The sequence below is a fragment of the Mobula hypostoma genome, unplaced genomic scaffold (genome assembly GCF_963921235.1).
Source record: "Mobula hypostoma unplaced genomic scaffold, sMobHyp1.1 scaffold_42, whole genome shotgun sequence".
Taxonomy (NCBI): domain Eukaryota; kingdom Metazoa; phylum Chordata; class Chondrichthyes; order Myliobatiformes; family Myliobatidae; genus Mobula; species Mobula hypostoma.
In genome coordinates, this window is record NW_026948219.1 from 377874 (window position 1) to 449962 (window position 72089).

The window sequence follows — 72089 nt, forward strand, 5'->3', positions numbered from 1 at the left end:
GTATGTAATAAAGTCAATTCAATACAATTCACCCTCCCCACTATCTGTTCTGTCAGTCTGGCTCCCATTCCCCCTACAACTTATTTTAACCACATCACCCTCTCCCCACACTAGCACTAGCGAGCCTCACCACTGGGATATTAGTCCCCTCTTGTTCTGTTCCCCTCACTAACGAATCCCCTCTCACCCCTTTGACTTTCCTCTGTCAGTGATCCCCCCAACAGTTTCTAAAGTGGACCCACCTGTTGTTGTGTGGGACGGACACAAGATTACTCTGCGATGGCCATTTCACCTCATTCCCCTTCCCGACTCTCACCCAGTTTCCCGTGTCCCGCACCTTGGGTGTAACTCACCTCTCTTCATCTCACATGGGGGTAGAACAAAGGTGATTTTCTCAACAGCTGATGTAGAAGATTTTGTTCCCTCGGAGGGAAATGGAAATAAATCAGAAAGCGGACATTTACTTTGGGATTTGTTCCGCTTTGACGGAGAGAGCGACGCCGGAGCGGGGTAACGCCCTCTCGGCTGGTCCGCCTCCGCTATTGGTTGTAACCAGTGATTGACATCGCTTCGCACCAATGGGAATAGCGCGGCGCCTGAATCCTCTGTTGACAGCGGTGGGGGAGGTGCAGGTCACGTGATTAGTAGCCCAGCCGTTAAACCGATAAAGCTCGAGCTCTCCAGCGCGCGGGTGACGTAAGACACGGCGCACGTGAGGGCAGATCCCGGTCTGGGGAGCCCATGTGTGACGTCAGGTGCGTGCGTGCACCTGTGTGACGTCACCAGTGGGGGAGCGCTGGTATTTAAAAACACCTGAATGGACGTTTCTGATGATTTCAGTGGGACAACAACATTAATCCCGGGTTTCATCACTGAATCCAGTGTTGTGAGATGTAAAGTCCCCTGTTATGTGTCCGGCTGTGCCGTGTTGTTGGTGGAGTGGGCAGCGTGGTGTTTGTCTCGATTCGGGTCACAACACCAGAATTGCCAGCGGGGTCCACACACAGTGTATTAGTCAACAGAAAACCTCCCGTCCCTGCAGTCTCTGTCTCCTGGTAAACTCAACACCCTGACAATGTGGACCAGAGAAACCCCTTCCTCTCAGAGTCAGGGGATCACTCAGACAGCTGATCACTGAGAGGAATTATATTTATTGGTCATTAAAGTTCACCCAGATTCGTGTGGACGGATTTGATGTGGAGTTCGGGGGGTCACAGTGAAAGGGCCGGACGGCCGAACTCTCTCCGTTGTCCAAACATCCTTCCAGGTGAGGCGACACTTCACCTGTGAATCTTCCGGGGTCGCCCGTTGTGTCCGCTGCTCCCGATGCGGCCGCCTCTACACTGGTGACACCAGATCCTCCGCAGTTGTGCGGGGTAGGGCTGTTTTTTTTTGGGGGGTCGATGTTATTGTTCCCTTTTGTGCGGGTGGGGTGGGTTTTGGGGGTTGATGATCGGGATGCCGTTCTTTTTGATGTGGGGGGGGGGGTGGGAGTTTGATTTTTCTCTCTGAACGACTTTCATGTTCTTTCTTTGTTTTCATGACCCTGTGGAGGAGAATTAAAACTGAGTTGTTCATAAATACCTGCTTTGATAATAAATTAACCTTTGAACTATCCGCACCGAGCGGGACTTTCCGGTGTTCAAACATTTTCAAGAGGAGGCCGCCCTCAGGCTCCAGGATCAGCACCTTATATTCCGTCTGAGTACCCCCGCCCCCTCACCTGATGGTATGAATATCGATTTATCTTCCCAGTGACCAAATCTCCCCCTCACCCCTCCCTCCCACTCCCTCTCTTCCTCTCTGACTTTTCACATCCTCTCACCTGCTGATCACTTCTCTCTGGGTCCACTGCTCCATCCCTTTCTCCTATTCTCCACTCTCCTCTCCTATTAGATTCTATTTTCTCCAGCTCTTCAGCTTTCCTACCTACCTGACTTCACCTATCACCTTCCAGCGAGACATTTCCTCGCCCGACCCGATTTTATTCAAATATTTCCCCCATTTCATCTCAGTCCTGAAGGAGGGTTCAACTGGAAACGTCGACTGTTGACTCTTTTCGATAGTTGCTGCCCGGGCTGCTGAGTTCCGTCAGCATTTTGTTTGTGTTGCTTTGGATTTCCAGCGTCTGCAGACTTCGTCGTGTTTCTGATTTTCCTCTCCGTTGTCGTTCCGGCCTCCGGGCACTGGCGGCGCTGCATGGGCCACCGGCTACTTGCGGCGCTGCATGGACCTCCGGTCACTGGTGGCGCTGCGTGGTCCTCCGGGCACTGGTGGCGCTGCGTGGACCTCCGGCAACTGGTGGCGCTGCGTGGTCCTCCGGCCACCGGTGGCCCTGCAGCGAACCTCCTGCTAAACGCATGCGCGGTGCCGAATGCAGCTGCCGTCGGTGGTTCTCCGATTCGGGGCGGCGGTGAGTGAGAAACATACCCGAGTTTGTGTGAATCTGGGCCGCTTAAATTCGGAAAGTCCCAGGCCCGAGATCTGTCTGACGGCTGGAGCAGGGGTGCAGTGCCAGTTTTTTACGTGTTGGAGCTGAACGAGGGGTGGTTGATAAGTTCATGGCCTAAGTTAGAAGGCCTGAAGTTTACAGCTCTCGTTACATGTACGTGTAGTTCCACTCTGTGAGTGATCATGCAGAAAGTTTGAAGTTAATAACTTTTGTGTATTTCTGTTTCAGATAATTGAAAATTGACAGGTTTTCTAAAATTGACTCCTTCCACCTTAAGCCACGAACCTATCAATCACCCCTGGTATGTCACACTCAATGTGTGTACTTGTTCATTTCATGTACTGGGTAACTTCCTTGTCCACTGAGCAGGTACACAAATTGGGTGTGACATATATAATGTCTGTCTCTCTCTCACTCATGTCTGTCTCTCACTCATATACACACACACACACACACACACACTCACACACATATATATATGCATATGAATAGGGCTTCTTATAATGTCAAGCACTTAACCAAGATGAAAGAAATATATGAATTCCAGAGCTCCACAGAAATATAGTGATAGTTAAGACATTAACAAACTTATAGCCTATCAGGACATTTCAGTGCATAACTGGTACAATATAACATGTAATACTTAATTTAATAATATGACAAAGTATTGCACAGTTGTACTCACTAATTATCATAAAATATAATTATCAGGCAAGTAAAGTAACGTTGTTTGCTTAGAAGCCACAGGGTTGTTAATGACAAAAATTTACTTTGTATTAGCGAGTAATACACGGACCACCACAGATGTAGCCTTACTAATATGACTGAGTCAGAGCAGACAGCAGGGCCCACAGCGCTTAGCAGTATTCCTAAGCAGGTATAAAAATAACAGAAATAAAGCATATAAGCTTTTTACACTTTCAGATACCTACATTGGAACCAAGTAATCAAGTATAAAAAAAGAACGTCTAATGAACTGTTGCTAAAGCCATGAATATTGCTGAATATTAGTATCGAAAGCGGCAGGTTGGCATCTCTGCCTCGTACTATTTCTCTCGCAGAAATGTTTGGACAGGAAGTGTATCTGTGAGTGTCGATACTGACAGTATCCTCACACATCGGGTATTACATGGTTAGAACAATCCAGCTTCTGTTTAGTCTTTAAATATATAAAGAGTTAAAGAAGCTTGAATCTTTATATAAAGTATTATCAAATCTATATGAATAGAAAATATCATAGTTTGGAAGTGAAAAATGTTAACGGGAGGAGAGCAACCATTTGGGAGGTTTAGAAATGCGTTTCGTCTCATTCATTGCCTCACTAAGTTATTCTTTTTCCTATCAACACGAAGAGAAAAACAGCCTCTTTCCAATCAACTACAGTTGGTGGAGCTCGGCCAAGGGGTTGATCCGCTATTAATGATAGTCAAAATGATGTAAAACTAGCTTATAGCCCAGAAATTTTTTTTTTACATTTGGTTTGTGAAAAAAAATAAATTTATCCGGGTGTAGAAGAGGATTTTGGATGATTACCTTGGATATTTCATCAAAATCAGGTCGAAGATAAGCGAGCAGTGAATTTTTCTTTCATTATTTTCAACTTTTAAACTTAGGTTTCAAAGTTCATTCCTTGCTCAATATAGCTCCTTCCTGGAATCCAATGGCACCCATTGGAAAGAGCGGAAAAATGCTTACACTTGTGTACAGGTATTTCCCAGCTTCCTGGGACAACGGGTCGAGCGAGGAGGAATTTCACAAATACCTAAATAAACAGTCACAGCACCTGGATTTCACAAAACACGATCAAATATCCCAATGTTATTAGAGGTATTTTCCCCAACAGCCAACACCCCTCTCCCCAAACCGTGCTTCCGTAAAGTTCCCTCTATTTAATATGCGGTCGCTGTTAAATTCCCCGCTTGTTAATTTTGACTTTATTTTTTTTACAGAGGTGCCAGAGTAACAGTCACTTCGCGCATGCTCACAGTCTCCAGGTGGGCGGTGTTTTCCTTTCCGCTCAGTGCTGAAGCGGATCTTCTGTGGCATCGGGAAAGGATCCTCGCCTCCTGGGTCGGGGAGCTGGGGGTTGGGATCACTGTCCGCAGGCCGAAGATATCAGTTTTCCCATCGGTGAGTATTGAGACCGATCCCGAGCGGGGAGATCTGATGTTGGCCGTCAGCCCCGAACTGAGGGCCAGTTACTCATTTAGTACCCAGTTATCTGGGCTCGAAAAAATGTGTAGACTTAACGTAATCTGCATTCAACGATCCAAACCGGGAGCCCAGGCTGTCTATTTCCGCAGAATTGAAATGGGAGACTCACCGACAGGTCATGTAGGCTGTTTACTGCCAATCTGCCCCGCCCTCTGCTTTGTGACACAAGGTCACGCGGTGAGTGCTCACAGTCCCCAGATGGGTGGTGATGTCTCCTCCACGTTGTGTTGGGGAAATCTGATGTTGCCCACTGAGTCCCGTTAACTTCCCCCAACTCGCCTCGCTTCCTGAGGCTTCTCACATTTGAGCTTTATGGCTGCTGTGTCTTCTACCTGATTGGGTTGGGTGAGAAGGGAGACCGTCCCAGGTTGTTGGGATCTTTGATTTCACTGCCTGCTTTACCAAGGGACTGGGAAGTCTAGGGGGGAGAATGGTTTCTGTGATGTGCTGATCTGTATCCAAAGGTCTCTGCATTTCCTTGCAGTCACGGGCAGAGTAGTTACCATACAAAAGCGTGAAGTATCCAGATGGGAAACTTTCTATGGTGTGTTGATAAAACTTCGGTGAGGGTCAAAGGGCATATGTCAAAGTTCTTATTGTTTGTTCTAACTTTGTCATTTTAGTATCTTTCATACAGTAGTATGTACTGTTTATTCAGTATCTGTGTATAGCTGGAGGACCATCAGTGATTGTCATTGATACCTTCTCCCACCTGGTTCCATCTGCTCATCCCTACCCATCTTGTTCCACCTCTGTCCAGTCTCCTCACCCCCCACCCCCTATTCAGTGATGTGTATCAACCATCTGGGTCAACCTCGGTCCACCCTGTGTCCCACTACCTCAATGTTACATATCAGCAATCTTTCCTCTAACCTTTGTCTGCATTGTGAAGTGTTCTTTTGCACCTTTGGCCTCGCTGAGTTATTTCCAGAATCAGTTTTTGTTAGCTGGAATGCCAGAGGGTCATCAGGTACCAGTTGTGTTGTGCATTGGTGTGGAGGTGCTGGTTTTTGAACTGTGACTGGCTGACACACTGCAGCATTTTCCTGTCAGCAAAGAGTACTGGGGGAGTCCTGTGATCCACATTCCAGGCATATGGAACTGTCACTGTTTCGGTTTTGACTTTGGTTAGTGCTTCTACAGATGGGGCTGGATGGTCGTCCTTCTGCAATGAAGCAGAAATTTCGAGCAGCTGGACATTGGTTGTGGGGAAATCCCAGATTGCAGTACCCAGTCTGAGACATGGGGATGTTGTGTGAGACTCTCAGGGTTGGTGAGCGGCAGATTCAGCTCTGTGACTCTTTGAGGTTGGGTCCTGGGATATCACAGTTTTCATTCCATGTGAAATGGACCCGGGGATTAAGCTGCCCAGATTTATGAGGTGTTGAGTGAGTATTTCTGTTCTGGGATCAGATGTTTGTCTCCGGAGTTAAACCATAGAACCATAGAAACTACAACACAGAAACAGGCCTTTTGGCCCTTCTTGGCTGTGCCGAACCATTTTCTGCCTAGTCCCACTGACCTGCACGCGAACCATATCCCTCCATACACCTCCCATCCATGTATCTGTCCAATTTATTCTTAAATGTTAAAAAAAGAACCTGCATTTACCACCTTGTCTAGCAGCTCATTCCATACTCCCACTTCCATACTCTCTTTCTGTGAAGAAGCCCCCCCTAATGTTCCCTTTAAACTTTTCCCCCCTCACCCTTAACCCATGTCCTCTGGTTTTTTTCTCCCCCTGCCTCAGTGAAAAGGCCTGCTTGCATTCACTCTATCTATACCCATCATAATTTTATGTACCTCTATCAAATCTCCCCTCATTCTTCTACGCTCCAGGGAATAAAGTCCTAACCTATTCAACCTTTCTCTGCAACCGAGTTTCTCAAGTCCTGGCAACATCCTTGTAAACCTTCTCTGCACTCTTTCAACCTTATTAATATCCTTCCTGTAATTTGGTGACTGAAACTGAACACAATACTCCAGATTTGGCTTTACCAATGCCTTATGCAACCTCATCATAACATTCCAGCTCTTATACTCAATACTTTGATTAATAAAGGCCAATGTACCAAAAGCTCTCTTTACGACCCTATCTACCTGTGACGACACTTTTAGGGAATTTTGTATCTGTATTCCCAGATCCCTCTGTTGCACTGCACTCCTCAGTGCCTTACCATTAACCCCGTATGTTCTACGTTGGTTTGTCCTTCCAACGTGCAATACCTCGCACTTGTCAGTATTAAACTCCATCTGCCATTTTTCAGCCCATTTTTCCAGCTGGTCCAAGTCCCTCTGCAGGCTCTGAAAACCTTCCTCACTGTCTACTACACCTCCAATCTTTGTATCATCAGCAAACTGGCTGATCCAATTTACCACATTATCATCCAGATCATTGATATAGATGACAAATAACAATGGACCCAGCACTGATCCCTGGGGCACACCACTAGTCACAGGCCTCCACTCGGAGAAGCAATTCTCTACTACCACTCTTTGGCTTCTTCCATTGAGCCAATGTCTAATCCAATTTACCACCTCAATGTCTAATCCAATTTACCACAGTTCCTGTGGAAGCAGTGACTATTAATCTGAGGAGAGGATGGGTCCCCATTCCACCCTCGCAGAGAGAGGCTGCTCTGTGTTGGCACCAGTAGAAATAGACCCGGGGTTCAGTGTTCAAACTGTGTTTGGAAATCCCCCCCCCACCAACCCCCCACTGTCATCTGTCTGTCAGGCAGTGGAAATCAAACAGAAACTCAAGTTGCTGGCGATCTGCACTAAAAACTGAAAATGTTTGAAGTCATTCTGACAAAACGTTATTAACCTGAATTGTAAAGTTTGTTCCTCTCCCCACAGCTGTTCCTAACCTGCTGAACGTTTCTGGTAATTCCAGTTTCTTTTTATTACATTCACCCTGGAATGGTTTATATTTCCTGAAACGGACCTGTTTTAACCTGGGAATGGAAATGGCTTGTTCTGTGATAGTAGAACAGTAAAGAAAGCACAACTTTTCACTGTAAATTATCCTGGTACCAATTTGTCTGTTATTCCTGGAAATGTGTTCAGTAGAGTTGTTGCTAATGAGGTTTACAAGAATAATCTCAAGAATGATGGGCTTTATGTATGAGGAGCATTTGATGGTTCTGGACCTGTGCTTGATGGAGTTCAGAGGGTCGGTGGTGGTTGTGGGGTGATGTGTGGTTAAGTAAAGCTCCCGAATGCTGGAAAGCCTGGATACAGTGGACATGGAGAGGATGTTTCCATTAGACGGAGAGTCTGTGATCTGACAGCACAGTCTCAGAATAAAGATGCTTCCCTTTAAAACTGACATGAGAAAAATATTTTGGCCAAAAGATGTCTGATCTGTGGAATTTGTTGCCGCAGAGGTTGGTTGAGGCTGCCATTTGGGTATATTTATGACAGTGATTAATATATTCATGATTGCTAAGTAACTTCAGTGTTACAGGAGGAAGGCAGGAATATGGTGTTGGAATAAAAAGCAGCCATGGTTGAGTGGTGAGGCAGTCCAGATGGATCAAATCACCTAATTCTGTTCCTGTGACTTATGTCTTACCGTGACTGAATGATGCCTCCTTTTTGTGATGTGTGAGGGACAAGAAAAGATTAGATTAGATTATCATTAGATTTATTGTCATTTAGTAATGCATGCTTTAAGAAATGATACAATGTTTTTCCAGATTGATATCACAGAAACACATGACAAATCGACTTAAAAACGAACAAAAACCACATAATTATAACATATAGTTACAACAGTGCAAAGCAATTCCATAATTTGATAAGAACAGACCATGGCACGGTAAAAGTCTAAAAGTCTCTCGCAAGTCCCATCATCTCACGCAGACGGTGAACCTCCAGCACTGCAAACTTGCCGATGCAGCATCCTGGAAGCACCCGACCACAGTCCGACTACAAGTCCGTCCGAAAACTCCGAGCCTCCGACCAGCTCTCCGACAATGAGCACCGAGTGCCATCTCTGCCGGGCATTTCGACCTCGGCCCCAGCAATAGGAAAAGCCAAGGATTTGGGGCCTTCCCTCTGGAGATTCTCGGTCGCACAGTAGGAGCAGCAGTGAAGCGGGCATTTCAGATGTTACTCCAGGTGTTCCTCCGTGCTTCTCACGGCTGTCTCCATCAGATCCGGATTGTGCACGGCCCCCCTAGTTATCACATACGATATTCATTTGGAACGGCCACGCACTGCATCGCGTTGCCATCTTCTCCTCCCATCACTGGGATCATTTCTGTATATCTGCTGTCAACGTTTAAATTTCAGTGAGTTTTGTTCTTAGTAAAATTAAGCAGAAATGTTTGGTTCTCCTTTTCATAGTTAATGGGCTTGATTATCTTTCATGTTAAAGTTAGACCTGCGGTGAGAGATTTATTGGAAGAAAAACCCCAACTGGAAGCAAACCACGACTGAAGACGAGGGAACAGCAACAAGTGAACCAGCCCGAGGATTGAGAGCATCAGCTGGAGAGAACCCTTCTGACTCGGAGATTCCAGTGATTCAGTCAGGAGAAAGTTTGGTGAGTCTCATTTACTCAAACACTGGTCCTTTAGACATTGCATACCTGTACAAAGGATGGTAGGAAATAGTTGGAGTGAGACTGAATGTGCCCAGAAGAACCAGTTATGCCTCTTTCAGACCCAGTTGCAATCACTCCAGGTCTGGTGATGTGCTTCCAGCAGCCCAGCCCTTTAAAACCACTCCCATTCTGTGGAAGTCGAATCCGGATAAAATCACTCAGAGACCGTAGAAGTACAAACTCTTTATTCCAAGCACCCGGGCCTTACTCAGTATATGACTGTTCCTGCCGAATCCACTAACTGACTAACAATTCCCCCTACACCACAGATATATCCGTCCAGATACCACCCCCCCCCCCTACACAAGACAGGCTGGAGCCAAAGTTACTTACTACATGACAGCCCCAAAAGACAAATTACAAAATAGTCATAATGGCTTATACACACAGAACAGACTGAAGCTGTCCTATCTCTACGCATGAGTGCACAATGAGATAAGCATCCTGAAACCCTAGCTAGCTACCCTCAAGAAGAAATATGGCTCAGCATGGCTTAGCACATCTGTTGATCATCAGCAGTTTCTTTCAGAAAAACAGACTGCTATTGTTTAACGATGTGTTAACCCTTTTACATAATTTATCATTCCCTCCTTTTGATCATTACATGATCAACAAAGCAGTAATTTTTTACAGAGAAAGCAACTGAGTACAGCATTGCCTTATCAGTGAGCCCTCTCAAAGACCTAAACACCAGAGAACCACAGAACACCACTATCAGCCAACACATTTTCCTTTAGTCCGAGAGAATCCTTCTACTCATTTCCTTCAGTAACACATTTGTAGTCTGTTCGATGTATCCATCGAGATTGCCCCTTCAGTTTCACAGCTGTGAGAGTGGTCAGTAACACCTGATATGGTCCTCTCCACTGAGGTCCGAGATTCCCTCGATCCCAGTTCTTAATCAGGACAAAATTCCCAGGTTCTATGGTGGGATAGTCACTCCTCTCTGGGGGGTAGTTCTCTTCCTTGTAAGCATGTCATAGCTGTGAATGTAATGCTTGGAGAATTTTGGTTAGTTTGCATATATATTTCCCCATCTCTTCCCCTAGGGTATGCATATCTAATTTTGCTGGTAGACTTTCTGGGAGCAATGGTACACAAGGTCTTGGTCCCCAGGGTGTCCTCATGGGCCATCCATAAATGATTTCAGCTGGTGACAACCCTGTTTTCCCCTGTGGGTTAACCTTCGTGTGGAATAGGGCTAACGGTAGGACCTTCAACCAAGTGAGTCCAGTCTCCACCGTTAGTTTGGCCAATTTACTCTTCAGAGTGCCACTGGCTCTCTCCACTATGCCAGTGGCCCGTGGGTGGTGTACACAGTGGAATTGTCGCTTCATAGCTAGTTCGTTTCATAGCTAGTTCGTTACATACCCCATCATTTACTTTCACCACAAAGTGTGGGCCATTGTCAGAGCTTAGCATCTTTGGCAGGCCGTACCTGTGAATTATTTCCCGTAATAATACCTTCACAACAGTCAAAGCAGTATTATTGGTAGTTGGAATAGCTTCAGTCCAGCTACTAAACGCATCTATAATAACTAAGCAGTATCTGTAGCATTGTACTCTAGGCAATTCAATAAAATCAACTTTTAGACACAAAGAAGGTTCACCTGTTAAGGGAGTCGTACTTGGTTTGCAGGGTACAGGTTACCAACCATTCCCTCCTTTCCCAGGTGTCTATAATCATGTATATAATCAACCAATATTGGTAAAAACTGTGTAGGAACTCAAACCTGTCCCACTGGGGTGATCCAAAAACCTGGGTTGGGGTCTTTCTGACACCCCATCTGGGACCACAGTTTGTGCTCCTCCTCAGAGGCGCCCCCCTGAAAAGTACGTACCTCCCGCATGTCTGGCAAACCCATTCTGCTTCAGTCACGGAGGGTTGTTTGACGGGAACCTGAGGGGACTACAACTACTGAGGATTGTGACGCACTTTTTGCTGTCTTTTCTGCTAAAGCATTGCCTTTAGTGACCCGGTTGGACATGCGGGTGTGGGCTGCACATTTAATAATGGCCAAAACTCGAGGTAGCCATAGAGCGGTGAGTAAGTCGTTTACAAAGGTGGCATTACTAATGGGGTGGCCAAAAGAAGTTAGGAATCCCCGATGTTCCCAGAGAGCCCAGCAGTCATGCGGAACTCCAAATGCATAATGGGGATCTGTGTAAATGTTCACAATCTTGTCTGTTGCTAGGATACAGGCACGAGTCAGGAAGCAGCTCAGCTTTCTGAGCGGAGACAGCTGACTCAAAAGAGGCCTGCTCAACTATGTCTGTGTAAACGTTCGCACTTTAGTCTGTTGCTAGGATACAGGCACGAGTCAGAGCAAACAGCTCAACCTTCTGGACGGAGACAGCTGCTTCAAAAGAGGCCTGCTCAACTATTTCACTGTCCGTCACTATTGCATAGCCAGAATATTGTTTTCCTGCTGGATCCACAAAAGAGCTTCCTTCCTCATAAAATGTTGCCTTGGGCTTGAGGGGGTATTGCAAAATGGATGGGAGAGTCTGTCCTTCTTTCACGGTGATCTGGACAGCGGGGCAGTTGGTGCGGCCAATTTCATGGCCTGAAATTGCTCAGAGGTGGGGTACAGCGTCTTGGGTTCAGTCAATATTAAAAGAATGTCGTACTAAATGTACCATCTTCACCTCAGAGTCCTTCCAGTATCGGAGATGGCCGGTGGGCAAATCTTGCCAATTTCCCTTAGCGTTGGAGGCTTGTTTCATCAGGGTGTAGGCAATGAATCCTAGGCTGTTTGCTTGAACCCAGGGCAAACCCTGACGGTGGTATGGGGAACCACCAGTCCTGTCTGTTGCCAAAGGAAATCCAGAACTTCAGCCAGTAATATACTGGCCTCCCTTCCTTTAACCTTTCCAGTCACCGTGACTAGGAACTTCTGTCCCTCGAGAGGTGCATAATATTGGCTTTCCTCAGTTGAGCACCCCTGAGGGTCATAGCACAGAGTCACATGAGGGTCGACCGCTGGCAGTGGGGGTTCAAATGCAGTGGAGTCCAGATTAAGTGCCCACCACTGGGGGGTCGGTAACTGAGGAAGCTGCCAGTTGTTCACTAGCCCCAGGGTGACACCCTTGTCTGTGCATAGAATCTTGACTTCCAACGGACAGAGCAAGTCTCTCCCTGCTAGGTTACACCCCAGACTGGTGGTGGCTGTAAATGAAACCTCACACTGGGTCCCCCTGCAGTTCCACCTGCAGTGGTTGGGTATGTGAATATGTACGTTCCTTGCCTTCGAACCCAGACAGAGTGATTGTACTGTCTCATAGCTGGAATCCCTTTTCATTCCTGATTTCCTGATTGAGAGTGGTTGTGATTGCCCCCATATCAATCATAAATGGAATTGGAATTCCAGCAACTTGCAATATTACATTGTCAGGCCAATCCATATTATTTGTTCCAATCATGTTGGCTAACTTAGTTGGTAAGCATTGGAGCAGTAGGCATTAAACTGGGGGAGGATGGATTCCCATCATTAAAGGCTTGGTCTCCTGTGAACTTGCCGTAGCAGGCCACACATTGCTCCCAGTAGTCTGGTCCTGATTCCCCAGGCTTAGGTTTGCATTCAAGTACTTTAGTGATGTTTCCAGGTTGTTGGAGAGCCCTTTCCGAGGCTTGAATAATCTGGTCTGTCTGTTCATTCTCATTATAGTTTCCCGCTTGTAACTCTTGATAGGTTTGGCATCTCAATTCTGCCTTAACATGCGGCAGAGACTGAATAAATCTTGCGGGGTTGCATTAAACATTTGTATAGTACTGCTGACATACTGAGCAAACTGTGCTGGTTTTTCTTTTCTATCTGGGGCCTGATTCATGATCATTATCATTGCTTGAGGCTTCCAGGGTGCAAACACAGGAATCACTGAGGGCTGTCCCTCCTCCTGCTTGTGGATTGGGCAGCATTTGGGTGGGCAATAGTCTTAGTGGAGCCATTAGCTCTGGGGTTTTATTGGATTCTTCCCACTGTATTTCCTTTCTGGATCTCAGAGTATAGAGCCTCCCCTTCCCTGCCGCCGCTGTTTGACCCGAGCGGCCACCGTATCTGAGTACTGGGAGGATTGGGGTTCAGGGGCACTGGGTGAACTTGGCCTCTGGTAAGGTGGAGGGGTACAGTGGGTGCCCACTCCTCATCATGGCCACTATCCTCAAACAGGGTCGGTACGCCAGACATGGGTTCGGGATCCCTTGTTTCCCTATCAGTTGGAACTTTAGACTGATGTTCCTGCCCTTCTCTCCTATCTAGGCCAGCCTTGGTTTGCTTACGTTGTTTTTCCTGCTCTCATTTTTGATGCCCATCCACCCATTCATGCTCCGCTTTTAGCGTCTCCCAACCTTTGGTGTTCCTTCTGCAGTACATACCTCTATCCCTTTGTCACATGCATTATTCCTCCAACTTGCTCATAATATACTGCTCTACTTTACATCTGCCTTTTCCTTCCATTCCCTTTTCAACAATTTCCACTTCTTTCCACAGTTCTTTTTCCATATCAAATTTACTGCTTGTTCTCATGAGGTAATATCCCACCACAGTCTGCTTGGCACTCCCTATATTGGGATCCTGTTCGTGACGCCAAATGTTCAAGTTGTATCTGAATAAAACTTGGGAGACCAGCTTCTTATCATCTCCACAGTTTATAGCGCATTCTCCTGCAGGAGTTTGAGACCCAGTTGTCAAAGGGAAGGCACGTAAGCACTGCCACCATCTGACAAGCGGACTGACTTAGTCAGGTTACAGCCGTATATTTATACACAGTAAGTCCCATACATTACTATTGCAAGATGTTATTTGAACTGGTACGCCCACCAAGTCTGTTGGTGCAAAACTTAATTACTTAAATAAGAGTGTTCGCTAAATCAAGGTTTTAATTACAGACAGATGTACTGTCCAGTCCTTATCAGTTAATCCCTTTGCAAGGCTCTGATTTAATTACAGACAGATGTTGATTCCTGTCCTTATTGATGAGTCCTCCTCTCTTTACTCAAACGAGGGTACAAGGTATAATGTATCAACTAACCAGGGTACAATGTATAATGTTATCAGCTCTCAGTGTGTCTCTCTGCAAGCCACAGAGAACTGGCAATGAACCTGTCTTTGCTAACTGCTGATGACAGAGTTTACTTCAGTTCAAAAATTCCTATTCAGTCCCAATTATTCTTTTAACCCGAGGTTACACAGGTTCAAAATAATGTTTTATATATATCCTCAATTCCTCATGAGGGTTCAGGGGAAATATTTATGTCCAATATAGAAACTGGTGTTACCTGTGTGTATTGTGGCCATGCAAAAGTTGCTGGAGAATTTACAAGTGGGAAGAAGTGGAGTGATATCTGGAAATCTGACTTTTTAAAGCGTAATTTAGCAAGCAAATCACATATGGACAATGTGCAAAAGCTCTGGTGAGAAAATCCTTCATTTCCCATTACAGGACTGCTACATAGGTTGTGTGAGAGTGCAGATGAACTCGATCGAAGCCAGGGGAGATCAAAGTTCTCACTGACAGTGATTTGCAAGGTTATAATGAATACCTCTCTATATAAAATTCACTGTGCACACGTTGTCACTGGGTAAAAAAAAAATGCACAATACAAGATTTATGTGCACACTGGTAATTACAAATTAGAGGGGACATTGGTGGGAGGGTGGGGAGACCTCCAGTGTCCTTGATGCCCTCACCTACAAGATGTGCATCCAGCTGCAGCTTGTAACCATCACACAATAGAACATTACAGTACAGAAACAGGCCTTTTGGCCCTTCTTTGCTGTGCTGAATCATTTTTCTGCCTAGTCCCACTTACCTTTACCCTGACCATATCCCTCCATACACCTCTCGTCCATGTACCTGTCCAAGTTTTTCTTAAATGTTAAAGGTGAGCCCGCATTTACCACTTCGTCTGGCAGCTCATTCCACACTCCCACCACTCTCTGTGTGAAGAAGCCCCCACTAATGTTCCCTTTAAACTTTTCCCCCTTCACCCTCAACCCATGTCCTCTGTTTTTTTTTCTCCCCTAGCCTCAGTGGAAAAAGCCTGTTTGCATTCGCTCTATCTATACCCTCATAATTTTGTATACTCCTTACAAATCCCCAAAGCAATGTATGATTTCCTTGTTTATGCTTAGTGCCTTTTTTAGGTCTGTAAAATGATGAGGGGTACATACAGGGTAAATGGTAAGGCACTGAGGAGTGCAGTAGAACAGAGGGATCTGGGAATACAGATACAAAATTCCCTAAAAGTGGCGTCACAGGTAGATAGGATTGTAAAGAGAGCTTTTGGTACATTGGCCTTTATTTATCAAAGTATTGAGTACAAGAGCTGGAATGTTATGGTGAGGTTGTATAAGGCATTGGTGAGGCCGAATCTGGAGTATTGTGTTCATTTTTTGTCACCAAATTACAGGAAGGATATTAATAAGGTTGAAAGAGTGCAGAGAAGGTGTACAAGGATGTTGCCGGGATTTGAGAAACTCAGTTACAGAGAGAGGTTGAATAAGTTTGGACTTGAATGCAAGCAGGCTTTCTCCACAGAGGCAAGGGGAGAAAAAAAAAACAGAGGACAGGGGTTAAGGGTGAGGGGGGAAAAGTTTAAAGGGAACATTGGGGGGGCTTCTTCACACAGAGAGTGGTGGGAGTATGGAATGAGCTGCCAGACGAGGTGGTAAATGCGGATTCTTTATTAACATTTAAGAATAAATTGGACAGGTACATGGATGAGAGGTGTATGGACGGATATAGTCCGTGTGCAGGTCAGTGGGACTAGGCAGGAAATGTTACAGCACAGCCAAGAAGGGCCGAAAGGCCTGTTTCTGTGCTGTTGTGTTCTATGTTTTCTTATGGTTTCTAGGGGCATTGATCATGTGCATAGCCAAAGGTTTACTCCCGGGGCTGAAATGACAAACACGAGGGGGCATAGTTTTAAGGTGCTTGTAAATAGATACCGAGGGGATGTCAGGGGCAAGTTTTTTACACAGAGAGTGGTGGGTGCGTGTAATACACTGCCAGCTATTTGTGTGAGTGTTTCAGATACTGTGGGGCCAGGAACCCATGCAGCTCAGTGGGAACAGGGAATAATACCAATGGAGAGAGTCAAACTGAGCCAGGTCACAGATTGGAGACGGCAGAAATGCCCCATTCTTATAGAGACAGGAAGAGCATCAGAGAATTTGATGGTCATTCCAGATACCAGCACTGTGCCCAGTTAGAAGGTGATTTCTCTCTGTAACTTGGGTTGAACCTCACTGTAACAGTGTGATACCAGATCACACCTTGACAACTCAAGTGATCTCATCTGAAATGTTGTCCTACACCCATTGATCGATTTTGTAAATCTTTTCACAGGTTAAAAATGACAAGGAATTTGTTTACGTGAAAATTGAACACAACACGTCGGTTTTGCTGTCTCTGTCCAAATATTTAAGAAGTGGAGCAAGGGATTCACTCGATCATCCTTCCTGCTCAGACTGTGGGGAGGGATTCACTTGGTCATCAGACCGACTGGCATTCCCGTCATTTTACACAGGGGAGAGGCCGTTCACCTGCTCAGACAGTGGGAATGGATTCACTCGGTCATCTCAGCTGAAGGTACATCAGCAAGTTCACACTGGGACAAGGCCATTCACCTGTTCTGTGGGTGAGAAGGAATTCAGTCGGTCTTCCCACCTGTGGACACACCAGTCAGTTCACACTGGGCGGAGGCTGGTCATCTGCTGAATTTGTGGGGAAGGATTCACTCGATCATCTGAACTAATGGCTCACCAGCGAGTTCACACTGGGCAGAGGCCATTCACCTGCTCAGACTGTGGGAAGGGATTCACTTGCTCATCTAAACTGAAGGTTCATCAGAGAGTTCACACTGGGGAGAGGCCGTTCACCTGCAAAGACTGTGGGAAGGGATTCACTTCATCATCTCACCTGAAGGTTCATAGGAGAGTTCACGCTGGAGAGAGGCCATTCACCTGCTTAGACTGTGGGAAAGGATTCACTTGCTCATCTAATCTGAAGGTACATCAGAGAGTTCACACTGGAGAGAGGCCGTTCAAATGCTCAGACTGTGGGAAGGAATTCACTCGATCATCAACCCTACAAGCTCACCAGTCAGTTCACACTGGGGAGAGGCCATTCACCTGCTCAGACTGTGGGAAGGGATTCACTCAGTCATCCAACTTACTGGTACACAAGTCAGTTCACACTGGAGAGAGGCCATTCACCTGTTCAGACTGTGGGAAAGGATTCACTTGCTCATCTAATCTGAAGGTTCATCAGAGAGTTCACACTGGGGAGAAGCAGTTCACCTGCTTAGACTGCGGGAAGGGATTCACTCAGTCATCCAGCCTACTGGTACACAAGTCAGTTCACACTGGGGAGAGGCCATTCACCTGCTCAGACTGTGGGAAAGGGTTCTCCCGGTTATCTCAACTGAAGGTACATCAGAGAGTTCACACTGGGGAGAGGCCATTCACCTGCTCAGACTGTGGGAAGGGATTCACTCGGTCATCTGAACTGAAGGTACATCAGCGAGTTCACACTGGAGAGAAGCCGTTCACCTGCTCAGACTGTGGGAAGAGATTCACTCTGTTATCTCAACTGAAGTTACATCAGCGAGTTCACACTGGGGAGAGGCCATTCACCTGCTCAGTCTGTGGGCAGGGATTCACACAGTTAACTAGCCTACAAGCACACAGGTCAGTTCACACTGGGGAGAGGCCATTCACCTGCTCAGACTGCGGGAAGGAATTCAGACGGTTAACTAGCCTACAAGCACACCGGTTAGTTCACACTGGGGAGAGACCGTTCACCTGCTCAGACTGCGGGAAGGGATTCACTCAGTCATCCTACCTACTGGTACACAGGTCAGTTCACACTGGGGAGAGACCGTTCACCTGCTCAGACTGCGGGAAGGGATTCACTCGGTCATCCTACCTACTGGTACACAGGTCAGTTCACACTGGGGAGAGACCGTTCACCTGCTCAGACTGTGGGAAGAGATTCACTGAGTCATCTAAACTGAAGGTACATCAGCGAATTCACATTGGGGAGAGGCCGTTCACCTGCTCAGACTGTGGGAAAGGATTCACTCAGTCATCCCACCTGCAAGCTCACCGGTCAGTTCACACCGGGGAGCGGCCGTTCATCTGCTCATACTGTGGGAAGGGATTCACTCAGTCATCTCATCTGAAGGTACATGAGAGAGTTCACACGGGGGAGAGGCCATTCACCTGCTCAGACTGTGGGAAGGGATTCACTTGGTCATCTCAACTACAGAGACACCAGCAAGTTCACACTGGGTAGAGGTTGATCACCTGTTCAGACTTCGAGAAGAGATTCTCTGAACCAAATAATCCAAATGTGCATCATTGAGTTCACACTGTGGAGAGGTTGTTCACCTGCTGTGAATGTGGGAAGCGATTCACTCAGTCATTTAACCTTATGTAACTTTCACTTCAGCTAGCAGCTTAATATAGGGGGTGATAGCCCCCCCAGCCTGGCCAAGCTTAAGAAATCTCATTTGGGTGGATGCTGCACGATGTGTCCCCTTTTACAAATCAGTACCCCGAAATAACAAGCGGTACACAATATGCAATGAAACAATTGAGCTTTATAATTCTTAATTTGACTACATGGTTCCTGAAGAAAACAAAAAAATAAAAGAAAAAGGGCCCACTCTCTCCATTCGCATCTTCTCATCTCTCCCCAGCAAAAAAAAACACCAAAATCTCTCTTCCAGACTCACAAGAGAGAACATTTCTGTCATTGGATAGCCCCACACTCCAAAACCCTGTTATCTCTATTCGTAACCTAAACATTGCTGCTACAGAGAAACCATTACCTCAGCAGTGAAACATTGCAGAGAGGCCATTACATTAGCTGTGAAACTTTACAGCGTGTTACACTTGTGACACACTGCCGGGTTCACACTGGGGAGAAAGTTTCAATAAGCTGCATGCTGGATATTTGTCCATCACCGTTGCTGAATGCAATTTCGAGAGTGAGTCGGTGCTGAACTCTGCAATTATTGCTGCTGCTCACCACACCCAGTTCTGCACCCTGGTCACTGGGCATGGGAGGAGTTTCTTCTGCTGCACATTCACCCTTAATAGGGCTGGAGTTTAATATTCTGGATCTAAGACAATTAAATCAGTTCTAATTGAATTCTGTCTCCGGTACTTAGTGAATTTATAATGCACCTATTGTACAGTAGGGAGACAACTCAGGCCGGCTGGACCCTGCCAGTGATTCTGTTCCATGACAGTCCTTTTAAATCCTCCCCTGTTGTTCCCTTCTTGCTCTCCTTGTGGTGATGGGTTCCAAACAGTCGCCACTCTTTGGGTGAAGAGGTTTGAATTTCTGCAGCCTGAAGAAGTGGAGCTGACTGCAGTTCTGTCTGAGATGTTCTCCGTCCCTCTAATCTCTGGGCTGAGGAAGAATGACATTGGTAGTTAACCTCCTTATTGATGTCTCATTTCCACATTATGGGTCATTTTCCCTGCTTCTAAAGGGTTGTTAGAAAACACACTGTCCTCTGAAGACTGAAAGCAGAATGGGAAACCATTAGTTGGATGTTCAACAGAGCAGGGTCAGAAACCAGAGGCGGGTCTGCACAGGGCAGAGTTTGGGGCTCTGGACGATGGTCGGGGTAAGAACGTGTGATGAGGATAAGGGAATCAGCAGTGGGCCGTGGCAACGAATGACAGAGTCGCAACATTTGGAAGCTGATTGACAGAGAAAATAATTTGGTTGTCTGACTGCTGACACAAACAATACCTGTGGTGAGGTGCCCCACTGATCGAGGAACATGTGTGTGTTGGGAATGGTTTTATCCATTGAGGGAGTTGTTCCTGCCTGTTTATCCTGTTATATCTGATGGTTATTATGGATTGTCCTATCTGAAATAATGTATTGGTTATCTATAGTTTGTGAGATTTTGACTCTAAAACTGGAACAGGCTTGAATGTACGGTGCCATGATGAAATGGAGGTCAGTTTGTATTTTAAAGCAAGATTCTGGTCAATGATATTTGCCACTCGATTGTAATCAAATTGAGTTCAACTGCTGCAGGATCCTGGAATGTGTCTGGTTTCTCTTGTTATTCCCTGCATTTATTGCCTTGTTTCTTGGTATTGCATGTAGTTTTGATTTTTTTCTTATTTTTGTTAACCACCTTGTCCCGTATTTCTGCAAGGAACCCCCCTGTTTCTGGGAAGAGGTCTCCAACTCTCAGTCAGGTTCTCGATGCTTCCCTGTCAACATCTCGTCTGCTCAGATCATTGAGATGTCTCCCATGGAGGGTCATACTCATTCCACTGGTTAATGTTTTCTTCCATAGTGATGATTTATTTTTCTGAGTTGGCCTCTCATTTAAGTTTTCTGGTCTGTATTTCTTATCACAATTGCATATACACACATGGACTGTTGAATCCTGTTCAGTTTTCCTTAGAACTTTTATCTGACAGTTCTGTGATTTTTTTATGTTTCTTATTTCTCATCCTCCTTCTGTCCAAGGTAGTGTTAATCTAAGTGGGTTTGAGTGTAAATACACTTTGCTAAATTTTTCTGAAGTTCTTATTTATTTTTGTAAATTTTACTGATTGAAATGGGACTAAGTTATTTTTATATATATAAAAAAAGTCAATGTCAGTATTGGTGAAAGTGTTTATTGCCTTTATTGTAATTGTTACCTATTGAGCTCTATTTGGCAGGTTTTTTTAAACCTTGAACTAAATTTTCTCAAAGTTTTGCCCTATTTTGCAGTAGTTTCTACTTTCTTTGCTTGTTGATATTCCGGATATGTGGGTATCAAGAGTCCCTATGATTTTGACTCTAAAACTGGATCAGGCTTGAATTTATGGTGCCTTTATGGAGTGATGGAGGGCATTCATGAGTTTGTATTTTAAAGTAAGATTCTGGTCAATGATATTTTCCACTTGATTGTACCTTTGTAAGTAATCAGATTGAGTTAAACTGCTGCTGGATCCTGGAATATGTTGGACTGTGTCTGGTTTCTCTTGGCATTTCATGTATTTTTTGATATTTTTTTTCCCCTTTTGTTAACCACCTTGTCCTGTATTTCTGCAAGGAACCCCTCTGTTTCTGGGAAGAGGTCTCCAACTCTCAGTCAGGTGCTCGATGCTTCCTTGTCAACATCTCGTCTGCTCAGATCATTGAGATGTCTCCCATGGAGGGTCATACTCATTCCACTGGTTAATGTTTTCTTTCATAGTGATGATTCATTTTTCTGAGTTGGTCTCTCATTTAAGTTTCCTGGTCTGTATTTCTTATCATGATTGCATATACACACACATGCAGTGCTGAATCCTGTTCAGTTTTGAAGAAAATATAAATGTCTGATTTTTTTTTTTCATGTGTGTAATTTCTCTTCCTCCTTCTGTCCAAGGTAGCCTCAATCTAAGTGGGTTTGAGTGTAAATAGTCTTTTCTAAAGTTCTTATTTATCTTTGTAAATTTTACTGATTGAAATGGGACCAAGGTATTTTTATAAACAAAAAGTCAATGTAGGCATTGATGAAAGTGATTTTTGCCTTTTTTGTATTTGTTAACTATTGAGCTCTGTTTGGCAGGTTTATTAAATCCTTGAACTAAATTTTGTCAAAGGTTTTCCATATTTCGCACTACTTTCTATCTCCTTTGCTTGTCTGATCTGATATCTGATATTCCAGATATGTGGGTATCAAGAGTCGCTGTGAAGGGTCTTGGCCCGAAATGTTGATTCCCATCCATAGACGCTACCTGACATGCTGAGCTCCTCCAGCACTTTGCGTGTAGTTCTCTAGATTTCTAGCATCTGCAGGTCCTCTTGTTTCCCCAGATATTTATAAGTTTCTTGAAAGAACAAGCTGGTAGTGGGGTTGTGTGGCTCTGTTGGTAAAATATTTTAAAAAATCATTAGAAAGAGGTGGCATTGGGTTGGAAGGTGTAGAATCTGTGGGTAGAATTAAGGAACAGCAAATGTAAACAAAAATCCTTGATGAGACCACCAAACATTAGTAAGTATGTGGTCCACAAATTAGAATGGGAGATAGAAAATGCGTGCCAAAAGGGCAATGTTACAATAGTAATGGGGGATTGTCATGCAGGTGCTTAGGAAAATTAGGATGGTGTTGGTCTCAAGATGAGGAATTCCTAGAATGCCTGCAAGATGCTTTGTTAGAGCAGCTCATTGCTGAGCCCTCTTGGGGATCAGCTATTCTGGATTGGGTGTTGTAATGAACCAGAACTAATTAGGCCACTTAGTTTTAAAGGACCCTTAGGCAAAAGTGATCTTAATATGATCAGATTCACCCTGACATTAGAGAAGGAGAAGCCAAAGTCAGATGTGGGATAAAGAGAATTAGAGAGGCATGAGAGAAAAATTCGTCAAAATTGATTTTAAAAGAATATGGGCAGGGATGAAACACAGCAGCAATGGCTGGAATTTCTGGAAGCAATTCAGAACGCAGGGGATATATACATCACAAAGAGGAAGTAGTATTCGAGAGGTAAGGGAACAAAACCGTGGCTGATAAGAGATACCAGAGACAACATAAAAACCAAAGAGAGGGCATAGAGCAAAAATTACTTGGAAGTTAGAAGATTGGGAAGCTTTTAAAACCAATAGAATGAAACTAAAATAATTAAGAAGGAAAAGATGGAATACATAGGTGAGCTAGCCAGTAATATTAAAGAGGAGACCAAATTTTTCTTCAGGTACATATAGTGTAAAGGAGCGGCGGAAGTGGATATCAAACCACTGGGAGATGATGCTGGAGAGGTAGTAATGGGGTGGGGGTGCAAGGTGAGGGCAGATGAACTGAATAAGTATTGTACATCACTCTTATCTGTCGAAGACACTGGCAGGAATATGGAATTCCCAGATGTCAGTGGTCAGAATGTGTAAAGTTACGTTACTCGGGAGAAGGTTCTTGGGAAACAGAGATGGTCTGAAGATAAATAGGTCACCTGGACCAGATGGTGTACACCCCAGAGACCTGAAAGAGGTGACTGAAGAGATGTGGAGGCATTAGCAATGATCTTTCGAGAATCGTTAAGGAAATTGTATCCTAAAAAGTTTTTTTCCTTCACTACTCCCCCTCTCCCAGTTTCACCTATCACCTACCACTTCTTCCACCCTTCCAACCCCCACACTTCTTCCTCTGATGTCTCATCTGTTTTTCCTCCAGTCCTGATGAAGGGTCTTGGCCCGAAACGTCGACTGTTTACTATTTCCTATATATGCTGCCTGGCCTCCTATGTTCCTCCAGCATTTTGTGCATGTGTTGCTTGGATTTCCAGCATCCACAGATTTTCTCCTGTTTTTGATAATGTTACGTGCTCAAGGAGATCTGTTTTTTTTTGTGAGAATGATGTAATGGTCTTTTGGAGGTCACCTGATGCGATTTTCCCGCCGATGTGAGGTCACGTGATGACATGTGCCCCCCCCATGACTATATAAAGGTCGACTCGGGTGATGCAGTGGGTTTTGAAGTTTGTAGATTTCCAGGTGGAACGTGCTGTGCCTCCGTTTCTGTTGCGTTTTGTTTTTGTGACGAGGTTTCATTTTTAAAACCGTTGTGCGTTCTGTTGAAAGATTCCATATTATTTGGACTGGAAATTTGTGGCTGGATGTGCCAATTTACTCAATTCCAACAGTTAAAGGGAAAGTGAAGAATTTATCGAAGTACAGGATCGAGAGGAGTCGGCATCGTTTGGCAGTTTAATAAAGGATCGACCTTATTGAGTCTTCGTTGGGTATTAGCTACCTGCATCGAGATAACTCTTGCCAGAAAGAGTAAGGAGTTCATGCAAAAAGGTGCTCTCTCTCTCTAAAGGAATCTAAGGTCAGTTGATTTAAACTGTTTATTTTCGGCATCGTGAATCCTGTGGACAGAACCAGCAGGAAAGTCGCGTCTGTGAAGGAATCCTTCTCCAGAGAAGTCTCGCCCAATTGAACGTGTAAATCTGTTGGACTTTCAAAGTTATCGCTTTAAGAACTATATCTGACTGTATCGCTTTAAGAACTGTTTTCGCATTTAACGCTTTGAGAACCAGAGCCGAGTGGCGAGTTGGTGCACGGCTGCATATCTGTCAACTTCCGGTTAAAGTTTTAGTTCGATTTTTCCTTATCGTTTAGACATGTGTAATAAATGTTTGGTTGTTTTTATATAACCTGTCTCGATTGATATTCATCGTTGCCGGTTACGTAACAATAAAAGCAAAAGCGGTGTCATATAGCAAGAAAACAGTGGGAAGTTAGAGGATTGGAAAGCTTTTACATAACCAATAGGAAACAACTTAAAAAAAAAAGACACACAGAAAAAGAAGATGATAAATTAAGGTAAGTGAGCCAATAATATAAAGTATCAAAAGTTTTTCAGATATATAAAGAGTAAAAGAGAGGCAAGAGTTGATATTGTACCGCTGGAAGATGATGCTGGCGAGTTAGTAATAGAGTAAAGAAACAGCAGCTGAATGTAATAGTATTTTGTGTCAATCTTCACTGTGTAAGACACTGGCAGTATAAGACAATAAGACATAGGAGCAGAATTAGGCCATTCAGCCCCATCAAGTCTGCTCTGCCGTTTTATCATGGCTGATCCCGGTTCTCACTCCACCCCATGCACCTGCTTCCTCGGCATATCCTGTAATGCCCCGACTGATCAGCAAACTGTTAGCTTCTGCCTTAAATGCACCCACGGACTTGGCCCCCACCGCCGTGTGTGTCAGAGAATTCCACAGATTCACTGCTCTCCGACTAAATAAAATCCTCCTTAACTATTCTAAAAGGTCATTCCTTAGGTTTGAGGCTGTGCCCCCTGTTATGGCTACCCCCACCATACGAAAAGTCCTCTCCTCATCCAGCCTATCGAGACCTTTCCACATTCGGTGGGTTTCAGTGAGATTTAACACCCCCTCTCCACTCACATTTATTAAACATAGGTCAGTGCAGGAGTACAGGCCCAAGGCTGGCAAACACTCCTCATATCTGAACCCCTTCATTCCCGGAATCATCTTCTTAAACATCCTCTGGACTCCCCAATGACAACACACCTTTTCTGAGATATGGGTCCCCAGTAGTCTAAGTGCGGCCTAAGTAGTGTTTTAAGTATCAGCATTACTTTTCTGCTTATATATTCTACTTCACTTTAAATAAATATCAGGATTGCATTTGCCTTCTTTACCACAGACTCAACCTGTAAATTAACCTTCTGGGAGCCTTGCCCGAGGGCTCATATTTCATTCTGTACTTCTGTTGTTTGAACCTTCTCCCCAATCAGATAATAGTTCACTGTTGTTCCTTCTGCCAAAATGCATTATCGTACATCTCCCAATATCGTATTCCATCTGCCACTTTTTCGCTTGTTCTTCAAATTTGTCTGTATTCTGCTGCAATCGCATTGCTTCCTCAGCACTACCAACGCCTCCACCTATCTTTGTATCATCTGCAAACCTTGCCACAAAGCCATCAATTCCATTATCCAAATCATTGACAAACAATGTGAAAAGTAGCAGACCGATTACTGACCCCTGAAGACCACTAGTCACTGCTAGCCAACTAGGAAAGGCTCTTTTTATTCCCACTCGCTGCCTCTTGGCTGCCAGCCATTCCTCTATCCATGCCAGTATTTCTTCTGATTATTATCCTGTTATGCAGTCTCATGTGTGACACCTTATCAGATGCCTTCTGAAAATCCAAGTAAATGATGTACACTGCCTCTCGTTTGTCCATTCTGCTTATGACTTCTTCGAAGAACTCTAACAGATTTGCCAGGCAAAATTTCCCTGTACAGAAGCTATGCTGGCTTTGACTTATTTTATCATTAGTCTCCCCGTGCCCCAAATCCTCATCTGTTATGATAGACTCCAACGCTTTCCCAGCCACTGAGGTGAGGCTAACTGAACTATACGTAATTTGCTTTCTTTTGCCTTCCTCCCTTCTCAAAGAGTGACATTTGCAATCTTCCTGCCCTCTGCGACCACGCCAGAATCATGTGGATTTTTGACAGGTCATGAGCAATGCATCTTTTATCTCTTCAGCAACCTCTCTCAGGACTCTGGGATGTAGTCCATCTGGTCCAGGTGACTGATCCACTTTAAGAACCTGGGAACCTAGCACGTTTTACTTTGTAATAGCAATGGCACTCACTCCTGCTCCCTGACACTCACGGATCTCTGGCACACTGCTAGTGTCTTCCACAGAGAAGATGAATGCAAAGTACCATCAAGTTCATCTACCAACTCTTCCCCATTTCTACCTCATGAGCATCATTTTCCAGTGGTCTAATATAAACACGTTTTTTTTTATCATGGTTTATATTATTGTCTAGTTTGCTCTCATATTTCACCTTTCCCCTTCACAGAGCTTTTTTCTTGGTTTCCTGTTGTTGGACTTTAAAAGCTACCCAATTATCAAACTTGCTGCTCACTTTTGCTACCTTATGTGCACTTTCCTTGACTTTCATACCGTCCTTAACTTCTTTTGTCAGCCACGGTAGCCTAGCCCCGCTGTCTGAGAACTAATTCCACAGGACATATCCAGTACATTATGAACCATTCTCAGAAACATCAGCCATTTCTGCTCTGGCGTCATCCCCACCAGGATCCTTCTCCAATCCACCTGGGGAATCGCCTCTCTCATGCCTCTGTAATCAGGAGTTCAAAGGACAGAATACACACCCTCCTCCATGTACATGGAGAGGTGGTGGAAAACCTAAAGTTCTTTGGAGTTACGTTGTCAAAACAGCTGACATGGACCACCAACACCTCGCTGCTTGTTAAAAAGGTGCAACAAAGACTCTTCTTCCTCAGAAAGCTGAAACAGGCCAAACTCCCACAAAAGCTGTCGCTTAACTTCTGCAGAAGCACAATTGAAACCATCCTGACCAACAGCGCCACAGTGTGGTATGCCAGCTCCACAGCCGCTGAGCGACGGGACCTGCATCGCGTGGTGAAGGCGGCCCAGCGACTTGTCAGGATGGAGCTCCCGGGACTGGACACCATCTATTCCAGCAGACTCAGGAGGAAAGCAATCAGCATAACCAGAGACACCACACACCCCGGCCACTGCCTGTTTGACCTGCTGCCGTCCTGCAAAAGGTTCAGGACACTAAAAGCCAGAACAAACAGACTGAGGAACAGCTTCTGTCCCAGAGCGGTGGCCTCCATCACACCACTCCCACAGAACAATGACTGAAACTGTCAGCACACACACATGCACACATTCTTGTGCATTACTGTGACATTCTGGTGCTGGTGTAATTTACTTTCTGTTACTTCTCTATTTAATATTGTTTTTCTATTACTGTCTTGTTTTTATCTACTGTTTATTTAATTGCCTGAGGGGAAGCCAAACAGAGTTTCATTGTACCGATGTATAATGACAATAAATATCATTCAATTCAATTCAATTCCCTTTATTCTATTGTGATACTACGCATCTGACCTATGCTTCTCCCTCACAAATTGCAGGAGGAATTCAATCATATTATGATCACTGCCTTCTAATGGTTCCTTTACATTAACCTCCCTAATAAGATCTGGGTTGTCACACGACACCCAATCTAAGATAGCAGTTCCCCGAGTAGGCTCAAACATCAGCTGCTCTGAAAAGCCATTTCATAAGCATTCAATACATTCCCTCTCTTGCGATCTCACACCAATCTGACTTTCTCAATCCTCCTGCAGATTGAAGTTACCTACTATAATTGTGTCTTTAAATTTATTACATAAGTGCCACACATTCAGGAGTATCTGGGGCAGAAGTGAGGATACACGCTTTTACCAAGGAGAGAAGGTGTTTTGGAAGCTGAAAGGCCTGAAGGTGGATAGGACTCCTGGACCAGAAGGTGAACACCCCAGGGTTCAGAAAGAGGTAGCTGAAGGGATTGTGAAGGCATTAGAGTCATAGAACACCACAATACAGGGAAATACCATTCGGCCAATCTCGTCTGTGCCAAAGCATTAATTGCCGAGTTCCAACAACTTCCACCTCCTCCTCGTACCCCATCCATTATTTATTTTTATACACACATTCTTTCTCTCACTCTCCTTCTTCTCCCTCTGTCCCTCTGACTATACCCCTTGCCCATCCTCTGGTTTTCCGCCCCTCCCCCTTTTCCTTCTCCCTGGGCCTCCTGTCCCATGATCCTGTCATATCCACTTTGCCACTCACCTGTCCAGCTCTTGGCTCCATCCCTCCCCCTCCTGTCTTCTCCTACATTTTGGATCTCCCCCTCCCCCTCCCACTTTGAAATGTCTTACTAACTCTTCCTTCAGTTAGTCCTGACGAAGGGTCTCGGCCTGAAAGGTCAACCGTACCTCTTCCTAGAGATGCTGCCTGGCCTGCTGCGTTCACCAGCAACTTTGATGTGTGTTGCTTGAATTTCCAGCATCTGCAGAATTCCTGTTGTAAGTGTGAGGTGGTTCATTTTGGTAGGTCAAATATGACAGCAGAATATAGCATTAATGGTAAGACTCTTAGCAGTGAGGAGGATCAGAGGGACCTTGGAGTCCGAGTCCATAGGACACTCAAAGCTGCTACGCAGGTTGACTCTGTGGTTAAGGCATAGTGTGCATTGGCCTCCTGTGGGACTGAGTTTAAGAGCCGAGAGGTAATGTTGCAGATATATAGGACTCTGGTCAGACCCCAGTTGGAATAATTTGCTAAATTCAGTTTGCCTCATTACAGGAAGGATGCGGAAACCATGGAGAGGGTGCAGAGCGGATATACAAGGATGTTGCCTGGATTGGGGAGCATGCCTTATGAGAATAGGTTGAGTGAACTCGGCCTTTTCTCCTTGGAGCGATGGAGGACGAGAGGTGACCTGATAGAGGTGTATAAGATGATGAGAGGCATTGATCATGTGAATAGTCAGAGGCTTTTTCCAGGGCTGAAATGGCTAATACGAGAGGGCATAGTTTTAAGGTGCTTGGGAGTAGGTACAGAGGAGATATCAGGGGTAAGTTTTTTACGCAGTGAGTAGTGAGTGTGTGGAATGGGCTGCCAGCGGTGGTGGTTGAGGTGGAAACAATAGGGTCTTTTAAGAGTCTCCTGGATAGGTACATGGAGCTTAGAAAACCGGAGGACGATAGGTAAGCCTAGGTAGTTCTAGGGTAAGAACATGTTCGGCTGAGCTTTGTGGGCCAAAGGCCCTGTATTGTGTTGTAGGTTTTCTATGTTTCTAAGGGGCTGCACGTGAGGCTGCTGAACAAGATCACAGCTCATGGAATTACAGGAAAGATGCTTGTATGGGTCAAAGATTGGCTGACTGACAAGGGAGAAAGAATCAGAATAATGTGGAGAATTCTGTTTTGCTGTCAGTAACTAATGGTGTTCCGTAGGGGTCAGTATTGAGACCACATCTTTTCATGTTAAATATGAATGATATGGATGACTGAATTGATACCTGGGTGATGAACTTTGCAGTTGATACAAAGATAGGTATGGGACAGATAGTTTAGAGCAAAGCGAGAGTCTGCAGAAGGACTTTGATAGGTTTGGAGAACAGACAACGAAGTAGCAGATGGAATACAGTGTATGCAAGTGTACGGTCATGTACAATTGGTAGAAAGAATAAAGATGGAGAGAAAAAAAATAAATGGGAGAAAATACAAAAATCAGAAATAGGTACTTGGGAGTCCTTGAGCAGGAGTCCCTGAAGGTTTGCTTGCAGATTGAGTTGATTAAGGATGACAGCTGTAATGTTAGCATATAAGAGCAAGGATGTGACACTGCAGCTTTATAATGTATTGGTCAGATTGCTGTTGGTGTATTGTGAGTAGTTTCCGACCCCTTATCTGAGAAAAAGATGTGCTCGTATTGGAGCGGGTCCGGAGAAGGTTCACAAGAATGATTCTAGGAATGAAAAGGTTAACGTATGACGAATGCTAGATGGCTTTGACCCTGTACTCACTGGTCTAGAAGAAAGAGAGGGGATCTCATTGAAACCTATCGAATATTGAAAGGCCTCGACAGAGTGGCTATGAAGAAGATGCACCCTACACTGTGTGAGTCTGGGACCAGAGGCCACGGCCTCAATGTATAGGGCATTCACTGACAGCAGAGAATTTCTGTTGTCAGGGAGTGGTTAATCTTTGGAATTCATTGCACGGAGCAGACGCCAAGTCACAGTGTATTTTCAATAGATGTTCAAGGATTAAGGGGAGTAGGCAGGAGAATGGGGTTGAGAGGGATAATGAATTGGACATGAAGGAATGGTGGAGCAGACTCGATTAACTGAGCAGCCTCTGTCTCATATCTCATGGCTCATGGTCTGAAGAAGAGGCTAGTGAGGTTGCATTAGGGTTAGGGTATTGTTAGGGTATCCACGCCTGGACTATTGTATTCAGTTTTGGTCGTTCTGTTGTAGGAGTGAGGACGTCAAGCTGGAATGAGTGCAGGGGAGATTTACGAGAATGCTGCCGGTACTCGAGGGACTGAGTTCTGGAGAGAGGCTGGGCAGGTTGGGACTTCACACCTTGAAGTGCAGGAGATTGAGTCTGACATGATGCAGGTGTTCCAAACCCTGAGTGTACAGAAATGGGGAACGTGCGCAGTCCTTTTCCCCGCTTTTGTGGAATCAACAACCAGAGGGCACCGGTTCAAAGTGAGAGAGGTTTGATTTAATAGGGATGCCAGGGGAAAATTATTAATCCACTCTCCCTACCGGTTCATGGTTTAACTAACTCGATGAGTCCACTTGCAGGTTAAAGGAGCAACACCTCATATTACATCCGGGTAGTTTACAACCCGATGGCATGAACATCGACATCTTTAACTTCTACCTCTTCCTTTTCTTTTCATCAACCCACACATCCGTCTCCTCCATTCTGTCTCCCCACTTCTCTCTTCTCCACGGCAGATCATCTCCCCCGGTTCCTCTTTTACTTCCTCTTTTCCCCATGGTCCGCTCTCCTATCCTAACAGATTCCTTCTTTTCAGCCCTTTGCATTTTCCACCTCCCACCTCACAGCGTCTCACTTCATCGCCCACCTCCCCCACCCACTCACCTTCACTCTGATCTGACTTCACCTATCATCTACCAGCTTGGACTCTTTCCACTCCCCGCACCATCTTATTCCCGCTTCTCCCAGTTCCAGTCCTGATGAAGGGTCTCGGCAGGAAATCTCTGTTTTGCTTTATCCCCCTCTATAGAAGCTACCTGACCTCCTGACTTCCTCCAACATCTTGTGTTTGTTACTCTGCATCTCCAACACCTGCAGAATCTCATCGGGACAGAGTGCAGAATGCAGAGACTACATCGGTCTCACTAATGTTGAGGAGGCCACACCTGGAAAACTGGAAACTGTCGATGACCCCAACAGACATGATGTTGAAAAGTTGCCTCATATGGAAGGACTGTTTGGGACCCTGATTGGTGGTGAGGAGAGTGGTTTGGGGCAGGTCTAGCACTTCATCCACTTGTAGAGTTGGCTTCCAGCCCCCTACACCTCTACTTATCGCTGTAAAGCTCTCCCTTTTGTGGACAACACTGCTGCTTGGTGGTGATTTGCCATAATAACAGGAGCCCCTGATTTGTGGACTCCATTGTCACCGGGTGGCACTCTGCCACAAAAACGCTGCAGACTGCTGAAATGTTTATTCAAGATTGTTTAATTCCATTTCCAGCAGACACATGTAAACAAGACTGAAATAACTATTACTCCGGCTCCAATGCAACACAACAGCACAATAGTAAAAACATATAACCACAGCTTATATACGGTGCATGGATTGATTGGATGTCCATAAAGTGACACTCGGCATAGGATATCTGCAAATAAGATGAGAGACAGGAAATTATAAAATAGAGGTGTTTGGTGGTGTGGAAGGGTGGGTTAGTTGGGTAGAGACATTTATCAGCCTTACTGCTTGGGGAAAGTAGCTGTCCCAGAGGCTGGCAGTCCGGGTGAGGATGCTGCATAGTCTACCCAGATGGGAGTGAGACAAACAGTCCATGAGTGGAGGTTGATTATGAAAATCAGGCTGGTGTTTGATCTCAAGAGAGGGAATTTGGAAAATACCAATGAGATGCCTTTTTGAACAGCTTGTAATTGTGCCCACTAGGGAAAAGTTAATTTTGGATTGGGTGTTGTGTAATGAACCAGATTTGATTACGAAGCTTATGGTAAAGGAAACGTGGACCTGGTGATCATAACATGTTAGAATTCACTCTGCACTTTGAGAGGGGAAAGGTACAAGAAGATGCATCATTATTAGTGGAGTGAGGGGAACTACGGAGGCATGGGAGAAGAGCTCACCAAAGTTGATTGGAAGGGGACACTAGCATGGATGATGGCAGAATAGTAATGTATCTTTTCCTGCCTCTCTAGCCTCAACCTGCCTCCGCCTTTCCACAGCCTCCATCTTTAATTTTTCTAACTTGTACGGGAGGCCAAGCTCACGAGGTTTACTTCCAGGAAACACCTCCAACTCCTCCACTTTAAACACACCCTCAGATACATAATGTTCAGCTATTATCCTCTGCATCTGTGACCTCCTCATTGTCAATTTCACCTTAGCAAGTTTTAACCTTTTAGCAATACTCAACAACTCAATCCTTCTGGTGTCCTTTAGTGCCTCAGAGGTTGATGCTTCCAGATGTTTATCAACATCCATTGCTGCTGATTTTCCACACACAAGTAAATCAAAAGGGATTTCCCCAATGAAATCAATAATTAATCAACACGCTTCCAAATCTGTTCATATCCTGGATGCAAGCCCAAATTTTGTTATGAACTCTAACGCTTTAGAAATGAGCCAGCCGCAATAGACTACACTTGGAGTCTGTTTTTGATGTTAAATCCGCTATCTTTATTAGTATCTACTAACAATATAGTAATTTAAGCAAGATAAACAAAAGTTAACAGTGTTATGTGTACGTGTGTAAATATAACTCCCAAACTATTGAGCTCAGGGGAAACAAGGCTTGGAGTCTTGAGATGGTGAACTATGAAAGTTCAGTTCAACAACAGAATAGGTGATGAGAGAGAGATATTTGTAATCCAGGGTAAATGTCCAGAGAAGGCAATTATGTCAAATTCCACAGTTTCCACAGTGGTAAAACGAAAGAACAGTCGCTGTAGATTTTATCCGTCGTTGTTCCAAATCCACATACAAATTATCACCGAAGGTGACTTGTCACAAGGGATATCGTCTTCAAGTGAATTTCCACACCACACCCAGGCAAGGGTTAACACATAAGTGGTCTTCACAGGATACCCCAAATCAGATCCACTCGTATGGATCAAACGAGGTAACAACCTCACATACGATGTTCGCTGAATCGATAATTAACCCACCCTTGTGGGCAGAGGAAAGTTCTAAACAGCGACCCTTGGCCAGTAGTTCCCTTGTTTCGATCCTTCCATTTATCCTCCTTCATCTCCGTCTGACTCTGAGTATCTGTGTCCTCGGTTAAAACTAAACAAGCTGTGAGCGATGTAAACAAGCTGCAAGTCAGACTGATTTCCATTCTTAATCTCTCTCTCTCTCTCTCTCTTAAAATGACAGTCCACAGCAAAAGAGATCTAGGGATTCATAACAATGGTCACTCCCCATTGTGAACTGACTGGTGTGCCAGTAGGTGGGATGACTGAGTGAATCCTTTCCCACATTCTGAGCTGGTGAATGGCTTCTCCCCAGTGTGAACTCGCTGATGTCTCTGTAGGTTGGATGACTGACTGAATCTCTTCCCACAGACTGAGCAGGTGAACGGTTTCTCCCCAGTGTGAACTCGCAGATGTGTCAGTAGGGTGGACGATTGAGTGAATCCTTTCCCACATTCTGAGCAGGTAAACGGCCACTCCCCAGTGTGAACTGACTGGTGTGCCAGTAGTTGGGATGACCGAGTGAATACTTTCCCACATTCTGAGCAGGTGAATGGCTTCTCCCCAGTGTGAACTCGCTGATGACTCTGTAGGGTGGATGAATCAGTGAATCTCTTCCCACAGACTGAGCAGGTGAACGGCTTCTCCCCTGTGTGAACTAACTGGTGTCTCTGTAGGTTGGATGAATCAGTGAATCTCTTCCCACAGACTGAGCAGGTGAACGGCTTCTCCCCAGTGTGAACTCGTTGATGTCTCTGCAGGGTGGATAACTGAGTGAATCCCTTCCCACATTCTGAGCAGGTGAATGGCTTCTCCCCAGTGTGAACTCGCTGATGAATCTGTAGTTTGGATGACTGAGTGAATCCCTGTTCCCACATTCTGAACAGGTGAACGGCTTCTCCCCAGTGTGAACTCGCTGATGACTCTGTACGGTGGATGAATCAGTGAATCTTTTCCCACAGACTGAGCAGGTGAACGGCTTCTCCCCAGTGTGAACTCGCTGATGTCTCTGTAGGTTGGATGAATCAGTGAATCTCCTCCCACAGACTGAGCAGGTGAATGGCTTCTGCCCAGTGTGAACTCGCTGATGACTCTGTAGTGTGGATAACCAAGTGAATCTCTTCCCACAGACTGAGCACGTGAATGGCTTCTCCCCAGTGTGAACTCGCTGATGTGCCATTAGGTTGGATGACTCAGTAAATTCCTTCCCACAGTCTGAGCAGGTGAACGGCCGCTCCCCGGTGTAAATACACTGGTGAGCCATTGTGTCAGATGACTGAGTGAATCCTTTCCCACAAATTCAGCAGATGACCAGCCTCTGCCCAGTGTGAACTGACTGGTGAGTCCACAGGTGGGAAGACCGACTGAATCCTTTCTCACACACAGAATAGATGAATGGCCTTGTCCCGGTGTGAACTTGCTGATGTACCTTCAGTTGAGATGACCGAGTAAATCCATTCCCACTGTCCGAGCACGTGATCGGCCTCTCCCCTGTGTAAAATAATGGGCGTGCCAATTGGTCAAATGAACGAGTGAATCCCTCCCCACTGTGTGGGCAGGAAGGATGGCCGATTGAATCCCTTGCTCCTTTTCTTAAATATCTAGACAGAGACGGCAAAACTGGCGTGTCGTGTCTGAGATTCCTGGAGACAAATTCCTTCTCGTTTTTAATCTGTAAAAAGAATAACAAAATCCATCAGTGGGAGTAGGACAACATTTCAGATGAGATTGCTTGAGTTGCCAAGGTTTGATCTGGTATCACGCTGTAACAGTGAGATTCAACCCAAGATGGACAGAGAAATCATCTTCTAACTGGGCACAGAGCTGGTATCTAGAGTGACCATCAAATTCTCTGATGCTCTTCCTGTCTCTATAAGAATGGGGCATTTCTGCCATCTCCAATCTGTGACCTGGCTCAGTTTGACTCTCTCCATTGGTATTATTCCCTGTTCCTGCTGAGCAGCATGGGTGCCTGGCCCCACAGTAACTGAAACAGTATCACGCAAATAGTCTTTCTTGTCATGCATTTGGGATTTTCTTTTACGTATGATTAACTTAAAGTGCCACAGTGTTTGCGCCATATAAAAAAATTCCTGCTGAGATGAATGGTTGGTCTGCATGGCTGTGAAAAGGACTTAAAGTGAATTTTTGTATTATTTCAGGTTCTTGGGCCATCTGGTTTGTGCTGAACTATTTAAACTGCCCACTCCCATACCCCTACCATCCAGGTACCTACACAAACCTCTTAAATGTTCAATGCACCACTTGTGCTCTTTGCTCATTCCACACCCGGATGATCGTCGGTGTGAAGAAGTTTCCCCTCATGCTCCCCTTAACATTTCACCTTTCCCCCTTAACCCATGGCCTCTGGTTGTAATCCCACCCCATCTCAGTGGTAAAATCCAGCTTGCATTTACCCTATCTATGTCCCTCATAATAGTGGTATACCTCCATCAAATCTCCCCTCAATCTTTTATGTTCCACGGAACAAAGTCCTGACCTGTTCAATCTTTCCTTATAACCCAAGTCCTACAGACCTGGCAACATCCTTGTGAATTTTCTCTGAACCTCTTTTACATCTTTCCTGTAGGTTGGTAACCAAAACTGCATGCAATATTCCAAATTAGGCTTCACCAGTGTCTTCTACAAGTCAACATAACATCCGTCTATTGTTGTCAGTACTCTAGTTCATGAAGGCCAATGGGCTGAAATCTTTCTTTCTGTCTCTATCTAACTGTGATACCACTTTCAGTGAATTAAGGACTTGTATTCCCAGGACCCTTTCTACTACAACACTCCTCCATGCCTGACCAGTCACTGTGAAAGACCTCCCTTGGAAGGTCAGACCAAAGTGCAATACCTCACACTTGTCTGCATTAAATTACATTTTCCATTTCTCAAACCATTTTCCCAGCTGGTCCAGATCGCACTGCAAACCATGATAGTCTTCCTCGCTGACGACTACACCACCAATCTTGGTGTCAGCTACAAATTTTCTGATCCAGTTAACCACCCTATCATCCAGATTACTGATATAGATGACAAACAATAACAGATACAGCACTGATCCCTGTGGTGCACCACTAGTCACAGGATGCGGTCAAGAGGCAGCCATCTGCTACCACACACTGGCTTCTCCCAAAGACAGTGTCTCATCCAATTTACTATCTCATCTTGAATGCTGAGTGACCAGACCTTCTTGATCCACCTCCCATATTCCACCTCTGTAATCTGTACAGGGTCTAGGAATTTGATGCTGCTTTGCCTCACCTCTATAGACTCTGTGTCCATCTCCTGAGCAAAAAATATCTCCCACATCTATTTTGTCTCCTCATATGGATTACCATTCTGATCTTGCAGAGGATTAATTTTTTTCCCTTGCAATCTTTTCACACTTAACATACCTGCAGAATCCATGAGGATTCTCCTTCACTTTGTCTGCTGGGGCAAACTCATGTCTGCTTTTATTTCTTTCATGAGTGTTCACTTGAATTTCCTGTATCTCATAGGTACCCCATTTGTTCCAATCTGCCTGTACCTGGTATGCACCTCCTTTTTATTGATCTGGGAGATGAAAGCCAAAGGGGTGATAGAGCTGCATGGTGTGGGGTGGGGTTGGGGGGAGGGTTAAACTAAAGTGGCAGGGGGAATGGGAGCCTGAATAACAGAACAGATAGTGCAGGGTTTGCGGTGACAGTTGTTGTTCAGTCCTCAGACAAAGTCAGGAATGAAAAAGTTGAGCATGGTGCAGTGAATATGCTCAATCCTGTATATTTCAATACAAGGAGCAGCATAGGAAAGGCGGATGTGTTCAGGGCATGGATCAACACCTGGAATTAAGACACTAGGATCTGGCAACTGTGGAGTGGGACAGGCTGCTTTATGGCAAAGGTGTGCTTGGTAAATTGAGGCCTTCAAAGTGAAATTTTGAAAGTACAAAGCGGGTATGTGCTTGTCAGAATAAAAGGTAAAGATAGAAACTGTAGGGAACCTTAGATTTCAAGAGATATTGAGACCCTGGTGAAGCACAAAATAGAGTTGCATAATAGGGATAGGCAGGCAGGTTGTTATGGAGTATAAGAAATGCAAGAGAACACATAAGAAATAAATCAGGAGGGCTAAAAGAAGGCATGAGATTCCCCTTGCAGAAAAGATGAAGGATAATCCTCAGGGATTCTGGAGATAGATTAAAAGCAAAAAGATTGCAAGGCACGAAGTTGGTCCTCTGGAAGACCGGAATGGCAATCCATGTCTGGAACCAAAGCAGATGGGGGAGATCTTAAATATTTTTTTCATCTCTATTTACTCAGATGGAGACAGTGTCAATGAGAGTGTGGAAAAGTGGCATTAAAATCATGGACCCTGTACAGATTAAAGAAGAGGGTGGATAAATCTCCAGGGCATGACAAGGTGCTCCCTCGGTCCCCATGGGAGGCAAGTGCAGAAATCGTCGGGGCCCCAGCAGAGATAATTAATTCATCCTTAGTGACGGGTGAGTTATCAGAGGATTGTAGGATAGCCAAAGTTATTTCACTGTTCAACATAGAACATAGAAATCTACAGCATATTCCAGGCCATTCAGCCCACAATGTTGTGCCAACCGTGAAACTTACTCTGGAAACTGCCTAGAATTTCCCTAGCACATAGACCTCTATGTTTCTAAGCTCCATGTACCTATCTAAGAGGCTGTTAAAAGACCCTATAGTATCTGCCTCGTCCATAACTGCTGGCAGTGCATTCCACGCACCCACCACTCTGTGTAAAAAAACTTACCCCTGCCTTCCCCTCAGTATCTATTTCCAAGCAGCTTAAAACTATGCCCCTCGTGTTAGCCATTTCAGCCCTGGGAAAAGCCTCTGGCTATCCACATGATCAATGCCCCTCATCATCTTATCCACCTAAAAAAAGGCTTTGTTGGAAGTAGGCAAAATTATGAGGGTATAGATAGGGTAAATGCAAGCAGCTTTTTCCACTGATGTTGGGTGGGGCGACAACCAGAGGTCATGGGTAAGTGACTTCCCCATTTATACAACAAATACAATACAGCACAATACAGGCCCTTCGGCCCACAATGCTGTGCCGAACATCACTTACTTCAGAAATTCCCGAGAGTTCCCCATAGCCCTGTATTTTTCTACGCACCATGTACCTATCCAGGAGCCTCTTAAAAGACCCTATTGTATCCGGCTTCATCACAGCTACCAGCAGCCCATTCCACGCACTCACCACTGTGTAAAAAACCTACCCCTTGTGGTGATATCACGTGTCAGGACGTGACTGGACAGAGTTCCTAACATGAGCAGAAATGAAGAATGATGGAGAAGCATGGCAGTGTAAGACATGGTTTTGCTGCTGTTAAATAAAAGTTCAATTCTGCCAGAATATGGTTTGTTATTAGTAACCCACGGTATGTATAAAGAACACAACACCCCTGACATCTCCCTCGTACCTGCTTCCAAGCACCTTAAAACTGTGCCCTCTCTGCAGATTTTATCTTGTTTGTGACTGGAGGCAAAACAAAGGTGATTTTTCACAACAGCTGATGTAAAAGATTTTGTTCCCTTTCTCCGAGTTCCCGATCCTTGCATTTAGACAGCTGGAGCTCAGCTCTGTCTGAGAGATCCATCGGTTCCCATTCCCTCACCAGCCGGAAGCTCCCCGGGGCCCGTGTACGGATGGTGGGGCTGAGAGAGAGGGAAGAGAGCAGGACTGTCCCGGGATTGCGGGTCACGGAGTCCGGAGCTCACAGCAACTACCCGAAGTCGGTGTTGAAAACGCCCGCCCGGTGAGACCCCCAACCCGGAGATCCCTTCTTACCTCAACCGATCATCCGGGGCCTTTAGTGCACCGCGCGCTGGTGAGCTCGAGCTTGGTCGGTTTAACGGCTGGGCTACTAATCACGTGACCAGCCCCTCCCACACCGCTGTCAACAGAGGATTCATGCGCTACGCTATTCCTATTGGTGAGAAGCGATGTCAATCACTGCTTCCAACCAATAGAGGAGCCAGGCCAGCCGAGAGGGCGTTACCTCCGCTGACACCGTCTCCCGAACTTTCCGTCACGGCGGGACAACCGTCAAAGTAAATGTCCGCTTTCTGATTTATTTCCATTTCCCTCCGAGGGAAGTTGGGGCGTTTGTGAAGCGTCTCCTGCGGCCGGAGTCTGATGTGCAAGCGGGGCCAACGGTCCGGGCAAAGTGACAATTATTTGTGTTTTGTTGAGACTGTACCTGGAATATGGTGTAAAATCCCGCTCCCCACACTGACACGGGTTACACAGACCAAAGAACAAACTGCCAGAGGAACTCAGTGGGTCGGGCAGCATCTGTGGTGGGAAATGGACCGTCAACATTTCGGGCCGAGACCCTCCCTCTGGACTGAGAGTGGACGGGAAATAGTCAGAGAAAAGAGGTGAGGGGTGGGGATGGGGCAAGAGCTGGGGAGTGAGAGGTGGATCCAGGTGAGGGGGGAGGTGGGAAGGTGGAAATAGTGACGGGGGTGGGAGGTGAGTGGTTGGGGCAACACGGGGCTGCAGAAGATGGAAATTAATTCCATAGAGGATTAACAAAGAGGTTAGAGAGTATTTGTTATAGAGATTGCAATGAAGATTCACCAGACTGATCCCTGGAGTGGTGTGGTCATCATATGAAGAAAGGCAGGAGGATACACGTTGATATGGAGTATATTGTTTATGGGAGCCGCTTTCTGTGTTAAAACAGCTGCTGAATTTTCTATACACACAAAAAAAACTGAGCTATGGACATGGAACTGGTGCTTGCAGAAACTTTTAATGGCACCGTGATTACCCATAAAGCCCTGCGATACAAAGTTCGCCATCGCCCAAGCACCGACCAAATGCGCAGGCGTCAGCGTTTGACGTTTCCGAATATCACGCATGCGCGCAATACACGGTAAGCTTAAGGAGATCGGCTGCAGGGAGACTGTTGCGGGGTGGGGTATCAACACCGACTTCGGCACAGCATTGTGGCTGAGGGGCCTATGTTCTGCTGTAGTTTTTCTATGTTTCTAATTTCTATTCACATTCCTCCTGCCTCACTGGACAGGAGCACTGAAACATCAAGTGAGAAACAGCCGGAAGTGGCCATTCAGCCCCTCTAACCATCAACAGAATGGGGGCTGCTCTCCCATCTCAGCCACATGTTTCTGCCCGATCCTCAATTCCTCGATCCCTCCGGTCTCCACACATCTGCCGGCCTCTGTTTTATGTGAGGACGATCACTGAGTCTTCACCACCCTCTGTGGTGGGGATTTACAGACATTCACCACCCTCAGAGTAGAGATATTTCCCCTCATCTCAGTCCCGGACAGTCCACCCCCTTTTTCAGAGACTGGGATCCCTGGTTCAACCGGTAATGATGTTGTGCATTTCAATTTGTTCACCTCTCAGTCCTCGATTCTCTAAATGAAAGGGTTATCGCATTTGATCTTTCTTCATATGATGACCCCACCACTCCAGGGATCAGTCTGGTGAATCTTCATTGCACTCTCTATAACAAATACTCTCTAACCTCTTTGTTAATCCTCTATGGAATTAATTTCTATCTTCTCCAGCCCTGTGTTGCCCCAACCACTCACCTCCCACCCCCGTCACTATTTCCACCTTCCCACCTCCCCACCTCCCCCTCACCTGGATCCACCTCTCACTCCCCAGCTCTTGCCCCATCCCCACCCCTCACCTCTTTTCTCTGACTATTTCTCGTCCACTCTCAGTCCAGAGGGAGAGTCTCGGCCCGAAATGTTGACGGTCCATTTCCCTCCACAGATGCTGCCCGACCCACTGAGTTCCTCCGGCAGTTTGTTCTTTGGTCTGTATGACCCGTGTTAGTGTGGGGAGCGGGATTTTACACCATATTCCAGGTACAGTCTCAACAAAACACAAATAATTGTCACTTTACCCGGACCATTGGCCCGCTTGCAGGGCAACAGTCTGACGGTGTTTGCCCCCCAATGTGGTGAATCCCTCTGCTCGCCACCACCGTGGGCTCAGACATTTCCACAGATGAGCCCCTCCTGTCCCCACCGGGACAAACATCCTGTCCGCCCCCTCTCTCACCGTCTTCATCCTTTCAATAAAATCCCCCTCTCCCTCCCCGGGGAACCGGCATCAAACCGACGGGCCGAGCGGTCTCCTCCTACCTCTCAGCGACACATCAGACTCCGGCCGCAGGAGACGCTTCACAAACGCCCCAACTTCCCTCGGAGGGAAATGGAAATAAATCAGAAAGCGGACATTTACTTTGACGGTTGTCCCGCCGTGACGGAAAGTTCGGGAAACGGAGTCAGCGGGGGTAACACCCTCTCGGCTGTTTCGCCTCTGCTATTGGTTGGAAGCAGTGATTGACATCGCTTCGCGCCAATGGGAATGGCGTAGCGCATGAAACCTCTGTTGACAGCAGTGGGGGAGGGGATGGTCACGTGATTAGTAGCCCAGCCGTTAAACCGACCAAGCTCGAGCTCACCAGCGCGCGGTGCACTAAAGGCCCCGGATGATCGGTTGAGGTAAGAAGGGATCTCCGGGTTGGGGGTCTCACCGGGCGGGCGTTTTCAACACCGACTTCGGGTAGTTGCTGTGAGCTCCGGACTCCGTGACCCGCAATCCCGGGACAGTCCTGCTCTCTTCCCTCTCTCTCAGCCCCACCATCCGTACACGGGCCCCGGGGAGCTTCCGGCTGATGAGGGAATGGGAACCGATGGATCTCTCAGACAGAGCTGAGCTCCAGCTGTCTAAATGCAAGGATCGGGAACTCGGAGAAAGGGAACAAAATCTTTTACATCAGCTGTTGAGAAAATCACCTTTGTTCTGCCTCCAGTCACAAACAAGAGAAAATCTGCAGATGCTGGAAATCCAAGCAACACACACAAATTGCTGGAGGAACTCAGCATTAGTACTCTTTTCCATAGATGCTGCCTGGCCTGCTGAGTTCCTCCAGCATTTTGTGTCTGTTGCTTGTTCTACCCCCTCCTGTTCTGGACTTTTCTACCCGTGAGAATATGTTTTGACCCACTCTCTCTGGGTACATAATGATATCAAACACCTTTGCCCTGGGCAACAAGTAGCTTTCACATCACAAATGTGCCAGACTCCAATGAGACAGACTACTGCCCTTCCCTTCATATTCATTGGCATTGCCATCACTGAGTTCACCACCATCAGTCACCTGGGGGAGGGTTCAGGGGAAATATTTATGTACAATACAGAAACTGGTGTTACCTGTGTGTATTGTGGCGATGCAAAAGTTGCTGGAGAATTTGCAAGTGGGAAGAAGTGGAGTGATATTTGAAAATCTGACTTTTTATAGCATCATTTAGCAAGCAAATCAGATATGGACAGTGTGCAAATGCTCCAGTGAGAAAATCCTTCATTACTTGCTACAGACCTGTTACATACGTTGTGTGAGACTGCAGATCAAAATTATTACTGACAGTGATTTGCTAGCTGTTAAAATGAGTACCTATTTATATAAAATTCAGTGTGCACATGTTGTGTCACCACTTTAAGGAGTTGGGGCTTTAAATGGATGAATTCTGTATCATCCGGGAGTCGGAGGGGGTGAGATAAAGAGAGGTGAGTTACACCCAAGGTGCAGGACACAGGAAACTGGGTGAGAGTCTGGAAGGGGAATGAGGTTAAATAGCCATCGCAGAGTACTCTTGTGGCCATCCCCCACAACAACAGGTAGGCCATAGATAGGGTGCAGAGGAGATTTATAAGGACTTTGCCTCGACTGGGGAGCATGCCTTATGAGAATAGGTTGAGTGAACTCGGCCTTTTTTCCTTGTAGTGACGGAGTATGAGAGGTGACCTGATAGAGGTGTAGGAGATAATGAGAGGCATTGATCACGTGAATAGTCTGAGGCTTTTTCCCAGGGCTGAAATGGCTAGCAAGAGAGGGCATAGGTTTAAGGTGCTTGGAAGTAAATACAGAGGAGATGTCAGGGATAAGTTATTCATGCAGAGAGTGGTAAGTGCGTGGAATGGGCTGCCGGCGGCAGTGGAGGAGGTGGAAACAATAACATATTTTAAGAGACTCCTGGATGGGTACATGGAGCTTAGAAAAGTAGAGGGCTATGGGTAAGCCTAGGTAGTTCTAAGGTAGGGACATGTTTGGCACAGCTTTGTGGGCCGAAGAGCCTGTTTTGTGCTGTAGGTTTTTAATGTTCTATGCATTCTACCACTTTAGAAACTGTTGCGGGGGGGGGGGAGATTATGTGACAGAGGAAAGTCAAAGGGGTGATAGGGGATTTGCTAGTTAGGGGAACAGAACTAGAAGGGGACTGATATCCCAGTGTTAAGGCTTGCTTGTGCTAGTGTGGTGGGTTGGTGGGGGGGGGGGCGCTGTTAAACTAAAGTTGTAGAGGGGATGGGAGCCAGAATGCCAGATAATAGAGAGGGTGAATTGAATTGAATTTCTTACTTACATCCTTCACATGCATGAGGAGTAAAAATCTTTACATCTCCGTCTAAATGTGCAGTTTATAGTCATTTATAATAGAACAGGACAGTCAGTAGAACATAGAAACACAGTTGTATCAGCATGAATTAAGCAGTGTGATGGCCTAATGGAAGAAGCTTGTTGGTCCTGGCTTTTACGCTGAGGTACCGTTTCCCGGATGGTAGCAGCTTGGAACAGTTTGTGGTTCCGGTGAGTAGGGTCCCCAATGGTCCTCCGGGCCCCTTTTACACACCTGTCCCTGTAAACGTCCTGAACCATGGGCAGTTCACAACTACAGATGTGCTGGACTGTCCGCACCACCCTCTGCAAAGTCTGTGATTAAGGGAAGTACAGTTCCCATACCAGGCACTGATGCAGCCAGTCAGGATGCTCTCAATTGTGACCATGTAGAAAGTTCTTAGGATTTGGGACCAATACCAAACTTCTTCAACCGTCTGACGTGAAGGAGGCACTGTTGTGCCTTTTTCACCACACAGCTGGTGTGTACAGACCACATGAGATCCTCGGTGATGTGTATGTTGAGGAATTTAAAGCTTTTCACCCTCTCAACCCCAGATCCATTGGTGTAAATAGGGGTTAGCCTGTCTCCATTCCTTCTGTAGTCCATAATCAGCTCGTTTGTTTTTGTGACAATGAGGGAGAGGTTGTTTTCTTGACACCAGGCAAATGCTGTTCAGACCTCAGGGCATGGAATTGTGATCTTGTTGTCATGACTGGGACTTGTTTGCACCCAACAATCTGAGGAATTTGGAGGAACAAATTAGCAAGAGAGATCGCAGACTATGCTAATGCTTGATATAGCAAGCGATTTTAAATTTCCATAGATTGACGTGACTCCTGTATGTAAAAGGACTAGATGGGGTAGAGTTTGTCAAATGTGCCATTAATCAGCACGTAGAATTCCCAGCATAGAAATGTGCAATAAGCTATTAGAAAATAATCCAGGGCTAGTGACAGAATATTAGTGTTTGGGAACACTTTGCATCTCGTGATCATAATGCCATGAGATTCCAAGTTAACATGGAAAAAGACAGGACTGAACCATGAGTCGAGATTCTAAATTGGAGAAAGGTCAATTCTGATGGTATCAGAATGGATCTGACAAGTGTGGACAGGCTGTTTTCTGGCAAAGGAGTACTTGGTAAGTGGGAGTTCTTCAGAAGTGAAGTCTTGAGGGTGTAGAGTTTGTATGTGCCTGTCAAAATAAAAGTTGAAAGGGAACTGGTGCAGGGAACCTTGGTTTTCAAGAGATATTGAGGCCCCGGATATTTTGTTCCTCCAAATGCCTCAGACTGTTGGGTGCTACAAAGACTCATTAGTGACTACAATATCATAATTCCACACCCTGAACTCATCTGACATCTTTTTTAGTCATCTTCTGTTGCTTTCTAAAAGCTTCCCAATAGATTTTGCTCTTTTGTTTGCCCTCTCTTTGCTTTTTATGTTGGCTTTGGCTTCTCATTTCATCCATGGTTATGTCCTCCTGCCTTTCTAATGCTTCCACTTCTTTGGGATGTATCGATCACTCAGCTCCCGAATTGCTCCCAGAAACTCCAGCCATTTGCTGCTCCATCATCATTCCTACCAGTTTCCCCTCCCAATCAAGTTTGGCCAGTTCAGTACAGAAACATGCCCACTCTGGACGATCAGAATGGTAATCTGTATGAGGAGACAAAATATATGGGGGAGATTTTAAATATTATTTTTGCATCCACATTTACTCAGGAGATGGACACAGAGTCTATAGAAGTGAAGCAAAATGGCATCAACTTCATGGACCCTGTACAGATTACAGAGGTGGAGGTGTTTGCTGTCTGAAGGCAAATTAGCGTGGATAAATCCCCAGGGCCTGACAAGTTGTTCCTTGGGACCCTGAGGAAGACAAGTGCAGAAATTGTCGGGGCCCAAGCACAGATATTTAAATAATCCTTAGTGATTGGTGAGGTACTGGAGGATTGGAGGACAGCCAATGTTGTTCTGCTGTTCAAGAAAGGCTCTAAAAATAAACTAGGAAATTGCATGTCAGTGAGGTTGACATCAGTAGTGGGAAAGTCATTGGAACTTATGTGCAGAAACCAGATATATAAGTATTTGGATAGATGTGGACTGATTAAGGATAGGCAGCATGGCTTCGTGCATGCTAGGTCATGTCTAACCAATCTTACAGAGTCTCTCGAGGAAGTTATCAGGAAAGTGGATGAAGGCAAGGCAGTGGATGTTGTCTACATGGACTTTAGCAAGGCACTTGACAAAGTCTCATATGGGAGGCTGGTCAAGAAGGTTCAGTCACTCAAAACATTCAAGATGAGATAGTAAATTGGATGAGACACTGACTTTGGGAGAAGCTGGAGTGTGGTAGCAGATGGTTGCCTGTCTGACTGGAGGCCTGTGACTAGTGGTTTGCCACGGAGATTGGTGCTGGATCTGTTGTTGTTTGTCATCTAGATCAGTAATCTGCATGACAGTGTGGTTAACTGGATCAGCAGATTTCTGGATGACACTAAGATTGGGGGTGTAGTGGACAGTGAGGAAGAACATAATGTCTTGCAGTCTGATCTGGACCAGCTGGAGAAATGCAAAATGGAATTTAATGGAGACAAGTGCGAGGTGTTGCATTTTGGTGGGACCAAGGTCTTACACAGTGAATGGTCGGGCACTGAGGATTGCTGTAGAAGAAAGGGATCTGGGAATACATGTCCATAATTCACTGAAAGTGGTGTCACAGTTAAATAGGGACGGAAAGCAAGATATTGGCATATTGGCCTTCATGAACCAAAGTACTGAGTACAGGAGATGACTTTGTTGACTTTTTACAAGACATTGGTGAGGCCTAATTTGGAGTATTGTGTGCAGTTTTATCACCTACCTACAGGAAAGATGCAAAAGAGGTTGAAAGAGTTCAGAGAAAATTCACAAGGATGTTGCCAGGTCTGGAGGACTTGGGTTATAGGGAAAGTTTGAACAGGACAGGGCTTTATTCCTTGGAATGTAGAAGATCGAGGGGAGATTTGATGGAGGTGTGCCAAAATTATGAGGGTTATAGATGGGGTAAATGCAAGCTGGCTTTTTCCACTGAGATTTGGTGGGATTACAACCAGAGGCCATGGATTAAGGGTGAACGGTGGAACATGAGGGGAAACTTTTTCACACAGACAGTCATCCAGGTGTGGAATGAGCAGACAGCCCAACTGGTGCATGCGAGCTCAATTTCAACATTGAAGAGGTTTGTATCGGTACCTGGATGGTAGGGGTACAGGGGTAGACAGTTCAAATAGTTCTACACAAACTAGATGGGCCAAAGAGCCTGTTTCTGTGTTGTACTTTTCTATGACTGTGTGATAAGAACATGAAATAATACTAATATTCATCTAATTCATTTTAACAGCTGTGCGGACCAACCATTCATCTGGGCAGAAGATGTTTTCATGGCTTTAAGACTGTGGCACTTTAAATTGACAGTAGCTAAAAGAAAATCCCAGCTGTATGTCAACAAAGGGGGGAACCCATTCATCTGCTCAGACAGTGGGAATGGATTCAGTCGGTCATCTCAACTGAAGGTACATCAGCCAGTTCACACTGGGACAAGGCCATTCCCCTGTTCTGTGTGTGAGAAGGGATTCAGTCGGTCTTCCCACCTGTGGACATACCGGTCAGTTCACATCGAGCAGAGGTTGGTCATCTGCTGAATTTGTGGGGAAGGATTCACTCAGTTATCTGACCTAATGGCTCACCAGCGAGTTCACATCGGGGAGCGGCCGTTCACCTGCTCAGACTGTGGGAAAGGATTCACTGTGTCATCTCAGTTACTGAGACACCAGTCAGTTCACACCGGGGAGTGGCCATTCACCTGCTCAGTGTGTGGGAAGGGATTCACTCAGTCATGTAACCTGAAGATACACCAGCGAGTTCACACTGGAGAGAGGCCATTCACCTGCTCAGACTGTGGGAAGGGATTCACTTGCTCATTTAATCTTAAGGTACATCAGCGAGTTCACACTGGGGAGAGGCCATTCACCTGTTCAGACTGTGGGAAGGAATTCACTCAGTCATCTCAACTGATGGTACATCGGCGAGTTCACACTGGAGAGAGGCCGTTCACCTGCTCAGACTGTGGGAAGGGATTCACTGAGTCATATCAACTGAAGGTACATCAGCGAGTTCACTCTGGGGAGAGGCCGTTCACCTGTTCAGACTGTGGGACGGGATTCACTCAGTCATCTCAACTGAAGGTACATCAGCGAATTCACACTGGGATGAGGCCGTTCACCTGCTCAGTCTGTGGGGAGGGTTTCACAAAGTCATCTGCTGTACTGAGACACCAGTCAGTTCACACTGGGGAGAGGCCATTCACCTGCTCCGTGTGTGGGAAGGGATTCATAGAGTCATTTGAACTGAAGGTACATCAGCGAGTTCACACTGGGGAGAGGCCATTCACCTGCTCAGACTGTGGGAAGGGATTCATTCAGTCATCTCATCTGAAGGCACATCAGCGAGTTCACACCGGGGAGAGACCGTTCACCTGCTCAGACTGTGGGAAGGGCTTCACTTGCTCACCTCATCTACTAAGACACCAGTCAGTTCACATCAGGGAGTGACCATTCACTGGCTCAGTCTGTGGGAAGGGTTTCAATTGGTCATTTCACCTGCTGACACACAAGGAAATGGCCGTTCACCTGCTCTGTCCGTGGGAAGGGATTCATTCAATCATCTCAACTGAAGGAACATCAGCGTGTCCACACTGGGGAGAGGCAGATCACCTACTGTGAATGTGGTGAAGGATTTGTGGTGGACATGGACTGTGCCTTTAAATAAGAGAGAGAGAAAAACTGTCTACAGTACTGCTGCCTGCTTCTTGGTTGCCATGGTGAGAGATAGGCAGAGTTATGTGATGGACAGTTCGATGTTCACAGTTGCTTCTTGGTTGCCATGGTGAGAGAGAGGCGGAGTTATGTGATGGACAGTTCGATGTTCACAGTTGCTTCGCAGCGTGTTTATTTAAACAAGGTCAGATGACTCTCCCAGAGACACACAGTGGGACACCGGTTACAGCGACCAGTCAGTGAAAGGAGGCCAGTGACAGAGGAGTCATTGGGTGGGACTTTCGAGTGCCCACAAGTGTGGGTTGAGGATCGATCAGAGGAATCGATCAGTAGCTGTCACGGTGTGTGGAAGGGCTGACCCTGTGAAGGCTACCGGTGTGTCTACCCTTGCCTCGAAGACGGTCCCCTTAGTGATAAGCTGCGTTTGGCTAACTCGAGAGTGGATTTGGAGCCTGATAAACTGTTTACTCGTTGTTCTCCTGGTGTGGTTTTCACCTTGGATTACAAATACCCTCTCTCACACACCAATTCCGTGGATTGAACTGAACTTCCTTACATTACCATCGTAAGACTTTAACTCTTGCCACCCAAGCTTTAACGAGTTTGGGAAGTATATTTATACACATATATATGCGTAAAACTGCTAATTTTTGATTTACCTGGTTTAAGTTACTATATTAAATAGTTACTAATAAATAGTGGTTTTTAATATCAAAAGCAGACTCCAGTTGTGCTCTATTGCTGCTGGTTCATTTAGACCATTGTGTGTACATAATAGTAACATAGAAACATAGAAAATAGGTGCAGGAGTAGGCCATTCAGCCTTTCGAGCCTGCACCGCCATTCAGTATGATCATGGCTGATCATCCAACACAGAACCCTGTACCAGCCTTCCCTCCATTCCCCCGATCCCTTTAGCCACAAGGGCCATATCTAACTCCCTCTTAAATATAGCCAATGAACTGGCCTCAACTGTTTCCTGTGGCAGAGAATTCCACAGATTCACCACTCTCTGTGTGAAGAAGTTTTTCCTAATCTCGGTCCTAAAAGGCTTCCCCTTTATCCTCAAACTGTGACGCCTCGTTCTGGACTTCCCCAACATCAGAAACAATCTTCCTGCAATCTTCCTAGATTCATTCAGTTGTCTATCCTTATGACACACTACCAGGTTCACACTGGAGAGAGGCTGTTCACCTGCTGTGAATGTGGGAAGCAATTCACTCAGTCATCTAACCTTATGTAACTCTCCCTTCGGCTAGCAGCTTAATACAGGGGGTGACACGCCCCAGCCCGGTCAAACTTAAGAAATCTCGTTTGGGTGGATGCTGCGCAATGTGTCCCCTGTTACAAATCAGTACCCCAAAATAACAAACAGTACGTAATGTGATAAAACAATTGAGCTTCATAATTCTTACTTTGAGTATAGGGTTAGTGAAGTAAACAAATAAAAGAAAAAGGGCCCACTCTCTCCCTTCGCGTCTTCTCATCTCTCCCCAGCAAAAGACCACAAAAATCTCTCTTCCAGACACACAAGAAAGAACATTTCTGTCATTGGATACCCTTCCCTCCAAAACATTGTTATCTCTAGTCATAACCTAAACATTGCTGCTACAGAGAAACTATTACCTCAGCAGTGAAACAGTGTAGAGAGGCCATTCCATGAGCAGTGAAACCTTACAGCATGTTACACTTGTGACACACTACCGGGTTCACACTGAGGAGAAAGTTTCATTAAGCTGCATGCTGGATATTTGTCCATCACTGTTGCTGAATGCAATTTTGAGAGTGACTGTCGGTGGTGAACTCTGCAATTATTGCTGCTGCTCACCACACCCAGTTCTGCACCCTGGTCACTGGGCATGGGAGGAGTTTCTTCTGCTGCACGTTAACCTTTAATGGAACTGGGGTTTAATATTCTGTATCCGAGACAAATAAATCAGTTTATTTTAAACTCTGTCTCCAGTACTTAGTGAATTTATAACACAACTAGTGTACAGTAGAGAGTCAACTCAGGCTGACTGGACACTGCCAGTGATTCAGTTCCATGACAGTCCTTTTAAATCCTCCCCTGTCATTCACCTCTCACTCTCCCTGTGATGATAGGTTCCAAGCAGTTACCACTCTGTGGTTTTTTTTTTATTAAATACAATTGTGAACAATAGCCAGATCAGAAATGCTGATCAAGTCAACTAGTTCCCAAAGAGAGCTCTGATAGGCCAATCAGAAGGTTCACTGCTGCTCAGCGATAGAATATAAAAAAAATCATATGTACAGGTAAGAGAAATTAAAAATAGTAGAAATACTGGAGTCATGATGATCATGATGAAATCTGCTGGAGAGAGACATTTATACACATGCTGCCCTCTATAATTCAAAGAGATTGAAGGATAAGGTTACAGGGTGACAGAATGTAACAGGAGCACTTGGAACTAAAAACTAATCCCTACCGGGAGAAAACAGCACCTGTTCTTTCTGCACTGTTCTCCAGCAGTTTAAGGACTAAGTCCAGCCGGAAGATAACTCACAAGTGCTCTTGAAAGTCAAGTATTAACCCTACTTGCCAACAACCAAGCATTGCCATCCTGGTCCCCTTCATGATAGCTTATGAAGAAGCATATGACTTCCCTCCCAGAGATGATAGGTGTTTGTGCACTCGACTCTTGAAGGCTTGCACCCCATCGTCGCAGATGTTTCCAACCACAGCATCTGGAAGGCTGTTCCAAATTCTGATAGCACAGTGAAGGAAGCTTCTATCCGGTGTGTGGCTTCTCGCATCAGGCATAGAAACAGCCTGTGCAGGCATAGACAAACTTGATCGTCTGGTACGCCGTCTCTCATTAGATGAAGGCAGCATGGCGTGAGGGTCTGCAGGGCTGTGGCTGGTGGGCATTTTGTATATTCTGCATTGTGCATTTTCATCTACACCTATAATCCTGGGAGCCTTTCTCTGAATGGAATCAAGCTGGCTGAGGCCACTCTGTGAGGCATTCATCCATGATACTTTGTACCTGGGCTTTGTAAACCGTGGCTCTGCCCTCTTTGTCTAATTTGGATGCTACATTCCACAGAGCTCCAAGCCTTTGTCCAGCCATGTATGAAATAGTGGAAACGTGTTTATCCCATACCAACGTGCTGTCAATATTGACACCAAGCATTTTGCAGTTCCCAAACTACAGGTCGGGGTTAGATGGATTTCTCTTCCTAGACATCACCATTGCCTTGCAGTTAGTAGGCTCAAAAGTGTCATTCCAGTCGTCTGCCCAGGCTTTCATCCTGTCAAGATCCCTATTCAGGCCTGTTGTCACTGTATTACTCTCTCCTGCTCCAATTGAAGAGGCTTCCCTTGAATTCTCTGCAGATGGAGCAGGGTCAGAAACCAGAGGTGGGTCTGCACAGGGCAGAGTTTGGGGCTCTGGATGATGGTCGGGGTAAGAATGTATGATGAGGAGAAGGGAATCAGCAGCGGGGCGTGGCAATGAATGACAGAGTAGCAACATTTGGAAGCTGACTGGCAGAGAAAGTCTTTCGGTTTTCTGACTGATGACACAAACAATACCCATGGTGATGTGCTCCACTGATTGAGGAACATCTGTTGGTTGGGAATGGTTTTATCTGTAGAGGGAGTTGTTCCATCTTGTATTGATTATCACATAATTGTTAATATTTTGACTGTAAAACTGGATCAGGCTTGAATTTATGGTGCCTTTATGATGTGATAGAGGGCATTCATGAGTTTGTATTTTAAAGCAAGATTTTAGTGAATGATATATGCCACTTGATTGTACCTTTGTAAGTAATCAGTTTGAGTTAAACTGCTACAGGATTGTGTCTGGTTTCTCTTGGCATTTTCTGCACTTACTGCTTAATGAAATATAAGCATCTTAATGAAGAATTCCACCATATTATGGTCACTCTTACCCAAGGGGCCTCTCACGATAAGATTAATAATTAACCCTTCCTCATTGCTCAAAACCCAGTCTAGAATAGCCTGCTCTCTAGTTGGTTCCTCGACATGTTGGTTCAGAAAAAAACATCCCACATACATTCCAAGAAATTCTCTTCCTCAGCACCTTTACCAATTTGGTTCACCCAATCTACATGTAGATTGAAGTCACCCATTATAACTGCTGTTCCTTTATTGCACACATTTCTAATTTCCTGTTTAATGCCATCCCCGGCCTCACTACTACTGTTACGTGGCCTGTACACAACTCCCACCAGCGTTTTCTGCCCCTTGGTGTTACGCAGCTCTACCCATATCGATTCCACATCTCCCCGGCTTATGTCCTTCCTTTCTATTGCGTTAATCTCCTCTTTAACCAGCAACGCCACCCCACCTCCCCTTCCTCCATGTCTATCCCTCCTGAATATTGAATAACCCTGAATGTTGAGCTCCCATCCTTGGTCACCCTGGAGCCATGTCTCTGTGATCCCAACTATATCATAATCATTAATAACAATCTGCACTTTCAATTCATCCACCTTGTTACGAATGCTCCTTGCGTTGACACACAAAGCCTTCAGGCGCTCTTTTACAACTCTCTTAGCCCTTATACAATTATGTTGAAAAGTGACAATCTCTTGAAATCAGTATTTATAACTGCCACAAATTCCTAGAACCATTGACAGCGAAAATTACAGAACAATCAGTCTTATAAGTCACATAGTAAAGATTTTGTTGAGAATTGTTCTGAGTTGAATTAAAAACAAGACAGAAAATTCCAAACTGCAATATGGGTTTACTGAGGATAGAGGAAATAGGAACACAATTTTCATACTATGAATGCTTTCCAAAAGGGCAATTGAATATGAAAATGGTGTCTTTTTATGTTTTATCGATTTCACTAAAGCATTCGACAAAGTGAAACATGATAAAATAATTTCAAATTCTCGCTAAACTAAACACTGACTGAAGGGACCAACAACTGCTTCAAAATTTATATTGGGATCAAACAGCGGAGGTAAAAATTGATGATAATATAAGCAGTTGGACTAAAATTAAAAGAGCAGTTAGACAGGGATGCGTTGCCTCACCGGAACTATTTAATATCTATAATGAAGTGATTCTCAGAGAAATAGAAGACATAGATGGGATAAAAATTGGTGGTGTTAACATCAGCAATATAAGATATGCAGACGATACCACCCTAACAGCAAGTGCTGCAGAAGACCTACAAATCCTCCTAGACAAATGAATACAAACAAGTGCAGATCTTGGTCTAACCATCAACTGTAAAAAAACAAATGTATGGTAATATCAAAACAGCAGGATACTCCCAACTGCCAATTATACATCGGTAACCAAGAGATTGAACAAAAGACCAGCTTTAATTACCTTGGTAGCTTTATATCACAAGATGCTGGAACTAAAGTGGAAATAATAAAAAAAAGAATTGCCAAAACCAGCTTCCAAAAAATAAAAGCCATTTTTACTAACAGACACATTTCTCTGACAACAAGGCTTAGGCTACTAAAATGTTACATTGGTCAATTTTGCTGCATGCTTCCGAAACACGGACTATAACACCAGAACTCCAAAGAAACTCAGAAGCAACAGAAATATGGTTTCTTAGAAGAATGCTGAAAATATCATGTAGGGATATGGTAACTAATGAGACAGTACTCCAACGTGACCATACAGAAAGATCTTTAATGAGAACATTAAATTAGAGGAAACTTAAATTCCTGGGCAATGTCTATAGAAAGGGAGAAATAGAATGTATTACATTACAAGGCCGTATGCCTGGGAAACACGGAAGAGGAAGGCAAATAAGAAGATATACGGACACTGTTAAAGATCAGATCTAAATGTGCGAGATATCAAAGACGCTGCGATGTGGAAAGCCATGATTGCCCAAGCGTGTAACACGCAAGGCACATGGAGAAGATGATCAAAAAGTTAGGTTCTCCCAGTGCATGTCTGGAAACCGAGTCCTCATAATGAATTTGGGTCTACCAGGGAAGTATAAGTTGGCTGACCGCTGGGAGGCTACGGCCTATGTAATGGAGAGTCAAATGCCAAACGTACTAGTTTTCTGGGTGATACCAGAGGATAGGAATGGACCTGTCCGGATTCTGCATCGGAACCGCCTTCTACCTCTGGGGCAAGAGGTGCGTGTTACCCCAGAGACTGGCCTGGACCCTACACCTAGTAAGAGGACTCTGCCGCAACGTGAAGAGACTGAAGGACTCGGAGGATGAGGTAAAGGGGTTGTGGTATACGCTGCATTTCACCAACTTCCCAAAAATTGATGAAGAGATTCCCAACCTTTCTCTCGCTGAGGCAGGTGACCTGGGCGGGGGTTGTGTGGGGAATTAGCAGTACTCAGGCAGGCTTGCAGCTGGACCAGGAAGCGGGTCTCGGCTCCAGAGTAACTGGGGATAAAGCTGAACAGAGGGATCCGGGTTGCAAGAAGGCACGAGTGATAGACCGGGAGAACCCTCGTCATCTACACCAGAGGTATCCCAAGGAGTGTCTGAAACTGAAGTAGTTGATGGGGTAAGAAGTCTCAAAGAATCAGCTTGCCTATGTAGGACCAGGGTACAGAATGCTCCGACTATCCCCCTAGTGAGATATGTCACTACTTTTTACAAATGGATTGGAGTTGCTGACATCTCGAAATTCCATTGAAAGCGGTGTTATTAATGTGAGAGGACAAATTATTTCCAATCATGATGACATGACTATTTTGGTGTGGGGAGAGGGTAATGCCCTGGTTATTACTTTTACTGTTGTGCTGTATGTAGTTCATATTGTCAGTTCTGTAAAAGCAGCTTGTTTTCAGCTGGTTTGGCTGATAGTTGAACATAAGAGATGAGGAGAAATGTGCGCTATCCAATTAGGATGGTTGAATGAAGGGGATGTTTCTCTGGTGAGGGACACTCAGGTTGGGCTTGGGTTTTGTTCGGCGGGAGATGGGGAGAGAAGACGCTGTAGAGACCCGGTCGAAGCACAGGATCCGGCGGGAGACCCGTTAGTTCGAGATGGATTGTGAGCGCCGTTCGGAAGGTGGTGTGAGCTTTCACGTTGACCGAGGACCCAGCGCCTGAGCGACAGAGAAGTTCCAGATGAGTTCCAACGTGTGCACGTGTGACTGTTTGATTGGAATTGGGCAGTTTATTTTTGTTATTCTTCACTAACCTTTCAGTTAAGTTAAGAGTCATAAGTATAATCCCTTTAATCGTATGCAGTGTACAGTCTGTTATTTGTCACAGGATAGCAAATTACAGAGCACCCACACAACCCGGGGTTTGGAGTGGGATCGAGCCGTCTCAGTCTCACCAGTTTGGCGGGAATTGAGAGTGTTTTCCTTAGACTTACGCAGCCAAGGAAACCGGGGTGTTTCACCTGTATATCAGAGTATGTGGCCGGACACATAAAGATCAGAACTTACAAGGAATAGAGAATTAAAGTGGCAGGAACAGAAAGGTCGGCGATTAGCAGGAGCGGTTACTCATCCGCCTGTCGTTTGTCCAAAACACAGGCGACGTGACTTTAAACGTTTAATCAAGTACACAAAATTAACAGATGTACCTCTCCATTACTGTTGTCTCTGGATGGAGTGAGAAAACTGTGTGAACATAGAACATTAGTCAATACTTCCTCAATGTGTACCAGACACGCCTTGATACTGTTCAAGGTGGTTCTCTGGGCTCATATGACCAAGGATAAGTCAGCTCGTTTTTATCGCCATATAAATCCTGTTTGTGATGAGGTAGCTTCCTTGACACATATGTTCTGTCTTGTCCTGTTTTAGAAAAATATTGGAAAGATATTTTTTGATATTATTTCATTAGTTCTGCGAATTGATTTTCAACCTCATCCTACTACTGCAATTTTTGAACTACAAGTGATAGACTCTAGTCGTTTATCCATGTCAGCTTGTCGTCTAATTGCATTTGTTCCATTAATAGCCAGAAGGTCCATTTTATTTAAATGGAAAGATTCTAATTCCCCCACTACATTTCAATGGTTTTCCCAAACGATAGCATGCCTAAACTTGGAAAAAGTTAGGAGTGGTACTCTGGATCCTTCGGTTAAATTTGAAGAAATTTGGAGGCCATTTATTCGATATTTTCATATGATGTAAGTTGACCCTTTCTGAATTCTTTGTAGTATTTTTTTTTTGTTCATGTATAGAGGAGCGGAGTTATCGACAAATAATTTTAGCCAATGTACAAACGTAATATAACAGCCCAAGCTTCGTTTGTTTTTTTTTAGTTTAGTTTCTTTTTAGTTTAGAAGGTTTTCTTTTTCACTGTTTATAAAATATCTTTTTCATGGTGAATTACTATGCGGTTGAGAGACTAAACTATATTTGCTACTTGGAATTTGTGCTTGTACATGCTAACTGTTGTTATTGTAATTCCGATCTCTATGTATCAATTACTATTACTTTTATGTTTAATTTTGAAACTTAATAAAAGATTGAAAAAGAACATAGATATTGACAGCACATTACAGGCCCTTCGGCCCACAGCAGAGAGACCTACTCCAGAGACTGACAAGAATTTCGCCAGCGCTCAGCCCGCTGTTTTGCTCAGCTCTGTGTCCCTGGATCACAGTGGATGTGTCTCATCCAGGACCAGGACATAATGGTGGCGAGGGCCGAAGACTTCAGAAAATCACGTTAAAAAATGTTCCCTTCAAAATGCTGAAAGGCGTGGAGTGGCAGAGAAAATAAAGAGAGTTATGAAGGTTGGTAGAATCTTGCTGACGAATACAAATTGAAGAGGACGAAGACCGGGCGGATCTCACCGTGCTGAATTCGGGAGAGGTGTCGGGAGAACATGCAGAGGACATAACTGAGATGCAGAAAGGAATTTCTCTCCATTGGCAGAGGGACGGAACTTCAGAGAAACCTGTGTGGAGAATCTTCCAACATTGGAAAAGTACAGCGGAGACATGGGAACTGTGAGAATGGAATGAAGCTCCAAATGAGGAGTGGGAGGGTGTGGAATGGATGCAGGAGGCCGGAGCTGAGGAGATCCACGGAGTGAATACAAGAGACAGAAATGAACTGAATCAAACTTCCACACTGAAGACAGGATACAAAAGAAAGGACAGAGGGAATTTTTCCCAGGTGTGGCGTTAAGAAAAGGGATAATTTGGAAATGTGACGGGGAGAATACCCTTCAGGAAATGGAGTGAACGCTTGCAACTTTACACCCGAAGTACCACGACGGCTCACTCTTTGAAATACGTCAAAATATTCAGTTTTTTAAATATAAATCAATGAGTTTAAATGCGGAAAAAGGAAATACTTCCTCGTGGGAATATATTAGTCGTGATAATGTCTCATTAAGGAATAGCTTCTTGTTGTATTTCATATGCCCACCCGGATTTTCGCGAATTTTCACAGTGTGATCGCTATTCCCCAGTTATTACCCAGGAGGCTTTGCTCTATTTGCCCCGTTTCGTTCTCCCGGAACACTTTCAGTTACGTGTCCATTACCATACGGCTTGGAGCATTCTTGTGGATGAGTTGTTGACGGGATGCGTATCTCGCCCAGTTTTCCACGGAGAGAATGCTCAAAAGTGGAAGGAATGGACAGGCTACTGAACCGACGGATGGGACTGCGGAAATTTCACCTCGGGTAGCTGAAGGATGGACGTCCGCGGTGGAGGGAGGGCCGTGCGGGCGTGACTGAAAGAGCGCTGAACTCTGGGATCATGGGACTGATTTGGACGGGACCTTGCAGTGATTTGGATACAAGTGCATAGAATTATAAACCCAGCCATCTCGATTTAGTTGTGTCATTAGTTATGCAAACACCCGTCTTCAATTTATCCCCCAAACGTCGTTTACCGTCTGTGCCTCCTTAAATATCTTTTTTCTCATTTCTTCACCGTTTCCACATCGCTCCCCTTATCACTTCATTTCCTGAATATTGAGATCAGCTCTCTTTATATCGGTATGGGAATGGCATGGCAGAAAATTCCGGTTAACAGAATATATGTATATACAGCTCGGAAGGCAGTTCAACGAAGCGAATAAGGAGACAAGGCTTATTTATACTTCTGCGTCAATTCGACGCGGTAGGTACGGCGTCGCCGCGACCCATACGCAGAGCCTATGCGGATCCCTACGCCGTAGCCGTGTGGTCTTGTGCCGGGGACGGCATGTGTCATAAATATGATTGTGCTTTTAAAGGAACAATCTCGACGATTTAACGAAGCAGGAAGGTAGATAGAGTTTGGACGGCCTTCAGTAATGTTTCTAACAAGGCATCCATGACAGATACAGGGACGCGGAGATGAATTGGCAAACTAGTCACACAATTAGCTTGGCAAATGGATGCGAATGGTAGTGTGCGAGCGTGTCTCTCCTCCCGGACGCTGGCAATAAGCGGCGAGCTGTAGATTTGCTGCTCGGTCCTTTATTGTTTGTAAAAGAGTATGTGAAACAAAATGTGACTTATCCACATTGTGAAGTAAAATTCTGGGAGGACATATAGACCTTTGGAGGGTCGTTTTTAGTTGTAACCTTGCAACGCTAGGCCATACCTTTCTGAATGCAGGAGGACAGTACAGCGAAAGTGGATTTTGTTATTCTTGCATTGTTCACCGAGGATTTGAGTGGAAGAATTCCGACTCGGTCTTACAGCTATACGGAGCACTGGTGATAACAGACTGAGAGCAATGGGTGCAATTCTGATTGCCACGCCATGGGAAGGATGTTGTAAGAACTGATGGAAGATCAATATTCACCAGATTGTTTCCTGGACTGTGGGGAAGGGGATAAACTATAAGGAGAAGTTTGATTGTCTGAAATAGAAAATAAAGTGAAGGGTCCCTGTAAAAGTTTATACAATTATGAGGAGGTTTATATTGTACAGATATCCAACAAATTTGTCTTCTCCTATGTCAGCAGTGGCACGTCCATACACAGATCTGAAGGCATTCATTTTCTCGCCCATTGCGGCGTGGTTATGTCTACAGCAGACGTGCTGGATGCAGGTGATAATAAAATAATGGAAATGTGTCTGGATAACCCTTGGTTAACAAAGGTAGAGAGGGATACGGGCTGTATTATGGCTCTGGGGATTGGCATAGGTCGCCATAGTCGAGCTGGGGCAGAATCTATGCAATATTGATTCCCCATTGCAATCTACAAGAAGGTAGCTCTGTCACAGCGCTGACCGCAGCGAATCTCCACTGCCTGTGTAAAAGACATTCCGATGGCTCCACCTTTACCCGAGTTACGCTGCGGCCAAATGAGCCCTGAGTGTCAATGGAGCTGTCAAACGCAACGAGTGACTGAAATCAACTGAGAGATCGGATACCAGGATTGTTGATGACGTAACGGCTATCAAGGACGCTTCTACACGGAAATGGAGTGTTATATCATTTCATGTCAATTTAATAGCGAGACGCATTATACTTAAACACATAAAACCCAGATGTACATCGCGACCCAATAACAGATTCCCGATGCGAAGAATTAGTAGTTAATGAACATTCGACCTTCAGGAATATGTGCTTTGCTTTACCCGTGTTTTGTAACCAATTTTAAAAATAAAGTCCAAGGGTATTTTAACACCAGCCGCATTTCATCTCTAAACTTAGCCTGGGTCGCTGTATAAATGCAGGCGTTCGTGCAGGAACTCAGATACATGAGCATGTAGCCGGCTTCAGTGGCGACATAGGCAGAGTCGGTGTAATCGCCGTCGTAATGCGCGGTTGCTGTGAGTCGGGTGGTCAGAAAGCTCACGGCGGCCGTCAGCCACAACAGAATGAAACTGCCGGACACACTAAAGAGTAAAATGATGGATTTCCGGCGGCTTTCCATCTTCGGATCCTTCTGTGTTTGACTGCTGTGACCACGCAGTCCACGGCGCAATTTACTGGCTAATAAAATGCGCCTTACCGTCAGACAGTTAAACAGGGTTATCAGAACAAAAGGTAATATAACCGTTAAAATACTCTGCAGAAAGGAGAATGCGACGCCCACAAGAGACGTAAGGAACCACGAGCTCGGCTGAGAGCCCCATTGAATACCGTTAACTACACGCACAGGTTTATACTCAAATAGATACGGGACGTTCTGTAAATGCATCAGGAGCGACACGGCTATACTGCCGGCAACAGCTGTCCTCGCCATGCAATATTTCATTTTAAGCTTCTGAAAACAGATTGCTACAAACCGATCGGCTGTAAACAGGACAGTGTACCAGACCGAGGTTTGCAGGCTGGTCGAATTGAAGTACAGGACGAACTTACAGACGGATGTATAGGACAGGAAGGATTTTGGAAACTGGTACATGATGATATGATACGCAATTACAGAGACGATCATCACCAGGAGATCAGCCATTGCCATGAAAGCCATGTAGAGCGATATACATTTGGAAAGGCCGCAATTTCCTCGGAAGAGGACCACCATTGTCAATAGGTTCGCTAGGGAAAGAGTCACAATTTGTGAGTTACAAACAGGGCGAGGAGAAGCGTTCTCGGAATCCAATGTGAAAATACTATTCCGACAGTAATCGGCAAAATTACCGGAGAAATGTGTTCCAAGAGAGAATAAAAACTCATTCAGTGAACTAAAACGGTCTGCAGACGAACTGCGCATTTGCTCCTGGTTAAGTTGCTGGTGACGTGCTCTCGATGCCACCTTGGCGATGTAACCGAGAGGGGGCAGCACTGCTCCTGGTTAAGTTGCTGGTGACGTGCTCTCGATGTCACCTTGGCGATGTAACCGAGAGGGGGCAGCACTGCTCCTGGTTAAGTTGCTGGTGACGTGCTCTCGATGTCACCTTGGCGATGTAACCGAGAGGGGGCAGCACTGCTCCTGGTTAAGTTGCTGGTGACGTGCTCTCCATTTCACCTTGTCGATGTAACCGAGAGGGGGCAGCACTGCTCCTGGTTAAGTTGCTGCTGACGTGTTCTCGATGTCACCTTGTCGATGTAACCGAGAGGGGGCAGCACTGCTCCTGGTTAAGTTGCTGGTGACGTGATCTCGATGTCACCTTGGCGAAGTAACCGTGAGGGGGCAGCACTGCTCCTGGTTAAGTTGCTGGTGACGTGCTCTCGATGTCACCTTGGCGATGTAACCGAGAGGGGGCAGCACTGCTCCTGGTTAAGTTGCTGGTGACGTGCTCTCGATTTCACCTTGGCGATGTAACCGAGAGGGGGCAGCACTGCTCCTGGTTAAGTTGCTGGTGACGTGTTCTCGATGTCACCTTGGCGATGTAACCGAGAGGGGGCAGCACTGCTCCTGGTTAAGTTGCTGGTGACGTGATCTCGATGTCACCTTGGCGAAGTAACCGAGAGGGGGCAGCACTGCTCCTGGTTAAGTTGCTGGTGACGTGCTCTCGATGTCACCTTGGCGATGTAACCGAGAGGGGGCAGCACTGCTCCTGGTTAAGTTGCTGGTGACGTGCTCTCGATTTCACCTTGGCGATGTAACCGAGAGGGGGCAGCACTGCTCCTGGTTAAGTTGCTGGTGACGTGCTCTCGATGTCACCTTGGCGAAGTAACCGAGAGGGGGCAGCACTGCTGCTCATTCGCCATCACAACCCAGAAAAATAGGGGAGATCACCATCTTCTCCCATACCTCCCTTGCGCCCTACTTTCCCTACCCGTGGGACCGTCATTTCAATGGATCTTACCCTCGAAGCCCCATTCAGACACCAGCCGTAGTGAATGAGAGCCGTGACACAGCTGAACACAGTGGCTGTAGGAGGATCGGCTGATGTGCAGTCGACAGATTCCACCCAACGGAACTCATTATTATTGAGCCGGTACTGGCCCGGAGTAAGTGGGGCCGTGCCCGCTGTCGGTCATCAGCCCCAGGGTGAAGCCGATGCACTCGTTCCCTCCGTTTAGTCAATGAATGAGCGCAGGGCCTGGTGAACAGAATCGGACTTCACTGACTCGTCTAGTGTCGCTTGTGCGCAATCTAGTTTAAACTCGAATGGTTTCAGAAACGTCTATCAATAAATAAACTCTCACTTGGATATATCCGCTATTTTTGATCATATTCATTATCATCTTAAAAGTGCGATAGGGAGAAATTAATTCAAATCTCTAGCTGGACACCCCATTCTTATGCTAGCTATATTTACTATAATTCGCAACCGGTACGGGAAAGACATATAATCAAAGGTTTGATCGGAAATCCATAAAGCGGGGAGGGAAGGAGAGGGAGTGTGTGTGTGTGTGTGTGAGAGAGAGAGAGAGAGTGAGAGAGAGAGAGAGAGTGAGAGAGAGAGAGAGAGAAAGAAGACGGAGAGAGAGAGGGAGAAAGGGAGAAAGAGCGTGAGAGAGACAGAGAGAGGACAGACAGGGAGAGAGAGAGTGAGAAAGGGAGAGAGAGACAGGAAGAGAAAGACAGAAAGACAGAGACAGAGAGAGAGGACAGAGAGAGAGAGAGGGAGAGAGAGAAAGAGAAAGAGAGAGAGGACGGAGAGAGAGAGGGAGAAAGGAAGAAAGAGCGTGAGAGATAGAGAGGACAGACAGGGAGAGAGAGACAGGGAGACAGAAAGACAGAGAGACAGAGACAGAGACAGAGAGAGAGAGAGAGGACAGAAAGAGAGAGAGAGAGAGAAAAAAAATTCAACTACGGTGGCAGTTGGTACAATCCGCAACGTTCCCACAGATCGTACTGTTCTACTGCTCTTTCACCAAAAGTTAGATCAGAAAATACATTTCAATCTGCAACAATCCCGGTATCAAATTTACGCTGACAGTGGTGAACAGCGGAGAGAATTGATCTCCCTGAATTTCAGCAGCATCGACTATGATGAACTTTGGGGGCGGGATGGGGGGTCGGGGTGACAGTGAACTTGACCCTGCATCAGCGTGTGGAGCGGAGACGAACCGTTCAGCAGCGGTAGTCTGCCGTGTCTCCGCGCTGGGTCGGTTTCGCCGGGAAACAACACCCAGTGAAATGACTGTTAATAGAAGTCCGTCCCTAACATTTCAGACAGAGGATGTGTCGACTTACCCGGAACACCGAAAGCTGCGAGAATAGGGTAAAATACAATGCTCACATGCCGGATTGTTGGTAGAGCCATTTTCGGGTGTTGTACAAAATGTGCCGCACTGCTAGCACTGAGAGCCACTCGCCTGCGTTCTGACCTCGCTGCCCTTTTATATATTAATCTATACCCCGGTGAGAGAAACACAGAGGTTGCACAATAACTCGAGTTAGTTACAGTCAGTTAACAAACAAGGCGCCGTTTCTACTTCTGTGTCCTCTCGGCACCGCGGGGAATACTTAAAGCTCAGTCCATAACACCGTCTAGTAAAGTAGACAATCAGAAAGTTTTTAAAGCTGTTCCCCGCACTCCGGATTGAAATGCCAGTCATGACCTGTCACCTACTTATATTAACACACACAACATGCTGCGTTCCACCGGCATTTTATGTATGTTGCTTGAATTTCCAGCATCTGCAGATTTTCTCGTATCTGCTTCTATTGTTGCCTTCACATTCATTTCATTTTATATTAATTGTGTGATATCTCGCTCCATATCTCTCAAAGTCAATGTTACCTCTGAGTTATCTCACGATTTATCCTGAAACCAACCCCACATTATATGAACATTACAGCGGGCCTGCACAGTCTGCGTTATTTGCCCAGTGTCATTGTGGACCACACGGATTCCATCACCTTATTCCAACTTTGTCCATACTTCTTCAGTCACAATGAACTCAGCAGCCCAGTGTGCGGGCAAGATTGACAAGGGCAGCACGGAATGTGTTGAAGTATCTCCTGCTTTTTGATATTGAAGGTTAAAAATCTCTATAATAACATCTGTGACAAATATCACCGATACCGAATGTGCATCGGGTTTTCCGGCTCCGAATAAGGTCTCAGTAAATGACGGTGCATATTATGGATCATCACCGGCTCCTCATTTCCATCATCAGAATCGGAACCGGTATCACCTTTACTGTCTCCAGTAAATGCCGTGAAATGTGTGTGCAGTGCAATACGTCCAAAAGCACCGAAATAAACAATAAATAAATAAACAAGAGAGGGAGCGCAAAAAGAATGCAAACAGTGGCGTAGTATTGTTTAATTTAGAAAAGTTTAGAAATAATTTAGAAAGCCGATGCTTGAAGAGAATAAGCTCAACTAAGATATACGAGGCTCAGCGAGTATTTTGGTGATACTGACGACAACTCCCTGAACTTTTACAGAGCCATGGACAAGGATATGAGCAGAATATATTGGGAAGTGTTTAATTTGCGGGAGTACCCATCATGACGCTATGAGGCAGGACCCTGGGGATGTGAACTGGGAACGGATGTGTCCAGGGAAATGCCCAACAGAAATGTGAAGGTTGTTCCGGGTGCCCTTGCTTGGCGTTCTGGGCAGGTTTGCCCCACTGAGGTGGGGAAAGTATGCTAACTGGAAGGGGTCACGGCTGTGACGAGATGTGGAATATCCATTCCGGAGGAAGAAAGAAGCATGCTTAAGGGTTAAGAAGCCGAAATCATCAGAGAGGGTTCTGGAGAGTTACAAGGTCGCCAAGAAGGAGCCAAACAGTGGACCTTAGTGTTAGGAGTGTGCATTGGCGAGGAGGAGACCAGGAGGACGAGAGCATAGAAACGACGAGGGATACAGGAGGAAAGAAACATGTGCCTGGAGTCGGGGGCGGCAGTGGAGGTCGTTAATGAATGCTTTGCTCCAGTATTCACCAGTGCAGAGCTTCCCGTCAGATCAGATGCCGGGGACCAGCACTATTAACCCAGTACTCCGTAGACCAGAGAGTAGGAATCCCAGAGGGAACTTGTTGAATGCGGGGGCAGCGAGAACAGCCTGATATGAAGGTATATCTGAAGGCGGATATGAAGCTGAGTGAGAGAGAAAGGTATGTGTTTGAGAGAGAGAGAGAGAGAGAGAGAGAGAGAGAGAGAGAGAGAGAGTTGAGAGGCAGAGGCGAGAGACAGAGAGTGATGGAGAGAGGGTGAAAGTCAAAAGGGAGAGGGGTTAGGGAGGGTGAGGGGAAATGGAATGGGAGAGGGGAGAAGGAAGGTGGAAATGAGGGAGGTGAGTGAAAGTGGGAAGTGAGAGGGAGGAGGGATAGAGAGAAGGGAGCAAGAGAGAAGATACGTGAGGGAAAATGAGAGAGGAGGATAGAGCGAGGAGAGAGAGACAGAGAGGAAACGGAGAGGGTGAGAGGCAGAGAGACAGTGGGTGAGTGAGAGAGGGAGAAAATGGAAAGGGGAGAGGGAGTTAGAGAGGGGCAAGCAGAGAGAAGAAGAGATAAAGAGGCCAGAGAGAGAGGCGGAGAGGGAGAAGGTGGAGAGACAGCGAGTGGGACAGATGGAGAAAGAAGCTGGAATGGGAGAGGGGTGAGTGACGGGGGGATACATTCTGCCACCTGCATCACTGTCTGGTATTGGTGGGAAGAGCTTCTGCACAGGACCGAAAGAAGCTGCAAAGGATTGTGAATTTAGTCGGCTCCATCTTGGGTTAAAATTAAAGTCTGTCCCGAGCCTTGAGGCTCATCAGGCCGGTGCTTATGCCGGTTTCCGTGGCGTGAAGCGACTGAGAGTACGAGACTCCCCCCCGGATAGGACGCCAGTCTATCGCGAGGTTAACCCCCAGCATTTGCCGGTACCCATTCTCAGCTGGGTGGACTGGAGCAGTGCGTGGTTAAGTGCCTTGCTCAAAGACACAACACGCTGCCTTGGCCGAGACCCCAACCCACGACCTTCAGACCGTGAGTTCGACGCCCTAACCAAATAGCAGAACATTTCAAATATATCAACTGTTGGTGAATACAGCGTACGTAAAGAAACTGTCAAGGGCAAACTGAACAGTCCAGTCCACCAGCAATAACAGGAACGATTCTCCAATCCCCAATAAAGTATGTAATAATAAGTTATTTCGAAGTATCTACTCTGCCAGGGTCTGGAGTCATGGAAAGGAAATGCTGAGTTTTTTCATGATGTAACTGGAAAATGGTACAAACTAGTGTGACATGGTTTTTAGATTTAGCATGATAAATTTCCACGTGGTAAAGACAGTGATGTACGAGTTGTCAGAGAAGAAATACAAATATTGCCAACATTTACTAATATTTATTGGCAATATTACTCCTGTTCAGGGAAGCAAGCAACTCCATGTGTGGTCCCGCACAGAATGGAGCCCTGTCTGTCATGATATAGACTGCATCGATTATTTTAGTATCGGGATCGCGCGGTGTATTTTTTTTACTGGCACTCCAGGCTAGGTGAAATTTGGCGATGTGGAGAATTATGAGTACGGGTTTTATTTTTTATTTCGCATTCCCCGCGAGGTGAAACTGGGCGATGGGGAGAATTATGAGGGCGGGTTTTATTTTCTGCCATTCCCTGCGAAGTGAAATTGGGCGAATTGGGGAATTGGGAGGGGGAGGACGCCAGGATGATCCAATGCAATTTAATGAAATTCGGTGTGCGAGATAATCCATGGTAAATAAAAGATAACGTGTTTAAAAGTAATTTATAGAGGAAAATGAAAGGCAAAGTGTTACCTGAATAGCGATTTGCTGAACAACCTGGAAATTTCTCGTGTGTAAATTGTCAGGTCGCCTGGAAGACTGTTCAAGTGTAAATGCGGTGAACAGTTAAGTAAGAAATAGTCAGTTGATAGTCTCAGTACGAAGCTTTTATCCCACTGTCAGAAAAAGGTTTTCCAACTCCAACTTCGTCTCGACATTATGAGGCAGAAACCGGAGTATCGTGTGCAACTTGTGCTCCTTGTTTTAGAAATACCCTCTCGTAACAGAGGAATGTTCTCCATCTTGGCCTCTGACGTGGCGGGACTGTAACGGGGATTGGATTACGTGGACCGGAGGCTCTGTCACCAAGCTGGTCCTTTTAAATAATCACCTGTGCGTTCATTCACGCTGAGCCAGTTACAAGATTTGCAAATATTTCAGATAATCCATCTGAGTTTAAAATAGTTTAGAATATCGAACGGAATTATTATTTTAAATTGCACTTTTCGTCCTTCAGAAAGTCTACCCCACAACCTTCTCCTGGAAAGCGCATATATAACATCCATGAGATGGAAACATGTGGATTTTGGCTAAACAGGAGAGATTTGATGAACTGGATCCTACTTTAAGAGCTCGGAAGAATGGGAGCACAAGTCCTTGAAACATTAAAAATCCTAAAGGACAGTGATAGAGGGGGATGCAGTCGGGTCTTTTAAGAGACTGTTGCAGAGTTTCATGGAGCTTAGAAAACTAGAGGCCTATGCGGGAAGATAATTCTAGGCAGTCTCCGGAGTAGTTTACATGGTCGGCACAACATTGTGGGCCGAAGGGCCTGTAATGCGCTTTAGATTTCTATGATTCTATGACTTGAGAGTCTGGGTGCAGGGAATATGTATCCTGTACCGTCCAGTCGATGCCTATCAGGCAGATTTTCAGAACAATGTATACACTGTTCACGACCGATATCAGACGAAATTCTTTGACGGTCTTGAGTGGTGAATCATTGGAATCTGATCCCACCTATAGCAGTGAATCTAAGGTTAACAGTACCTCAACCGTAGCCTTGATGGATAGTGGAGGGCGATTAAGTTAGGGGTGCCTGATTGCGAAACATGATCTTTTGTGTTATTCCGTTCTCTTTTTCCAGTGAATTTAGTGGCGATTGTGATCCTGTCCCGGGGAAAGTGCGGCCTCTCCACCTGCACCACACGGTACCCGGTGGGAATGGCAGCGGCGGATCTACTGGTCATTATCACTGAGGTCGTTTTATATCAACTCAATAATCATTATTTTCCCGTTTGTTTCCTGAACGTCGCCTCTGTGTGCACTGTTCTCCGTGTCCTGTCCCGCGTTGCCGTGAACTGTTCCGTCTGGTTCACCGTCACTTTCACCTCCGATCGGTTTGTGGCCATTTGCTGTCAGAAACTGAAAACAAAGTACTGCCCGGGGAGAGCGGCGGCCGTGGTTCCAGCGCCATCTAGCGGTCTGTTCTGTCCACTGCCCTTCACTCACTTCAGAGATCATTAACAATGTACCATTTCTGAGGGGGTGAGGTTTGTTCTGCAATGGGCAATTCTTGCTATGGTCATTCTTGATTGCGGAGACTTCGGTTTTATGCACTGAAACGGGTTTATTGATGACAAAATTGTTCGAAATGGGTTTGACTGGGTTGGTGTGAGTTGTGGCGCTGCCTTGATTAATGAAGCTCGGGTCGTTTCGCCTCTTCGCCTCCCTGCACACAAACCTACTGAAATACTCAAAGGGAGGGAATCGACCACCGTTCTCTTCCTTGTACTCTGAGCTCACAGACACCAATCTTTCCTGTAGCCCAAATGGAAGCTTGTCCACAATTGGTTCAACTCCGCCTGAGGTATCCAGATACGACAGGCCAGTTAAATGCCCGTCTTCCTCAGCACCTTGAATCTCCATGAGTAAATCTCCGAGTTCTCGTAATTTAGTGTGGTCCTTGGCTGATACCCTAAGAAAATTGTCCAGCCGTTGAAATAGCGCCCTCTCAATAATTTCGGGAGCCGCATAGCACTCCCGCAGTCTCTCCCATGCTTTGTGCAAGGCTAGTTTGGGGTTGCTGACGGACACTGAACGTATGCGTTTCACCTGTTCACTTGATTCCTTTCCCAGCCATTTAGTCATCAGGTCCAACTCTTGGGTTGCCGTGAGCTGGACTCCGCCGCTGGCACTGGTGAATGAGGAGTACCACGCACGGTAATTTTCAGGCTTATCGTCAAACTGGTACAGTCCTCAATTGACGAGGTCTCGTCGCGCTAAATACTGTGCCAAGGGTTCTGCTGCAGGTGGTGTGCTAGCTGGGGTAATATGTTGCAGAACATATGACTGAGAGTGTACGTTCATGATGGGATTTGATGTTCTGACTTCAGCCTTTGTCTCTGATCCCGCCGGATCTGGTAAGTTTGGTGCCGGGAAGTATTCGTAGTCAGCCCTTTCATACTGTGAGTTGTCTTCCCCAGGTGGACGCAATGCAACGAAGCTTCCCTGTGATTCCACACGAGATGGGACGCCACAGGCAAGTATGGAGAGGGAGAATGAATCTGCAGGTCAATTTGAGATTGGACATATTCTCTGGTGCGTTCCAATTTGGCCCTTTCTGACACAGATTTTCCTGCCTCGTCCAGAACGTGCATTTCACCGCATCAGCTTCTCGTTGTAGAGTCAGCACTTCTAACTCTGTATCTATCCTTGCCTTTTCCTTCTGGTTTTCCGCTTCTCCGGCAGCTTTTTCCATTTTCAGTTTTGCTTCTTGGTTAGCGTATGACGCTCGCACCTTGGCGGCTTCTGCTTCAGCTCCTGCGAGGGCAGCCACACTTGTCCACGTCCGACTGCTCTCGGCGCTGAGTGCAAGCGACTCGGTGCTTGATCGCGAAGCCATCGTACCACTTGTCGAAACATCTAATGATTCCGCCTTTTCACTGTAGTGTTCTCCTGCAGTGTGTTGAAACTCCGACTAAACACCAAGTTAAACCGGAACCAATGAAGACAGAGTCCTACTAGGGTTAACCATGACTATGACTATGACTATGACTATGACTATTTACTGTTCACTCTTCCGCAGTAACATCGTATGATGAAAACTGTTGATAAAAAAAATACAAACATACACAGCGTCTGTTTCATTCTGGACCCCACCCGCACTCTCTCCTTTTAGCGAGAGTCTCCAGCCGCCCCGAGTAGGGAGAGGGGGTACTCAGACGGAATATAAGGTGCTGATCCTGGACCCTGAGGGTGGCCTCATTTTAGCACAAGAAGAGGCGATGTATTGACACGTCGCAACAGGAATGGGAATCGGAATGAAAATGTTTGGACACCGGAAGTACCGCTCGAAGCGGATAGTTCAAAGGTTAATTTACTATCAAAGCAGGTATTTATGAACAACTGAGTTTCTGTTCTCCCCCACAGAGTCACGAAACAAAGAAAGAACATGAAAGTCGTTCAGAGAGAAAAATCAAACTCCCAGCCCACCCCCGTATAAAAAAGAACGGCATCCCGATCATCAACCCCCAAAACCCACCCCTCCCGCACAAATGGGAACACCCCCCCAAAAAAATCAACCCCACCCCGCACAACTGCGGAGGATCTGGTGTCACCAGTGTCGAGGAGCCGCATCGGGAGCAGCGGACACAACGGGCGACCCCGGAAGATTCACAGGTGAAGTGTCGCCTCACCTGGAAGGATGTTTGGACAACGGAGAGAGTTCGGCCGTCCGGCCCTTTCACTGTGACACCCCGAACTCCACATCAAATCCGTCCACACGAATCTGGGTGAACTTTAATGACCAATAAATATAATTCCTCTCAGCGATCAGCTGTCTGAGTGATTCCCTGACTCTGAGAGGAAGGGGTGTCTATGGTCCACATTGTCCGGGTGTTGAGTTTACCAGGAGACAGAGACTGCAGGGACGGGAGGTTTTCTGTTGACTAATACACTGTGTGTGGACCCCGCTGGCAATTCTGGTGTTGTGACCCGAATGGAGACAAACACCACGCTGCCCACTCCACCAACAACACGGCACAGCCGGACACATAACAGGGGACTTTACATCTCACAACACTGGATTCAGTGATGAAACCCGGGATTAATGTTGTTGTCCCACTGAAATCATCAGAAACGTCCATTCAGGTGTTTTTAAATACCAGCGCTCCCCCACTGGTGACGTCACACAGAGGCACCCACGCGCCTGACGTCACACATGGGCTCCCCACACCGGGATCTGCCCTCACGTGCGCGGTGTGTTACGTCATCCACGCGCTGGTGAGCTCGAGCTTGGTCGGTTTAACGGCTGGGCTACTAATCACGTGACCATCCCCTCCCCCACTGCTGTCAACAGAAGTTTCATGCGCTGCGCTATTCCCATTGGTGCGAATCCATGTCAATCACTGCTTGCAGCCAATAGCGAAATCTGACCAACCGAGAGGGCGTTACCCCGCTGACACCGTCTCCCGAACTTTCCGTCTCGGCGGGACAACCGTCAAAGTAAATGTCCGCTTTCTGATTTATTTCCATTTCCCTCCGAGGGAAGTTGGGGCGTTTGTGAAGCGTCTCCTGCGGCCGGAGTCTGATGTGTCGCTGAGAGGTAGGAGGAGACCGCTCGGCCCGTCGGTTTGATGCCGGTTCCCCGGGGAGGGAGAGGGGGATTTTATTGAAAGGATGAAGACGGTGAGAGAGGGGGCGGACAGGATGTTTGTCCCGGTGGGGACAGGAGGGGCTCATC

The 72089-nt window shown here is 45.8% G+C and overlaps 2 protein-coding genes across 2 annotated transcripts; one reads left to right on the plus strand and one right to left on the minus strand.

The window, feature by feature from the left end:
- The first annotated feature begins 2364 nt into the window (after positions 1-2364).
- On the plus strand, positions 2365-49057 carry LOC134341961 (zinc finger protein 850-like). The gene is made up of 7 exons (XM_063039913.1): positions 2365-2413; positions 4402-4582; positions 9051-9218; positions 16629-18574; positions 39541-39687; positions 40421-40517; positions 47786-49057. Exons 4-7 carry the CDS (start codon positions 17037-17039, stop codon positions 48674-48676), a joined length of 2673 nt encoding a protein of 890 aa, XP_062895983.1. The 5' UTR covers positions 2365-2413; positions 4402-4582; positions 9051-9218; positions 16629-17036; the 3' UTR covers positions 48677-49057.
- Positions 33653-41908, minus strand: LOC134341945 (oocyte zinc finger protein XlCOF6-like). Its single transcript, XM_063039898.1, is given in 3 exon segments — positions 33653-34476; positions 34479-35279; positions 41764-41908. Coding segments are annotated over 2 exon segments (1041 nt in total). The 5' UTR covers positions 34872-35279; positions 41764-41908; the 3' UTR covers positions 33653-33828.
- Positions 49058-72089: the final 23032 nt, after the last annotated feature.

Bases quoted from the DNA above. Each gene is read 5' to 3' on its own strand.
- LOC134341961 (XM_063039913.1), top strand. From the start codon at position 17,037: ATGGCTCACCAGCGAGTTCACACTGGGCAGAGGCCATTCACCTGCTCA. The intron at 18,575-39,540 runs GTAGAGGTTGAT...CGCTGTCAACAG, and splicing joins CACCAGCAAGTTCACACTGG to AGGATTCATGCGCTACGCTA. The intron at 39,688-40,420 runs GTAAATGTCCGC...TTACCCATAAAG, and splicing joins ACGGCGGGACAACCGTCAAA to CCCTGCGATACAAAGTTCGC.